A 72089-nucleotide genomic window follows, 5' to 3' on the forward strand; every position below is an offset into this window, starting at 1 on the left:
TGTGAAGATGAGCATGACATAGGAATAGTTGAATCTTCTGTAGACACTAGTATGCATGAAAATATATTTGATGTGTCTGATTCTCTACCTAGGTCACATTGTGATATTTCTCCTGATTTGCCAATGCATGAGAATAAATTTGTTGATGATGTTGATGATTCTGAGTGTGAACTTGCCAATGTGACTGATGATTGTGAGCATGATGTGACATGTGTAGATGAGTTAGAAGATTTTGATTTGATTGATAATGATATGCCTATTCTGCTACCTAAGTCACAATCTGATGGCCTTCCACCCAACCTAGATTTGGTTTGTACCAATATTGTAAAACCAATTTTTCTGAAAATCCCTAACCTAGGCTTGGAACTGTGTGCTTCCCAAGTCCTCTTGGACTATTTTGCTTCTAAATATAATACATTTGAGGAACCACAGTTGGAATTAGCATGTTTGCCCGTCCCTAGCACAGTTCATTTCGAGCTAGACCTTTTGCATGATGAACCCCCGAAACTGCGCGATTTTGTTTTCAAAACTATATCTTCTGTAAAATCCAGGTTTGGGGGTAGCTCATTTTGTTTCACAGCTTCACTTGCATGCCTATCATATTATTATTGTGTGAAGCTGTTGAAACCTTTACACTTTGTCTTTTGGGTTGATCCTCAACTCTTTAGATTGTTAGTGTATGGTGAATTTTTTTGTATATAATCCAGTAGATAAAATTTTAAAAAACCCTTTTGTTCCTTTTGTATATATTCTGCTAATCCAATATGATCTCGGCTGAAATATGTTGGATTATTTTTGCCTTGAATAACGGAGTTTTTAATTCTGCTTTCGCCGAAATCGGGTATTCTCTCTCCTTTTACTCTACTCAGCATGTCCCTTTCCATACGTTGCATTTTAATTCTTTCCATATTTTGAAACATTGAGGACAATGTTTAGTTTAGGTTTGGGGGTATAGAGTAGATACCACGATAATTTGCCATAATTGAAAACGAACTCCTTCTTCTTTTTGAAAAAATTGAAAAATTCCAAAAAAAAAAATTGAAAAATCAAAATTCAAAAAAATTAAAAAAAAATGAAAAAACATAAAAAAAATGGAGCTCATTTACCTTAAAATGTTGACTCTTGTGCAAATATGTAATTTTTAGGAGTCTTAGTCTAGATATTTAGGCACCCTGATTCTAGCACAATTCACATAGTGATAAGAAATTTGCACGCGCACGATCTACCAATACATGTATGGCCTCGATCTTCAAGGTGTTTGATAGGAAGTTACGATTGCCAATCACTTTAGAATACTGAACGAAACTTGACTAGCTTGTTCTTTGGTTGGTTGGGATAGAAGGTGGAGGTTACATTAAGAAAGACAACCATCGAATTTAACTGGGTGCATCAAAAAGGGCTACCTCTTGCAAAGTGTCATGTAATTTTTGTTTCCTTTTGTATATGTATCAAAAGTATTTCCTTGTAAAAAAAAAAAAAAAAAATCGATGTTTATATTCAGAAAAAAATATCAGAAAAATGCAAAAAAATCAAGTATTTATCAATTCCATCATCTCTTGTTCCAAAAATAAAAAGAGAATAGTCAATGTAAATAAGAGTCATGTAAATAGTCATCTTTTGTTGTTTCGTTGTAATAAGCAAGGAGGGTGTATGCCATTGATGTACAACGCGAGAAATTGTGAAATACCTCCAACTCATTCACAATTCTCGTAAAGTCCGGACAGCTAGCTAGATTTCGACCTCAGTTCTTAGCCTGAGAAACTATCTCTTGGTGATTAGTAGTCATGACTTCAGATCTTTCTTTACACATGTGTAGATACACTTTACACTCTTATCACATGTCCTTATTTGTTATCAGTGCTAGGATTGTGCCTTCGATAGCTAGATTGACATCTCCATTTTGCTGTGAGCTTAACTGTTTTGCACATGTCACGTTTGATGGAATATGAGCTCATATTTTGTCCTTAGGTTTTGTAGGCACACCTCTGGTAAACCTTCACGAGACTTCAACTCGTCCACTAGGGACACTTAGTGGTTTAAAAGGCTTAGTGCATACGCTAAATGCATTCGAGAGACCAGCGACAGTGGTATAGGTAGGATTTCCTTAGTTTTGTTTTACTTGAGGACAAGTAAAATTCAGGTTTGGGGGTATTTGATGAGTGCCAAATATTGTATATATTTATCCCTTTTTGTTGGCATTTAACTCATCTCTTGCGCATTAATTCTACATTTTATCCCATATTCTGTATTTTCATTGTTTTCAAGAATAAATATTTTTATTAATTAATTTTGCATTTTTAGGTAATAAATAAAGTTCGGATGAGTCGCGGAGCGAAAAGAGCAGAAAAGTAGTGAAAAGCCGGGAGAAATTACGCAAGGAAACCGCGAAGAATGGTGCGCACAACCTCATTTTCTACACACAAAAGCGCCTCCGTTCTCAGCCATCAGATCAGTTCTCAGAAGCATCCGACGGTCGCTCCTTCATAGAGCATCAAAATCGGAAGTCTCTGCCAAGCACCACAGCGCTGAAATTCCAAGCCTTCAGATTAGATGGTAGTTGAATCCAACGGTCGCTCCCTTGCTGTGCATCAAAGTTTGATATCTCCGCCTTACACTACAGCACCTAACTCCATCTGGTGCCGTTAACTTCGTTGCACCTAAGAATCCGACGGTCGCTTCACACACCCTTCCATCTATCCGTTCGATTCCACTCAGATCTAATGATCCAACATCTAAGCTTCGCAAATATCGAACTCGATGCAGCCGCTTCACACCCTAGCACCGAACCCATCCACCCCAAACAAACAGACCCTTCTCCCATTCTTCTCCCGAGCTCTTCTTCCCCTTCTTCCCAAAAAAAATTGCAGAGCTCTGCAACACCACCTCCTCCTCTGTCTCCTCTGCCGCAACCATTCCCTCACCACCACCAGTTCCATCACTGCCACCACCATCTCCAACACCCGACAACACCCTAGCCTAGCTATTTTCTTCATCTCACAACCTCTGAAACCCTAGGTTTTGGGGTGAGTAAAATAGCTAGAAATTAGGGGACAATAGGAGCAGGAAGAGCATCAGAGGGACATCAAGAAGCATGGGTCGAGCAAATTTTGGGAGTTTGTAGGTAAATTTTATGTAATTTAAAATTGGCCTAATTTTCTGATTTGGGGAAAATGGGTGTAAACCCTAATTTGCTAATTTGGGTATAAATAGAACTGATGTATGAGATGTAAAACTTGTTCTTGGACTAGCCAAGTTTCCACCCAATTTGGGTTAGGTTAATTTCAATTGTTCATGCACTGTTAATTGTTCCTGTTAATTTTCAGTTTCAACTGTTAATCTCTTGCCATTGTTAATATTGCTTTGTTACTCTCTTGTTACTGTTAAATGTGCTCTTGTTAATGCACTGTTAATGTTAATGTGTGATGCTCCTGTTGTTAGTTAGACTCATTGTTTTGTCACTGTGAATGCCATGTTTAGTGTAATGTTTGTCATGTTCTAAACTATCATGCTAGGGACTTGATGAATCACTAATTCCTTATTGTGTAGTACATTGATTATATTGCTTTAGAAGGCTAAGCAGGTTTAGGAAAAACTTGAACTTAGTTCATCATCACCTCACTTTCACAATGTATGCCATGTATACTTTGTAGTTAGGTTCATGAGTTGTTGATAAGCTGCAACTCAAGCTGAATTCATAAGCCTTTGACTAGTTGTGCTGTAGAAAGACAATTAGTGCTTTGGAAATAATACCATAGTTGTGTTTAACTTTCTATAGGAGAATACATAATAAAAGTTAGAGTGAATTCAACCCCTAGTTCCCATCCATAATCAACCTTCCCTGTCATCCATAAATCCATCTTCAACTGTTAGTCTTGTTTTCTTTCACTTGTTTGTTTTACCTGCATTTTCTGTTTTGCATTTTCTTTTCTACTTGCTTCCCCTCCTGCCACTTCTGTTGCATTTCTTCTACTGTTGCAATTGCTGCTGCAGCACTTGTGCTGCTATGCTTTCCCTTGCTGCTGCCAATCCACTTCTGTGACTGTTGCATTGCTGCTGCTTGCTTTGCTCTCCAAGGCTCACTTCACTCCTGAGCCCAAGTCCACTTCAGTGAAACCAAAGGCTAAAGGCCCAACCAACTGAGCCCAACTCACAGTTCACTTCCAAAAGCCCAGAGCACAATTTGAGCTCAACTGTAAGACCAAAACCAAAGCCCAGTTCATTAAGGCCCCAAGTCAAATTCATTGTTAAGGCCCAGCCCAATTCATAAGTGAACAACTGAGCACAAGACTCAGTTCACTGTAAGGCCAAAGCCTATTAAACTGTTAAGCCCAATTCATAGTTGAACTGTTGAGCCCAAAGCTCAAATCAGTTCACTGAAACCAAAGCCCATATTCCACATTTCTGAGCCCAAGCTCAGTTCGATCCATTTCAAAATCACTCAAAGCCCAACAGTCTCAAAAGGCTTCATAGCCAATAGCAACTTAGAACCCAATTAGCTAAAACACTTCCGAAACACACCCGATCTCTGTGGATCGACCCGTACTTGCACGAGCTACAACTGACGACCGTGCACTTGCGGTATTATTGTAGGCCCGTTTTCATCGCATCATTTTTACACACCTTTCGAGGCCTGCCAAGTTTTTGGCGCCGCTGCCGGGGATTGGTGCTGTGTTTTATCTGTGTTTTTCTTAGCTATTTTGCATTTCATTTCATAGCATTTGCATATGCATCTGCTTCATTTCATTTGCTATTGGACCTGCTGATTCTGAACCTGTTTTTCCTCTGCTGGGACGCCACTAAGGAAAAGAACCAAAACCCAACTGGGTTTTTGCAACAATATCAGAGCAGCTGGGCTGTGCTAAAAAGGTAAGCCTAAACCCATTCAATTGAGAGAACCCAACCTGTGGGCTTCCAAATTTTTAATTGTGGGCTTGTAATAATTAACCCAATTTTTTGGGCTTTTTATTTTTCTATTTTGGGTTTGTAATAATTTATGTGTGGGCTTGTTGTTTAATTTGTGGGCTTGTATTTATTTTGTGTGGGCTTGTTTAAATTTTTCCATTGGACTTGTATTTTGGACTCTGGGTTTAAACCCAGCTGATAACCGATTGTGGGCCGCAGCCTTCCTTCCATTTCATTAGAGGCTTGCACAGTGGGCTTGCTCCCATTCAAAAACCAAATTTTATTTTTTTTAATTTTATTTTTCTTTAAAAAAAAAAAAAAAAAAAAAAAATATTTCTACTTTGCTCCCAATTTTAAAACCAAATTTTTACTTGCTCCCATCTTAAACCAAATTTTTATTTTTACTCCCATTTTAAACCAAATTTTCAAATGTCTCCCACCAAAACCAAATTTTTCCCAAAAATCCAAACCCTTTAAAAACCAAATTTTACTTGCTCCCAGATTTTAAAACCAAATTTTATCTTGCTCCCAACATTAAAAACCAAATTTCTTTTCAAACCCGACAAAAACCAAATGTTACCCATAAAAACCAAATTTTTCCCAAAAATCCAAACCCATTAAAAACCAAATTTTGGGCTTTGTAACATAGTTACTTAGCTTTTGAGCCCAATCATGTATAGATCTTTTTCTACAGTTGGGGAATACAATAAATCCCTTAGAGAACTTGCGTATGGACAAACTTCACGTTATGAACCTCCCACGGACCATGATGTCAATAGTTATAGGAATTATTATGGACATTTTCAAAGTCCCGAGCCTCAATACATGAACCCTAATGACTATTCACACATGCATCATTCGCCACAACGTGAAAATGAACATTTTGCTAGTGCCTCACTCACACAATCATCTCTTGTGGATCAATTAGAAGCTCGAATCGCAGCTTTAGAAATGCAATCACATGAGGAATCTGTCACATCTAATTTTCTTAGGAAACCTGAAATCTATGCATGTCCTGCATGTGGTAGTTTAGACCACCATGTTGAGAATTGTCATATTTTGCATAATTTTAGGCAATCAAGAGAAAATCCAATGTATGAAATGCCCATGAATTGTGAGAATGGTAGTCATTGGGACCATAATCAATCCTTTGAGGGTTGCGATCAATATTTTGTAGACCCTAATGACCATGCATACATGTACCATTCACCACAATTTGAACATGAAGAATTTTGTACTCCCATGAATTTAGACTCCACCACAGAAGCTTTAAGACTTAGTGAGCAAAACTTCGATAGATCTACATCACGAATTCAGGCATATTTAGATCAGATTTTGCTTCACCTACAAAAGGAGGAAATTCATGAGGAAATGTATGTTGTCCCTAATGAAGTGTCTAGTCCCATTCATGTAAATGATGTTGAATATGAACCTAATTTAGAGGAACATGAATCGACTAACGACACCACCACTTTTAATGAGGACCAATATGCATGCTACCATGATGATGATTATGATGATTATGATGATGTGTTAGAAGAACATGAAAATATTGTGGAACCTGTTGGTTCAATAACATATGGCTTCTCGCCCTCGACCTTCATGAATGTTGTTTTTTCTGATACTCATTGTAATTCATATGATTTTGATATTGACATGGGATTCGTACAATTATTCTGTGAAGATGAGCATGACATAGGAATAGTTGAATCTTCTGTAGACACTAATATGCATGAAAATATATTGGATGTGTCTGATTCTCTACATAGGTCACATTGTGATATTTCTCCTGATTTGCCGATGCATGAGAATAAATTTTTTGATGATGTTGATGACTCTGATTGTGATCTTGCCAATTTGATTGATGATTGTGAGCATGATGTGACATGTGTAGATGAGTTAGAAGATTTTGATTTGATTGATAATGATATACCTATTCTTCTACCTAAGTCACAATCTGATGGCCTTCCATCCAACCTAGATTTGGCTTGTACCAATATTGTAAAACCAATTTTTCTGAGAATGCCCAACCTAGGTTTGGAACTGTGTGCTTCCCAAGTCCTCTTGGACTATTTTGCTTCTAAGTATAATACATCTGAGGAACCACAGTTGGAATTAGCATGTTTGCCCGTCCCTAGCACAGTTCATTTCGAGCTAGACCTTTTGCATGATGAACCCCCGAAACTGCGCGATTTTGTTTTCAAAATTATATCTTCTGTAAAATCCAGGTTTGGGGGTAGCTCATTTTGTTTCACAGTTTCACTTGCGTTTCTTTCCTATTATTATTTGAAGCTGTTGAAACCTTTACACTTTGTCTTTTGGGTTGATCCTCAACTCTTTAGATTGTTAGTGTATGGTGAATTTTTTGTATATAATCCAGTAGTTAAAATTTCTTAAAAACCCTTTTGTTCCTTTTGTATATATTTTGCTAATCCAATATGATCTCGGCTGAAATATGTTGGATTTTTGCCTTAAATAACGGAGTTTTAATTCTGCTTTCGCCGAAATCGGGTATTCTCTCTCCTTTTACTCTACTCAGCATGTCCCTTTCCATATGTTGCATTTTAATTCTTTCCATATTTTGAAACATTGAGGACAATGTTTAGTTTAGGTTTGGGGGTATAGAGTAGATACCATGATAATTTGCCATAATTGAAAACGAACTCCTTCTTCTTTTTGAAAAAATTGAAAAATTCCAAAAAAATTGAAAAATCAAAATTCAAAAAAATTAAAAAAATGAAAAATCATAAAAAATGAAGCTCATTTACCTTGAAATGTTGACTCTTGTGCAAATATGTATAATTATTAGGAGTCTTAGTCTAGATATTTAGGCACCCTGATTCTAGCACAATTCACATAGTGATAAGAAATTTGCACGCGCACGATCTACCAATACATGTATGGCCTCGATCTTCAAGGTGTTGGATAGGAAGTTACGATTGCCAATCACTTTAGAATACTGAACGAAACTTGACTAGCTTGTTCTTTGGTTGGTTGGGATAGAAGGTGGAGGTTACATTAAGAAAGACAACCATCGAATTTAACTAGGTGCATCAAAAAGGGCTACCTCTTGCAAAGTGTCATGTAATCTTTTGTTTCTTTTTGTTATGTATCAAAAGTGTATCAGTGCTTTAAAAAAAAAAATACAAAAAATACAAAAAAAAAATCAAGTATTTATCAATTCCATCATCTCTTGTTCAAAAAATAAAAAGAGAGAATAGTCAATGTAAATAAGAGTCATGTAATTAGTCATCTTTTGTTGTTTCGTTGTAATAAGCAAGGAGGGTGTATGTCATTGATGTACAACGCGAGAAATTGTGAAATACCTCCAACTCATTCACAATTCTCGTAAAGTCCGGACAGCTAGCTAGATTTCGACCTCAGTTCTTAGCCTGAGAAACTATCTCTTGGTGATTAGTAGTCATGACTTCAGATCTTTCTTTACACATGTGTAGATACACTTTACACTCTTATCACATGTCTTTTTTTGTTATCAGTGCTAGGATTGTGCCTTCGATAGCTAGATTGACATCTCCATTTTGCTGTGAGCTTAAACTGTTTTGCACATGTCACGTTTGATGGAATCTGAGCTTATATTTTGTCCTTAGGTTTTGTAGGCACACCTCTGGTAAACCTTCACGAGACTTCACTCGTCCACTAGGGACACTTAGTGGTTTAAAAGGCTTAGTGCATACGCTAAATGCATTCGAGAGACCAGCGACAGTGGTATAGTTAGGATTTCCCTAGTTTTGTTTTACTTGAGGACAAGTAAAATTCAGGTTTGGGGGTATTTGATGAGTGCCAAATATTGTATTTATTTATCCCTTTTTGTTGGCATTTTAACTCATCTTTTGTGCATTAATTCTACATTTTATCCCATATTCTGTATTTTCATTGTTTTCAAGAATAAATATTTTTATTAATTAATTTTGCATTTTTAGGTAATAAATAAAGTTCGGATGAGTCGCGGAGCGAAAAGAGCAGAAAAGTAGTGAAAAGCCGGGAGAAATTACGCAAGGAAACCGCAAAGAATGGTGCGCACAACCTCATTTTCTACACACAAAAGCGCCTCCGTTCTCAGCCATCAGATCAGTTCTCAGGAGCATCCGACGGTCGCTCCTTCATAGAGCATCAAAATCTGATGTTTCTGCCGAGCACCACAGCGCTGAAATTCCAAGCCTTCAGATTAGATGGTAGTTGAATCCAACGGTCGCTCCTATGCCTGTGCATCAACTCCCGATGATTCCGCCTAACACTACAACACCTAACTCAATCTAGCACCGTTGACTTCGTTGTATTTTACATCCTACGGTCGCTACAAGCTGCCTCTTCCTTAGCCGTCCGATCTACCTACCATCTCCACACCCCACGGCTAAGCATCGCAAGACATCGAAATACGATGGGCCCGCCTCACACTCAAGCAGTCGAGAACCTACACCCAACCAAACAGATCCTTCTCCTCACACCCATCGACCACCTCTGCCATCACCTTCTCCTTCACAGGCTCTGCAACACCATGTCCTGCCACCACCATCGCCTGCAACCCACTGCCACCACCAGACCTCGAGCTTCCTTCACCACCACCAGTTCCATCACTGCCACCACCATCTCCAACACCCGACAACACCCTAGCCTAGCTATTTTCTTCATCTCACAACCTCTGAAACCCTAGGTTTTGGGGTGAGTAAAATAGCTAGAAATTAGGGGACAATAGGAGCAGGAAGAGCATCATAAGGACGATTCAGAGCATGGGTCGAGCAATTTTTGGAGTTTGGAGGCCAAATTTTGGGTAATAATTTATCCCTAAATTGTACTGTGTATTGATACTTTTGGGAAAAATGTGTGTGAAACCCTAATTTGTTAATTTGGGTATAAATAGGCAATGTGTAGGAGATGAAAAACTTGTTCTTGGACTAGCCAAGTTTCCCCCTAATTGGGTTAGGTTTGATTTTAATTTCATTTTCAATTTTAATCATCTGCATATTTTTTCTACTTGTTCACTGTGCTGTGTATGATGTTGTAGTGTGCAATTGTTTGATGTTTGTTAGTTCAATGCTCTTAGTTTGATAAATTCACTGTAGTTTAATGTTTAATTGCTGTGTGATTTCATGTCCTGCTAGCATGTTCTAATTCACCACTAGGGTGGAGATGAAACCTTAGTTCCACTGTGTAGGAGACTACAATTCTGACTCTCATCACTTTGCTCTCACATTGTATGTCAGGCATACATTGTAGTTAGGATACCCCTGTGATTGAAAGTGCAGCAGCCCATGTTAATTGCTTATAGTCCAACCCTCAGACTAGTTATGCTTTAATCAGATAGCTAGTACCTTGGGAGGACAATTTGGTTGCAATTGGAATATCCAACTTAGTCTAGGTGGAATCAATGCCCTAGTTTGCCATCAACCTTCCCTGTCATCCATAAATCCATCTTCAACTGATAGTCTTGTTTCCTTTCACTTGTTTAGTTTACCTGCATTTTCTGTTTTGCATTTTCTTTACTACTTGCTTTCCCTGCTGCATTCCTTCTACTGCTGCAATTGCTGCTGCAGCACTTGTGCTGCTGCACTGTTTTTCCTTCTTCTTGGCCTTGTGCTGTTTTGCTGCTGCTGGTGCCTGCTGCTCTGCCAAGTTGCTGCTGCTGCCCCTTCTTCTCCTGCTGCAGCTCCACTCTGCTGCTGCTGCCTTTCTTGCATTGCTGCTGCCACTCCTTGCCTTGTGCTGCTGTTGCAGTACTGACTTCTCTTCTGTGGCTGTTGCATAGCTGCTGCTTGCTTTGCTCCAAGGCTCACTTCATTCCTGAGCCCAAGTCCACTTCTGTGAAACCAAAGGTTAAAGGCCTAACCAACTCAAGCCCAAAGTTCACTTCCAAAAGCCCAGAACACAATCTGAGCCCAACTGTAAGATCAATACTAAGGCCCATTCCATTAAAGCTCAAAGCCCAGTTTGGGTTAAGGTTGAAGGCCAAATCCAAATCAACTGTGGGCTTAACCCAAAGCTCAATCAAAGGCTCAAAGCCCATTTGCACTTCAAAGATAACTGAGCCCAGGCTCAGTTCATTTTATGTTTAACAAACCCACTAAGCCCAATCCATTCAAAGGGCATTCAAACCCAATAGTACATTAAGCCCAACACTTCCAAAGGGCTTCTAAGCCCAAAGCAAATCTAGGAACCCAATTAGCTAAAACACTTCCGAAACACACCCGATCTCTGTGGATCGACCCGTACTTGCACGAGCTACAACTGACGACCGTGCACTTGCGGTATTACTGTAGGCCCCCGTTCCATCGCATCATTTCTATACACTTTCCGGACCTGCCAAGTTTTTGGCGCCGCTGCCGGGGATTGGTGCTGTGTTTTTCTTGTTGTTTTGTTAGCTATTTTTGCATTTCACTGCATAGCATTTGCATCTGCATCTGCTTCATTTCATTTGCTATTGGACCTGCTGATTCTGAACCTGTTTTTCCTCTGCTGGGACGCCACTAAGGAAAAGAACCAAAACCCAACTGGGTTTTTGCAACAATATCAGAGCAGCTAGGCTGTGCTAAAAAGGTAAGCCTAAACCCATTCAATTGAGAGAACCCAACCTGTGGGCTTCCAATTTTTTATTTGTGGGCTTGTAATAATTAACCCAATTTTTTGGGCTTTTTATTTTTCTGTTGGGTTTGTAATAATTTATTTTTGGGCTTGTTGTTTAATTTGTGGGCTTGTATTTGTTTAATTTGTGGGCTTGTTTAAATTCTTTCATTGGACTTGTATTTTGGACTCTGGGTTTAAACCCAGCTGAGCTTATAACTTGTTGTGGACTTGTAAGTGGACCTCGAAACCAAAGTTTTAAAACAAACGTCGGGCCTTAACCAACTGGGCCAAATTAAACTTTCAAAAATTAAAACTTGGATTTTCGTAGGCCGCAGCCTTCATTTCATTAGAGGCTTGCACAGTGGGCTTGCTCCCATTTCAAAAACCAAATTTTTATTTTCTTCTTTTTATTATTTTTTAAAAAAAAAAAAAAAAAAAAAAAAATTTACTTGCTCCCAGATTTTAAAAACCAAATTTTATTCTGCTCCCACATTAAAAACCAAAATTTTTCTTTTTCCCATTAAAACCAAATGGCTCCCGCCAAAACCAAATTTTTCCCAACAAAACCAAATTTTTCCAAAAAGTCCAATCCCTTAAAAACCAAATTTTGAGCTTTGAGCCCAATCATGTATAGATCTTTTTCTACAGTTGGGGAATACAACAAATCCCTTAGAGAACTTGCGTGTGGACAAACTTCACGTTATGCACCTCCCATAGACCATGATGTCAATAGTCATAGGAATTATTATGGACATTTTCAAAGTCCCGAGCCGCAATACATGAACCCTAATGACTATTCATACATGCATCATTCGCCACAACGTGAAAATGAACATTTTGCTAGTGCCTCACTCACACAATCATCACTGATCGATCAATTAGAAGCTCGAATCGCAGCTTTAGAAATGCAATCACATGAGGAATCTGTCACATCTAATTTTCTTAGGCAACCTAAAATCTATGCATGTCCTGCATGTGGTAGTTTATACCACCCTGTTGAGAATTGTCATATTTTGCATAATTTTAGGCAATCTAGAGAAAATCCAAGGTATGAAATGCCCATGAATTGTGAGAATGGTAGTCATTGGGACCATAATCAATCCTTTGAGGGTTGCGATCAATATTTTGTAGACCCTAATGACCATGCATACATGTACCATTCACCACAATTTGAACATGAAGAATTTTGTACTCCCATGAATTTAGACTCCACCACAGAAGCTTTCAGACTTAGTGAGCAAAACTTCGATAGATCTACATCACGAATTCAGGCATATTTAGATCAGATTTTGCTTCACCTACAAAAGGAGGAAATTCATGAGGAAATGTATGTTGTCCCTAATGAAGTGTCTAGTCCCATTCATGTAAATGATGTTGAATATGAACCTAATTTAGAGGAACATGAATCGACTAACGACACCACCACTTTTAATGAGGACCAATATGCATGCTACCATGATGATGATTATGATGATTATGATGATGTGTTAGAAGAACATGAAAATATTGTGGAACTTGTTGGTTCAATAACATATGGCTTCTCGCCCTCGACCTTCATGAATGTTGTTTTTTCTAATACTCATTGTAATTCATATGATTTTGATATTGACATGGGATTCGTACAATTATTCTGTGAAGATGAACATGACATAGGAATAGTTGAATCTTCTGTAGACACTAATATGCATGAAAATATATTTGATGTGTCTGATTCTCTACCTAGGTCACATTGTGATATTTCTCCTGATTTGCCGATGCATGAGAATGAATCTGTTGATGATGTTGATGATTCTAAGTGTGAACTTGCCAATGTGAGTGATGATTGTGAGCATGATGTGACATGTGTAGATGAGTTAGAAGATTTTGATTTGATTGATAATGATATGCCTATTCTTCTACCTGAGTCACAATTTGGTGGCCTTCCACCCAACCTAGATTTGGTTTGTGCCAATATTGTAAAACCAATTTTTCTGAAAATTCCTAACCTAGGCTTGGAACTGTGTGCTTCCCAAGTCCTCTTGGACTATTTTGCTTCTAAATATAATACATTTGAGGAACCACAGTTGGAATTAGCATGTTTGCCCGTCCCTAGCACAGTTCATTTCGAGCTAGACCTTTTGCATGATGAACCCCCGAAACTGCGCGATTTTGTTTTCAAAACTATATCTTCTGTAAAATCCAGGTTTGGGGGTACCTCATTTTGTTTCACAGTTTCACTTGCGTTTCTTTCCTGTTATATATGTGTGAAGCTGTTGAAATGTCTACACTTCGTCTTTTGGGTTGATCCTCAACTCTTTAGATTGTTAGTGTATGGTGAATTTTTTGTATATAATCCAGTAGATAAAATTTTAAAAACCATTTTGTTCATTTTGTATATATTTTTCTAATCCAATATGATCTCGGCTGAAATATGTTGGATTTTTGCCTTGAATAAACGGAGTTTTAATTCTGCTTTCGCCGAAATCGGGTATTCTCTCTCCTTTTACTCTACTCAGCATGTCCCTTTCCATATGTTGCATTTTAATTCTTTCCATATTTTGAAACATTGAGGACAATGTTTAGTTTAGGTTTGGGGGTATAGAGTAGATACCACGATAATATGCTATAATTAAAAACGAACTCCTTCTTCTTTTTGAAAAAAGTGAAAAATTCCAAAAAAATTTAAAAAATCAAAATTAAAAAAAATTAAAAAAATTAAAAATCATAAAAAATGGAGCTCATTTACCTTGAAATGTTGACTCTTGTGCAAATATGTATTTTTATTAGGAGTCTTAGTCTAGATATTTAGGCACCCTGATTCTAGCACAATTCACATAGTGATAAGAATTTGCACGCGCACGATCTACCAATACATGTATGGCCTCGATCTTCAAGGTGTTGGATAGGAAGTTACGATTGCCAATCACTTTAGAATACTGAACGAAACTTGACTAGCTTGTTCTTTGGTTGGTTGGGATAGAAGGTGGAGGTTACATTAAGAAAGACAACCATCGAATTTAACTGGGTGCATCAAAAAGGGCTACCTCTTGCAAAGTGTCATGTAATTTTTTGTTTCTTCTTGTTATGTATCAAAAGTGTTTCCTTGTTCAAAAAAAAAAAAAAAAAAAAAAAAAAAAAAAAAAAAAAAAAAAAAAAAAAAAAAAAAAAAAAAAAAAAAAAAAAAAAAAAAAAAAAAAAAAAAAAAAAAAAAAAAAAAAAAAAAAAAAAAAAAAAAAACCAAAAAAATCAAGTATTTATCAATTCCATCATCTCTTGTTCCAAAAATAAAAAGAGATTTGTCAATGTAAATAAGAGTCATGTAAAGAGTTATTTTGTTGTTTTTTGTAATAAGCAAGGAGGGTGTATGCCATTGATGTACAACGCGAGTAATTGTGAAATACCTCCAACTCATTCACAATTCTCGTAAAGTCCGGACAGCTAGCTAGATTTCGACCTCAGTTCTTAGCCTGAGAAACTATCTCTTGGTGATTAGTAGTCATAACTTCAGATCTTTCTTTACACATGTGTAGATACACTTTACACTCTTATCACATGTCCTTATTTGTTATCAGTGCTAGGATTGTGTCTTGATAGCTAGATTGACATCTCCATTTTGCTGTGAGCTTAACTGTTTTGCACATGTCACGTTTGATGGAATATGAGCTTATATTTTGTCCTTAGGTTTTGTAGGCACACCTCTGGTAAACCTTCACGAGACTTCAACTCGTCCACTAGGGACACTTAGTGGTTTAAAAGGCTTAGTGCATACGCTAAATGCACTCGAGAGACCAGCGACAGTGGTATAGTTAGGATTTCCTTAGTTCTGTTTTACTTGAGGACAAGTAAAATTCAGGTTTGGGGGTATTTGATGAGTGCCAAATATTGTATATATTTATCCCTTTTTGTTGGCATTTAACTCATCTTTTGCGCATTAATTCTACATTTTATCCCATATTCTGTATTTTCATTGTTTTCAAGAATAAATATTTTTATTAATTAATTTTGCATTTTTAGGTAATAAATAAAGTTCGGATGAGACGTGGAGCGAAAAGAGCAGAAAAGTAGTGAAAAGCCGGGAGAAATTACGCAAGGAAACCGCAAAGAATGGTGCGCACAACCTCATTTTCTACACACAAAAGCGCCTCCGTTCTCAGCCATCAGATCAGTTCTCAGGAGCATCCGACGGTCGCTCCTTCATAGAGCATCAAAATCTGATGTTTCTGCCGAGCACCACAGCGCTGAAATTCCAAGCCTTCAGATTAGATGGTAGTTGAATCCAACGGTCGATCCTATGCCTGTGCATCAACTCCCGATGATTCCGCCTAACACTACAACACCTAACTCAATCTAGCACCGTTGACTTCGTTGTATTTTACATCCTACGGTCGCTACAAGCTGCCTCTTCCTTAGCCGTCCGATCTACCTACCATCTCCACACCCCACGGCTAAGCATCGCAAGACATCGAAATACGATGGGCCCGCCTCACACTCAAGCAGTCGAGAACCTACACCCAACCAAACAGATCCTTCTCCTCAAACCCATCGACCACCTCTGCCATCACCTTCTCCTTCACAGGCTCTGCAACACCATGTCCTGCCACCACCATCGCCTGCAACCCACTGCCACCACCAGACCTCGAGCTTCCTTCCCCACCACCAGTTCCATCACTGCCACCACCATCTCCAACACCCGACAACACCCTAGCCTAGCTATTTTCTTCATCTCACAACCTCTGAAACCCTAGGTTTTGGGGTGAGTAAAATAGCTAGAAATTAGGGGACAATAGGAGCAGGAAGAGCATCATAAGGACGATTCAGAGCATGGGTCGAGCAATTTTTGGAGTTTGGAGGCCAAATTTTGGGTAATAATTTATCCCTAAATTGTACTGTGTATTGATACTTTTGGGAAAAATGTGTGTGAAACCCTAATTTGTTAATTTGGGTATAAATAGGCAATGTGTAGGAGATGAAAAACTTGTTCTTGGACTAGCCAAGTTTCCACCCAATTTGGGTTAGGTTAATTCCAATGTCAAATTGCACTGTTAATGTCTAAATGTGTGATATTCCTGTAATGCTTGTGTTCTTGTTATAATTGTATTTGCATCCTGTTAGTGTGTTAGATGTTTGTGTTCACATGTTAATTTCAGTTCAATGTTTGTTTGTGTGTGTTCATGTTAGACTTTCTATTCATTGTTACTCACTGTTATGATGTTTGTCATGTTCTAAACCACCATGCTAGGGACTTGATGAATCTCTAGTGTCTTATTGTGTAGTACACTGAATATATTGCTCTAGAAGGCTAAACAAGTTTAGGAAAAACTTGAACTTAGCTCATCATCACCTCACTTTCACAATGTATGCCAAGTATGCTTTGTAGTTAGGTTCATGAGCTGCTGATAAGCTGCAACTCAAGCTGAATTCATAATCCCTTGACTAGTTGTGCTGTAGAAAGACAATTAGTGCTTTGGAAATAATACCATAGTTGTGTTTAACTTTCTATAGGAGAATACACAGTAAAAATTAGAGTGAATTCAACCCCTAGTTCCCATCCATAATCTACTTCATTCTCAACCACAATTCATTCTTCAACTGTTTAGTTTAGCTTTGTTCTTGCTTTGTTTTGCTTTTACCTTGATTGTTCCCCCCTGCCCTGCAACTCTGTTGCACCCCTGCTTTGCTTTTTGTTCACTGCTTGAGCAGCTGCAGCTGCTGCTGCAGCTCTGTTGTTACTGCACTGCTGTGCATTTTCTGTGCTGCTGCCACTTCTTCTGGTGTGCTGCTGCTGGTGCCTGTTACTCTACCAGGTTGCTGCTGCTGGTGCCTGCTGCACTGCTTCTTGCCTCTCTGCAGCTGCCGCTGCCAATCCACTTCTCTGGGCTGTTGCATTGCTGCTGATTGCTTTGCTCTCCACAGCTCACTTCCAAAAGCCCAGAGCACAATCTGAGCCCAACTGTAAGACCAAAATCAAAGCCCAGTTCAGTAAGGCCCCAAGTCAAATTCATAGTCAAGGCCAAAGCCTAGTTCTCTGTTAAGCCCAACTCTCAAATACCGAGCCCAATTACTGTAAAAGGCCATTTCACTGTTCAGGTGAGATTGAGCCCAAAGCTTAAACAAAGAACCAAAGCCCATTTGCACTTTAAATATAACTGAGCCCAGGCTCAGTTCATTTTATTTTTAACAAACCCACTAAGCCCAATTCATTCAAAGGGCATTCAAACCCAATAGTACATTAAGCCCAACACTTCCAAAGGGCTTCTAAGCCCAAAGCAAATCTAGGAACCCAATTAGCTAAAACACTTCCGAAACACACCCGATCTCTGTGGATCGACCCGTACTTGCACGAGCTACAACTGACGACCGTGCACTTGCGGTATTACTGTAGGCCCGTTTCCATTGCATCATTTCTATACACCTTTCCTGGCCTGCCACATCCCATTCAGTCCTTTTGATCGTAGCTAGCGCCGACTTAATTGTAGACAAAGAAGACAAGTTGTCGGGGTCGTCCGCCTTTATTTTACTTAAGATCGCACTCGCTTTTTGGATCCGCATAGACCTCACCGTCTGCATTTGATGTGGTTTTAACTTGGCAACCATTACATGTCCAATTAAATCCAACGAATCATCATGGTTGTGACAACCGTTATCAACTTTATACATTTTATACTCTTTACCTTTAATACCATCGGGCTTATAGAAGACAATCTTAAATGGGCATCCTATCTTCTTGGTATTGCTTCGGTATTTCCTATTCGTCTTCCGTACGTACTTACTATTCTTTCCCTCTTGACTCTTTCGCGTCCCACCTCGCTCGCAAATCATTTCAAATCGAGTGTCGCTAACATGATTATTTTGAACTACCACGCACATGTTATCTTTTGCCTTGTTCATAAGTCATTCCTTTGCCTCCTTCTTACTTCCAAATGTCTAAACGTGCATAAAACAAAACAAATCTAATAAGCATAACCATTTAACATTTTGAAAAAAAAAAGTAGTAATGAGTATACCAAATCGTTTGCATAGTATAGGGAAGTGTCGGGCCTCAAATAGAAATCATCAACAAACTCTTCAATGGCATGCATATGAAAGCAACAAATTATTATACAATAATCGGAGGTTATTAAATAAGTCAAATTTTCGAATATACTATATTCGGAATCCTATCGGTTATCCAAAACACCCGATTTATGCAAATGAATGTACACAGTTTACTGAGTGCAAAAAATGATATAATCGGAAGCTAAAATATATAGTAAAACAGCCGAATATAAATAATCGGGAGATAACTTTAATCGATAAACATCCGATTTTCAAGTTTTCGGAAATTTTATTTTGAGGCCACTGTTATATTCGGCAGTCAAATAATGTTAAACTATTACCGATTGTAAAGGATAAGAATACTGAGTTTTGAAATTTTTTGAGGAATTCGTTTTTGGGGCCATTCGGGGGAAAATAACTCTACATAACTACCGAATGTAGATTTTTTTGGAAAACCAGTTTGGGGTTTTTTCTCATATTCGGCAGTAAACTACTATCTTGGAACTACCGAATATACATATTTGGTACTCATTGTGTTATATTCGTAAGTTTATTCGAGAAATTATCTACCGAATCTGGATAGTTCATGGCATTCAATGCATGAAATAATCGGTTTTTCTTGTTTACAAAAACACACAAACGCATGCAAATCGAGTATTTGAGTTTCTTAACACAATACCTGTGTTTTACATGCATCGTTAGCTTCAATATCAGGCGATTCTCCATTTTCTTCCATGAAAGGGTCTTCTAGGTTTTCCTCTCCACAAAAGTTTGGATCATTCAACATATACCCCAAATCGTCTTCTCTAAACGGTCGTGAACCCTCAACATTTTGTTCTTCGCCATGATTCTCACCTTCTTCTTCATATCCATCCATTTTTGTAGTGATAAAATGGGTTTTCCCTTTTTTCCTTCACATTCTTCTCTATAACTCTAACAACTCAAAAATGAAAAATAAATGGAAAAAATGAAACAGAAATCATTCTAATACTGCACCGACTACAATCGGGAGTCTGGGTAATATTTTGGCTTCCGATTACAATCGGAGGATAACAATGTTATCATATCCTCCGAATATATAAGGGTAATTTCGCCATTACGGATTACGCGAGATAAGGGCTGGCTACATTTTTCCTTTGGATGACCTTTTTTGTTTTATTGTTGGCCCCTAAATCCTTTTGAGTGGCCCCTAAAAACGCGAGGTTAAATTTGATTACAATCAAATTCTTTCCTTGGGTGAAAAATCTGTGCGTCTTATCATCTTGGCCTCCTATGCCATCAATACACAACGGCATGTCAAGTTTATGACTTGGCAGCAAATAATAGCAAGTGGAGATGTGTTTGTACGACAACAGGAAGTCATATCCGGAAAGAAGTTAAAGTTAGATGATGGAATAGATAGAAATGATAATAGTGGGTGACGCCAAGGAATCGGTTTTGGAGTGTCGTTTTCTCAAAAAATAAAATAAATAAATGCTGAAGATGCGAAATTGGGGTATACCCATTTTGTTCCCAACCATAATAGAGAATTAAGTGGTGTCTAATATGTGTAAATTTATCTAATTACCCTTCTTCTAATAATAATCAAAACCATTCTTTTTGGGTTTTAGATCAAAACCTTATTAATTTCTTTCCTTCTTCTTCATCATCAATCTAATGGTCAATTTCTTTTTCCAACTCTATATTTCATCATTTTCAAATGAAAATTTTTCGTTGATTATGATTTCTTTTATTATCGATTAATCCTTTCACATTCATTGTCGATTTTTTTTTGAATGACAAATTAGATCAGAAAATTTGAAATTGTTGAATTGTAGTTACACAGTCGGCATGATATTTGTTTGTCGAGCATGCCGACTTTTCATATTTATTTTTAGTCGGCAAGCTTATAGGATGAATAACATGCCGACTTTTCATATATTATTTTTAGTCGGCAAGGTTATAACATGAATAGCATGCCGACTTTCCAAAGAGTTTTGTTTCTGAAAGTAATATTTACAGGGTCGGCACGGTATTCATTCTTATACCTTGCCGACTATAGTTTAGTCGGCAAGATTATGAAATTAAAACCATGTCGACTAATTATGCATTTGTAACACCTTTCTCTGTATGTCAACAATCCTATAGTCGGCACTGTATTTTTTGACGACCTTGCCGACTATAAGGTAGTCGGCAAGGTAAAAAAAATCAATACGATGCCGACTAGTGAAACATTTACAACAGTCTCATGTGTGTCAAAAATAATAAAGTCGGCATCTTCTTCATTCACCGACCTTGCCGTCCGGATATAGTCCGCATGTTACTCATCTGTAGACCTCGTCGGCCAGATATAGTCGGCATTCTTCATTCGTCGACCCTGCCGACTTTTCATAGTTTCAGAACTGAAAGTGTTGATTTCTTCTTTAATTTTGAGTATGATTTCACACATCAGCTTTGCAATCCCCTTTTTAGAAGTGTTTGGGTAGTATGTTTTCATTTTCGTTGCAAAAAAAATTCTCAAAACAAATTTTTTTCATCAAAGATCTTCCCACATGAGTTCAATCAAAAACAAAATTTGGTAAGTTAAATTCATAAGTTTTAATCTATTTAATTAATTCATCTAAACTCAATTAATTAACCTAATCGAAATTTTTAGTGTTAATTAAACAAGAGTATATTAGCCATTTAGAAAATACATAGTTAAGGGGTGACTTGGTTTTACTTCAAAATGACCAGATTTTGTCTCATTAGGTATGCCCCAATTAATTTGGGTATACCCCAATCAAACCAGGAAGATGAATTCAGAATTAGATCATTTAAAAATCAATAATGCTAGGTTTACCAGAGAAAATACCACAACAAATCCCGTGACTCACAGTTACAGGGCCCATATCTGCACGCTTCTAATCCCAATGCTGAGAAGTTTCTTCCTCGGTCGTCCGATCCCCTCACGGAATTTACCCCGGGTTTTTTTTTATGTCAACGTAGCATCACTCTTTAAAAATACTCATATTTCATTTTATCTTCCACCAAGTCAGATCCGATAGAACAGACAACCTTTAAATAGTGTGTGATCCCTCTTGTCCAACAATATGATTTGTTAAATTTCTTGTCACCCTTAAAACGATGGCTAAAATATGGCATCCGAACCGAAAGGTAATGTGCAGCTAAGGCTAACCCCTATGGTCTTCTAATCTAACAGTTAGATTGGCAATCCACGTCAACTAGGGTAACCTTTTAAGTCCTTTGAGATGGCTAATCTAGCAGCTAGATTAGCAGTCCACGTCATATGGGACCACTGTCTAACGCTGTTTGATTCAGCGCTTTAAATTTCAGCCGTCAGATCAATTTTTGTGATTTCTGTGAGCGCTGAATCGTTCAGCGTGAAGGTCACTTTTAGTGCACTGAACCATTCAACGCTTTAAATTTCAGTCGTCAGATCACTTTTGTGATTTTTGTGAGCGCTAAACCATTCAGCGCTACGGTCACTTTTTGAGTGATTTTTGGTTCAGCGCTTCAATCTCGCTGCTAGTTGAACTGCGAGCAAATGATAGGAAAAAGAACTAGCAAGTGCAAGTGTTAACTTTTAAACAACACTTTTTATTTGATTTGCAACACATTTTGGCCAATCTATCAGCTCAATCTAGCGCATAGGGGTTAGCCTAAGGTGTAGAACCAACTCAACAGATTTTACTTGTAGAACTGGTAGTTGTTGCATGAAGTCAAAATCTTTCCATTCTAAGACACACAAGGAGCTATTAAAAACAAATTATTCAATAAAAAATTCTTACCAGATAGCACCTTTAGATTAGGTAGGGGTTTGAAAAATCTTTAAAAACAGAACTCATATTCGAGATATAAACTTCAATTTATTAAACAAAAATGTAAACATTTTGGTTTTGCACAATCCAACCTGCCCAACCCAAACTTAACAAAATGAAGGATGATAACAAAAAGAGATGGGGAACCAGCTCATATACGTCCTCTACCTCATAATGTCTCATACTGCTTCAAACAGTTTACACCCAAGAACCAAACTGTATCTACATCTAATAGACAACAGACGAAAAGAACAACATTGATCTATCTTATCCTTATCATGAAATAGACAAGTGAGATAAATACCCTGAATCATCTAGCTTCAATTTCTCTACAGCTATTTTACTCTCATCTGTCCATTGTTGCTAACGTCTAACTGGAAGGAAGTAAGAACAGATAAAGAAGAAAAATAAAATAGTCATCACTTCTTCTTTTTTTTGATAATTGTATTCATTGAAGTATGGCGGTAAGACTTAAAATTATATAAACTATACTATTAATAATATCTTGTCAATAAACAGAAACATTACTTCATTAACAGTGATATGAGTAGGAGTAATGCTACAAAAAACAATGTTAAACTGAAGTTCTAGAAATTCATTCCCTAAAACTACCAAGGAATAAAGAGAGACAAGTAAGCAGAAAAGATTACAAGAGATGATTACTGCCTTAAAATCTCCCTCGACCCCTGAAGCCACCACCTCCACCTCGAGGAGCACCTCTTCCTCGAAAGGGAGCACCTCTTCCACGGAAGGGAGCACCACCGCGACCTCCTCCTCTAAAGCCACCTCTGGATCCACCTCTTCCCCCACGACCACCACCTCTAGAAGCTTGTGAACCCCTACATTACAAAATCCAGGTGAGAAAGAAAACTTTATCCAATCATGGAGAACAACACATCTATTCTGAAGGGTAGTTCACAGGACAAATTAGTACATTAAAAACGAATTAACATGATACTGCAAACACTTCCTACTGTTGTTACAACACCTGCGAACTCACTGTCAGATTAAAAAAATTACAGAACAGAAGTTCCAACCAACTGAGTAATATAGAATCAAAATAGACAGTAATACATCTGATTTCTTCTATGCAAGAAGGCTCTATCCATATGCTTGGACAACCAAAATGTGTTTCGATGAAAACTTGCAATGTGTGCTAGTTGAGTTTGGGGTAAGATAAAGGGATTAACAAGCTATAGCATGGCACAAGCTGGTCAGCAGTGAGAGGAAAGAAACAAAAGAAGACTAAAACCAAATGCAGACGACTTCTAAGTTCTAATAGAGAACAAACCAACAACCACCCAGGTTAGATACACGTGTAGGAATTAAAGAATGTCCAGCGCACAAAATGGGCAAAGCGTAAAAAAGACATAAAGATAAAATAGATTTAAAGAATAGCCCGAATAGCTTTCTCCTTGCCCAATTTAGTGTATGAATTAACATTGACAAGCCATATTATATGTCACTAAGGTTGCCTATAAATGTCATGATTCATATAAGTCATGGCACCAGGTTAGGTTTTCTTGGTTGCAAAAGCCTCAATATCTTGACACTAAACTTCGTAAAACAAGAAATTAGCCATACAAACCATGATTATTTGACTCTGAAAACTCTGAAGAAGATTTGAACACATGAGAAGCACAGAATCTTCCATAAAACCCTACATGTTTGGCAACATATTTTGGGGCAAAAATAACACTATTCCCTTCTAGAAGGGGGGGATAAAAATATCATTAGTTTAGTCAGAGAACAGACTTTCACAGAGCCTCTAATGACAAAATGTAAACCAGAGCAATCGACAAGGAACCATGTTAAAATGCTACCATCAAACAAGATTAAAATTCAAAAAATGAATAACAAAATTCAGTAGATAGAGCTGAGGGTAATCATACTTAGGTTGTGGAAGGAATCTCTCTAGTGGTAACAACTTTGCTGGATCAATGTAAAACTTGTCTCCTGCTGCATAAGAAGTTGCAACAATGCCTTCCATCATTTTAACCGAAAATAACTGCAACAAATAAACCCAGATTATCAATTATGAAACTAAAAAGAACTCAAAAATATAACCAAAAAGACGGATGAAGATCTTTTCCACTACCTAACTTTTAGGTTACAAAAAATAAAAACCAACAACTTACAGATTCATGGATAGGGCCAAAGATTTCATCGACTTTGCCAATCTGGGTTTTGTTCTGCAAATAGATTGGAGCATTGAAATATGGAATCTTGGAATGTGTCAGTTTAGTTACAGCATCACCCTCACAGGCATGTAAGAAAGATGAAACCTCTGCGGAAAAAAAAATCAAAATCGATTTAGTGTATAACATAGCAAGAGAGCTTAAACCCTAGAGGGAGAAAGAGACAGACCTACGACTTCGGAAGGAGGACCTTCATCCCTAAATCCACCACCACGACCACCTCCAAAACCACGACCCCCACCAAATCCACGACCCCCACCTCCTCTGCCACGACCACCGTCTCTGCCTCTGAAACCGCCACCACCTCTTGGAGGACGCATTTTTCCTGTCAAGATGACTAAACCCTAAACCTTCCTGCCTAGATGACTAAACCCTAACCCTAATTCGAAACAGAAGGGAGAGAAGAAAACAGTGCTGAACTGAGAAGGCAGAGCCGTCTTTTATACCAGGCCAGTTATTTTATAGCCTAGAGGCTAGAGCCTCACATTGTTAAGGCCCAAATTTTAGTTTTTTTTACAGCTTGTTTTTTTTTCTTTCTTTTTCGGTGTTTTTCTTTTGAACACCAATTTTGGACATGCCTAAAACTTTCAAGGCATACAAAGGACTAGTCCTAACTTGGGTGACCTTATAAGGGGTACCCTATGGGGTGGTTCAATTACCTATATGCCCTTAAATCCATTAAATTACTACTAATCTATCCCTAACCCTAATACAAAACCTATAATCAACTACACCTAAAATCAGTTTCATTCACCTTCTTCTTCTTCCTCTCCACAGCCGAACTCCACACTTCCCTTTCTTTTTTTTCCATCGCGGAAATTTAATTGTCGATTTGTGAAACTATATAATGGATCGTCGTAAGGCAGTATCTCGTTCAAATCGATCGATTGAACAACCTATTCATGAAGAAGAAGATTTAGAGAGTGAAGAACAAACTCAAAATCAACCACAAAATCAATCGGAAGAAGAGATTGAAAAAGAACCAACGCCGGAAATGAAAATAAGAAGGTTAGTTCTACAAACCCATCTCATATTTGATGTTTTTGATTGTTTTGGTCGATTTAATTCGTCAAAATCATGTGTTTTGCGGCGGTTACAGGGTATGGTTCGGCGTAAAACAAATGTTAGATGTGCGCCGAGCTGTTCTTGAAACTGAACCCTGAAAGTGCATATGAACGGCTCGGCGTATATCTGAAATTTGTTTTGAGCCGAACTTAGTAAAACAGAGACTTATATTTAGGATCGGCTTATTCGATGGTGTTAGTTTTGTGCCGAATATGTTTTGTGAATTTCAGAAATTTTGCATGTGCGTAGGATCGGCTTGTATGGTAGTATTAGTTTTGTGCCGAATAAATGTTGTTTGAAATTCAGAAATTTTGCATGTGCTTAGGATCGGCTTGTATGGTAGTATTAGTTTTGTGCCGAATAAATGTTGTTTGAATTTCAGAATTTTTGCATGTGCTTAGGATCGGCTTGTATGGTAGTATTAGTTTTGCGCCGAATAAATGTTTCAATTCATAAGTCTAGATTCGGCTTATTCGATAGTATTAGGGCTGCGCCGAATATCATTGTTAAAATTTCATAAATTTTACAAGTGTGTAGGATCGGCTTATTTATATGATATCATGTTGCGCCGAATACATTTTTGAGTTCATAATCATAGGTTCGGCTTATTCGACAATATCGGTTGTGAGCCGAATACAGGGTTCGGCTTACTCGACAATATAGGTTTTGAGCCGAATATTTAGGATCGGCGTATAATTATTTTGTGGTATGAGCCGATCCACTCTCTGTGTAAGCTAATAAAAATTTCAAGACATGATTCATACTTGCGCCGAATTAGTCTTATAACTTTCATACTTGTGTCAGGACCAATGCCGCGGGTAGGGAGATGTTGAAAAAAATGAAGGACAAAATTGATTCCAAAACACCAATGACCATGGAAGAACAAAACTACCTCTACAAAAAGTGGGATGCAATCATCAACAAAGGAGAAGGACCCGAGGAACCCGGACAAAATCCTACCACTAAGAAGAGGGGTCGTGGTTAAATGTCCTTTTATGTTTCCAACTTCCTTTTAATGTTTTTCTTAAGTTTTAAGTACACTTTTATGGTGTTTTTAATTGTGTTGGGTTTGGTTATGGACACCTTCAATTTCATGTTTTAATGAATAGCTTAACGGTTATGCGCCGAATTTATAGAGTTCGGCTTATCCTCTAATGTTAGTTACGCGCCGAATCATATGCTTTCAAGAATTCCTTCTTTTTCTTTACTCGTGTCTCCAACGGTAGCTTAGCAATATTCTCTAATTCTTTCAACTTAAGTGGTTGAATTATCGGTTGACATTTTTTCCTCACATTGCACCATATGTGAAACGTACAAAGAAAATTGAATGCATCCGGAAATACCTTCTTAATAGCATACATCAACGATGAATCTTGATCGGAAACGAACACTTTAGGAAGAGCACCCTCCCTGAAGATTAACTTCAATTGTTCTAACCCCCAAACATAACTCTCTTTCTTCTCGTTTTTCATGAAACAAAAAGCCACGGTGAACGGTGCCTTTGTCGAAGTATGCCCCACAATGTTCATCAACGGCATCTCATATTTATTAGTCTTGTACGTGCAATCCAATATAATAACTTGTGGGAAGCATAAAGCCAATTGGGCGCATTCCGGGTGGGAAAGGAAAAGGTGTGTGACTTGACCAAAGTCATCCAACTTCTTTTGGCAAGCGTAGTTATTCTTCACCCCTAACCACATTACTTGTTGCATCACCATCCTACCTTGCAAATTGAGTATTATAATCTTTTGTCTTGCATTGTAGATAGTTTGCATAGTCGACTTGTTATTGTTGTTGTCCGCCTTCAATTTGCTAAGAATCCTAGAAGGTGGCAAACGTGCTCGTGTCATTTTATCCACTTCTAGCATCTCGTCGGGTTTGAGTCGCGCTACTTTCGCATGTCCATGAAGGTCTTTGGGACGTGGGTGGTTATGACGACAATCCATATCTTTATTCATTATCCAATATTGATCTTCTTTGTTCATGGACTTATTCTTGAGGTTGAAAACGATCTTGAAAGGGCAATTTCTTTTCTTCGTCTTCGTCCTATTCTTTCTCCCGGTCTTCCCAACGTATACAGTACCCTTTTTAACCTTGCTAGAGCCGGTTCCACTACGCTCACAAATCATTTCAAACCGATCCCATCGGCTTTGTTGTCCTTTAACTAGTACACAATTTATCTTCATCGCGTGTTCCTCAAGCTAATCCAGAACTTCTGGTTTAGTTTTCCATATCTACGTTCATTCCAAAACAAGTAATTAGTAAGCAAAACTTTGGAATATTCCGACAACATTAAGGTAAGCAAAAGGTTCTTACATACCAAATCATTTTGGAAGTGATCCTTAGTATCCTCGTGAATTATGTCTACTGGATCAGGTTGATTTTCCATGGGTCCAAGCACGATCTACAAAGAATATCACAAGGTTAAACACTAGAAAGGGAATATAATAACAAGGTTCGGCGCATTCGATAATCACATTATGTGCCGAACTATAAACATTTAGAGGTTTCGGCTTGTACGATATCCTCAATATGTGCCGAACCACAAACAATATTTTAACCCAAAAGTTAACAAATGCATGTTCGGCTCAGAAGATAATCATATTATGTGCCGAACCTTGGACATAAGAGGTTTCGGCTTGTACGATATCCTCAATATGTGCCGAACCTCGAACAATATTTTAACCCAAAAATTTACAAATTTATGTTCGGCTCAGAAGATAATCATATTATGTGCCGAACCTTGGACATAAGAGGTTTCGGCTTATACGATATCCTCAATATGTGCCGAACCTCGAACAATATTTTAACCCAAAAATTTAAAAATTTATGTTCGGCTCATACTATAATCAAATTATGTGCCGAACCTTGAACATAAGAGGTTTCGGCTGATACGATATTCTCCATATGTGCCGAACCAGTAACAATATTTCAACCCAGAAATTAAAAAATTATGTTCGGCACATACGATTTTGGATATGTAAGCCGAATTAGTAATGATTCTATTCCGGGCTATTCAGGATGTTGTTCGGCTTACTATGAAACTTTCATATAAGCCGAACTAGTGTCTAGCAAAAGGGTTGGAATTGGAAATTATAGGTTCGGCGCATGCAGTAAACAGATTCAGTAAGCCGAACCGTTCATCAATGGTAGATTCGGCTCATAGATGTGAGCCGAACCTCAACCTGTTTCGCCGAACCATGATTCAAAAAACCTAACTTTTGATAATTGAGAGCTATAAAAGTGAGATTAAGTATAGGATATAAGTGTACCTGTGTATTAGAAGAATTGGGTTCCTCATCAATGTATTCATCATCAGGATTTGGCTCATAAAAATCATCATCTTGAGTTTGTGTTTGAGTTTGAGCTTGAGTTTGAGTGGGTGTAAAATCATTCTCATAATCTAAGAAATCAGCCATTTCTGGATCATTGTTGTAGTTGATGTGTATTTTCGTAGGTTTTTTAGATGAATGATGACCCTCCTCATCCTCCATTGAATCAAGAATTAGAATTTTCTCACTTTCTCCTTCTCTTTCTCTCCTTCTTAACCAAACCAAAACTTTGATTTTTTTTTCCTCAAATTTTTCATCTAAACAACTCTTATAATTCTGAAAATTATCTTAATCACTAAACAAAATATTTAACCACTAATCAAGATTATTAACACTAATACGTAAAGGGCAGATTTGCCATTAAAAAAATTTTGGGTTAAGGGGTTATCTGATTTTGTTATTCAACAACCTTTTTTTGTCTTCATTCAGTATGCCTTGAAAGATTTTGGTATGCCCAATATTATGGTTCTTTCTTTTTGCTTTTTGAAGTGTACATACAACCTTTAATTGGGTTAAATACAACCCTTAGTTCCTAACTAAAAAAACAACACCCATCTAATTAGCTAGATGCAACCTAATTACTTTTTACAATTTTTTCAACCAAAGACAATGTTGACTGTTTTTTTGTCTATAATATAAATTTCTATTAATCGACTGGTTGAATTGAAATATCTTTTTGGTCAGATCACGGTAGATAGTCACCTTTGCAATATAATCATTTGGATTCCATGATGTTGCAACCTGTCAAACTTGCTGACGAGATGGTACAACAACAGATCCATATATTGCACCAATTTTCCTTCGCCTAAAAAAATTCGATGCCTATACCTAAAAAATCGATGCATATACCTACACTTCGTTGCTCTACTTGAACCCCTATATATTTTAATCAAGTTGGTATCAACTTATCCAACAACTTTAGTACCAGAAGATTATAAGTTCTCTGAACTTGCATACACCATCAAATGGGTTTGACCTAGATTTTTGTTTTGATTTATCTAAAGGTTTCGCATGGATCTTCCTGGATCACTCTCGGAATAATTACTATGATTAGGGTTTGAATAATAGGTGATTTAGTAAAGAATAAAAATAAATCCTAATTAAAATCTTACGGTTAAGGTAACTATAAAAAGATGATCATGGTGGGTTTGGTTGCAGAATTCACAATTCATGCAAATCCCTTGTGTGTTTGGTAACTCGGTTAAAATATTTAGGATTCATAGAATCTCTTTGTATTAAATTTTTGTATTGTTTGGAAATACCCTCAAAATATTAAAATCCTACATATGCATGCAGTCTAACCTCGATAAATGAATATTAACGAATAACCTCATCCAATGAATAATTTTCTTCGGTCTCGTCTTGGGTAAAGGGGCTAAATAATTTAATGAATAACTTTTTTCAAGTTCTTAATGACAATATAAAGCATAAAATAATTACTAATTTCCGTACATAATGTATACTTATTAGACCAAAGTATTTCATCCATTCAATAATGTTTATACAAGAATTCATTTCTTTTCAAAAAATACATGCAAAATTGATTGTTTTTTCCTTCCACCTAAACCAAAATGCATCACGTCATCAATTTTTCGTCATGATGCACAACTTCTAGAATATTTTTCTATGTGTAAAAAGTAAAATTTTTATGGCGATAGTTGCTTGGAAAGCCTCACTTGATATTACTGTTATTACATGGTTTATGATCATTCTCATCATTTATTATGGACTCTGTAATTTCTTCGCAAGTAAGTGATTCGATAACTGCATATTCTTGTTAGGAACGATAAATCAAAAGATGTTCAACGTCTAACACAATCAAAAGATGCTCAACTTCCAGAATATTTTGCTACGCGTAAAAAGTAAATTTTTATGGCGACTGTTGATTGCAAAGCCTCATTTGATATTACTGTTATTACATGGTTCGGGATCATTCTCATTATTTATTACGGACTCAGTAATTTCTTCGCAAGTAGGTGATTTCATAACTACATATTCTTGTTAGGAACGATAAATCAAAAGATGTTCAACGTCTAACACAATTATATAGTGTAAACTAAATTTGACATCAATTGATAAGATGTAAAAAATAATATCTAAATGAATAAATATTCATCTTCGATAAATAAATAACCTCGCCAAACGATTTTATTTTTTCCGGACCTAAAGCTACTCATTTATCGAGGTTAGACTGTATATATATATATATAAATATGTGTGTAATTTCAAGATTAAAAAATGGGTATACAAATAACTTGATAAGTTTCCCATCAAATCTAAGGGGGAAGGGGTCGTACTCCATATGGAGCATTTGCTAGAAAAGTGATTCTCGTTGTTCCCTTATATACAAAAAATTATTTTTTTTGGCAAGAGTTAGATTTGAAATGACGTTCACAGTTTCAAGTTGTACATTATTGTTAGAGCAAGTACATTATATTAAAATAATTACTACCAAAAATAACTTCAAAGTACCAAGTGAAAGTGATGGGGGTACCAAGATACACCACCAAATTTTTCTTGGGCAATATGTATGGACAAACTCAACACAACTCTGAGAGTAAAAACTCAATCGAGGAAAGTGCCCATAGTTATATCTCTCTTGTTGTTACAACGTTTACAAAATTGAATCAGTGAACCTAACTACAAAGAGAGTTCTTGGACGGTACCAAAGACCAATGTCCAAGGATCAATCAAGTATTTTCTAACTAACAAGGTTGGACCTAGCTACTACGATTGATCAACGCACAACCTTTGATATTTCAATTATAAAGATAAACCATATAATGCGGAAAAAGAAATAACACAAACACCAAGAGTTTTGTTAACGAGGAAACCACAAATGCATAAAAATCCCGGGACCTAGTCCAGATTGAACGCCAAACTGTATTAAGCCGCTACATACACTATCCTACGACCAATTAACTTCGGTATGGAATGTAGTTGACCCGAAATCAGTCTACCACTGATTCAGGTACACTCGCGCTCCTTACACCTCTTAAATCCCAACATGACTCTACGCAATTTATTCCCTTAGACGATCTCACCCACGATTAAGAGTTTCTTTAACTCAATTGAAGACTTTAAACCAAATCTTCCTCCTACACATTAAACATATATTTGATTTCTTGATTTACGATCTAAATGGATAATCATATCAAACGATAGATCCAGGTGATAGAAATCGATATCAACCTAGACAAGAGTCTGACTATCCTCAAAATCCGGACTTATGCATCCCGAAGTGCAACCTAGATTATTATTCACCTCACCAGTATAAAACTTCCGGAATCAACAAAGTATGAGACGCAGAGACTTTGTTGATTACTATCTATCTTGATTGATGAAGAAAGCTCTACAAACAATCAAGATCAAGATACTCAAGTTATCAAGGTAAAAGATAATTGGACCTGACTTCACGAATCCCAGTGAAGTCTTTGTAGTCGCTAAACCCTAAAATGGTTTTTGAATAGGACGACTCTAGATACAACTAGGACACACCAAAAAGTAATGTCGGGATTCAAAGATCCTATTTGACAAGAGTTCCCCTTATATAAACTTCAAAGCATAGGTTGCTTCAGGTTTAAGCTAAGTTAACTTTGGAACCAAGCAAACAATATCCACCATTAGATGAGAGCTTCGAATCTTAAGTTAACTTGGTAGGCTTTTAAAGATATTATATTTAAATGCAAAAAGATCCCCGGCAGCGGCGCCAAAAACTTGATAGTCCCCGGCAACGGCGCCAAAAACTTGGCAGGCCTCGAAAGGGGTATAAAAATGAAGCAATAATAACGGGGGCCTACAGTAATACCGCAAGTGCACGGTCGTCAGTTGTAGCTCGTGCAAGTACGGGTCGATCCACAGAGATCGGGTGTGTTTTGGAAAGTGTTTTAGCTAATTGGGTTCCTAGATTTGCTTTGGGCTATGAAGCCTTTTGGGACTGTTGGGCTTAAAGTACTAATGGGTTTGTTCACAATAAAAGGAACTGAGCTTGGGCTCAGTTGGTCTTTGAAATGCAAATTGGGCTTTGGCCTTACAGTGAGTTCAGGCTTTTGGGTTAAGCCCACAATTAATTGAATTGGATTGGGCCTTAATGAATTTGGGTTTTGGACTCAGTTGTCTAGATCTTGGGCTTTTGTTTTAGTAAAGAGTCTGGGCCTTTGGGCTTTACTGATTTGAATTGGGCTCAGTTGGATTGGAACTTGGGTTCAGTTGGCTGCAGGAGAAGGAGTGGCAGGGTAGCAGCAGCCTGACAGCAACAGACAAGGCAGCAACAAGAGCAGCAGCAGCTTGACAGCAGTGGAAGTGGTAGCAGCAGTAGCAACTGTGACAGAAGGCAATGTAGCAGCAGAGGAGCAAATACAACACAGGGCAAAAACAAGAAACAAAACAAATGAAAACTAAACAGCAACAAAACAATGAACAAAAGCAAAACAAAACAAGAATGAACCAAGGCCTAAGGCCAAGGGCAGGGATGAATAAGAAACTGAAATGAAGCAAAGCTAAGGCAGGATACAGGCAAACTAAAAGAATGGGAGGAAAATTAGCTTGCTCATTGTCACTAGTGAGCACTAATTTCCCCCAATGCACAATCAACACTACAACCTAAGCATACAAGGAGAATGGCAAGAACATCAGCTTGCTATGAGCACTGATTTCTTGCCATTGCACAATCAGCACATTGCTTCACAGATACCTAGCCTAGCATTCCTTCAAATTGACAGTGACAAAGCAACAACAAACATGATAGTGAATTGATACTAACAGTGAGCAACATCTAAACAGGATACAACTAACTGAACTAACAATAACAGAACATTTAACATATTTATAACAGAACATTTAACAGAACATACTAACTGAGCAAGAAATTAACAGAACATTTAACATATAACAGAACAAAGCAAGAAATTAACAAAACACAGCAAGAGAATTAACTACTAGCACATTTAACTGAAACATGAAAATTCAACAGGACAAGAGAATTAACAGAACTTTAGCAGTCCTGGATGTGGGCTAATCCCAACATGAGGTTTACAACACACCCACACCCATATTTATACCCAATTTCAGTTTAGGGTTCATACCAAATTTTCCTAAAATCAAACATTAAAATAATTGGGATTTCTCACCTAATTCACCTAATTCGGCCATACCCATATCTTCTCTGTTCTTCTCCATGCTTTTTCAATTGAAAATTGGGGACAATTTCCCAAATACCTAATTTGGCAGAGAAATTAGGGTTTCAGATTTTACCTTCTTTGATGCGATTTCTCTTCAATTAGCATCGACCCATGTCTTCTCTGCTTCCCTTGCGTAATTCCCATGCTTCAATTTCATCTCTAGGTCACCTACTTCATCAATCTCTCACGCTTAGGGTTTCAGGGAAGAAACGTGAGAGATTGAGGGAATAGGGGGCTAGATAGTTAGGGGGTGATGATGGTGGAGGTGGGGTGTTGGTAGAGGAGTTGGTGATGGAGTCAGAGCAGGTGGAGAAGGTGGTGGTGGTGATGGTGGTGCGGCAGGGTGATGGTGGTTTCTGCAGAGGAGTGGGTGGAGGAGGAGGGCTCGATAGAATGGGAGAAAGGGAGTGTTTGGGTAGGTGGTATAGGCTCGGTTGCTAGGGTGTTAGGCGGATCCATCGAGTCGGATGAACAGCGAGGATGAGCCGTGGGATATGGAGATGGTAGGTAGATCGGACGGTGATGCGGAGGTAAGCGATGAGCGACCGTTGGATTATATGATACAACAAAATCAACGATGACAGATGGAGTTAGGTGTTGTAGTGTTAGGCGGAGATATCAAACTTTGATGCACAGCAAGGGAGCGACCGTTGGATTCAACTACCATCTAATCTGAAGGCTTGGAATTTCAGCGCTGTGGTGCTCGGCAGAGACATCAGATTTTGATGATCAGCAAGGAGCGACCGTCGGATGCTTCTGAGAAATGATCTGATGGCTGAGAACGGAGGCGCTTTTGTGTGTAGAAAATGAGGTTGTGCGCACCATTCTTCGCGGCTTCCTTGCGTAATTTCTCCCGGCTTTTCACTACTTTTCTGCTCTTTTCGCTCCGCGACTCATCCGAACTTTATTTATTACCTAAAAATGCAAAATTAATTAATAAAAATATTTATTCTTGAAAACAATGAAAATACAGAATATGGGATAAAATGTAGAATTAATGCATAAAAGATGAGTTAAAATGCCAACAAAAAGGGATAAATATATACATTATTTGGCACTCATCAAATACCCCCAAACCTGAATTTTACTTGTCCTCAAGTAAAACAGAACTAAGGAAATCCTAACTATACCACTGTCGCTGGTCTCTCGAATGCATTTAGCGTATGCACTAAGCCTTTTAAACCACTAAGTGTCCCTAGTGGACGAGTGAAGTCTCGTGAAGGTTTACCAGAGGTGTGCCTACAAAACCTAAGGAAAAAATATAAGCTCATATTCCATCAAATGTGACATGTGCAAAACAGTTTAAGCTCACAGCAAAATGGAGATGTCAATCTAGCTATCGAAGGCACAATCCTAGCACTGATAACAAAAAAAGACATGTGATAAGAGTGTAAAGTGTATCTACACATGTGTAAAGAAAGATCTGAAGTTATGACTACTAATCACCAAGAGATAGTTTCTCAGGCTAAGAACTGAGGTCGAAATCTAGCTAGCTGTCCGGACTTTACGAGAATTGTAAATGAGTTGGAGGTATTTCACAATTACTCGCGTTGTACATCAATGGCATACACCCTCCTTGCTTATTACAATGAAACAACAAAATGACTCTTTACATGACTCTTATTTACATTGACTATTCTCTTTTTATTTTTGGAACAAGAGATGATGGAATTGATAAATACTTGATTTTTTTGGAAACACTTTTGATACATGTACAAAAGGAAACAAAAGATTACATGACACTTTGCAAGAGGTAGCCCTTTTTGATGCACCCAGTTAAATTCGATGGTTGTCTTTCTTAATGTAACCTCCACCTTCTATCCCAACCAACCAAAGAACAAGCTAGTCAAGTTTCGTTCAGTATTCTAAAGTGATTGGCAATCGTAACTTCCTATCAAACACCTTGAAGATCGAGGCCATACATGTATTGGTAGATCGTGCGCGTGCAAATTTCTTATCACTATGTGAATTGTGCTAGAATCAGGGTGCCTAAATATCTAGACTAAGACTCCTAATAAAAATACATATTTGCACAAGAGTCAACATTTCAAGGTAAATGAGCTCCATTTTTATGATTTTTCATTTTTTAATTTTTTTTGGAATTTTTCAATTTTTTCAAAAAGATGGAGTTTTGTTTTCAATTATGGCATATTATCATGGTATCTACTCTATACCCCCAAACCTAAACTAAACATTGTCCTCAATGTTTCAAAATATGGAAAGAATTAAAATGCAACATATGGAAAGGGACATGCTGAGTAGAGTAAAAGGAGAGAGAATACCCGATTTCGGCGAAAGCTCGATTAAAACTCCGTTATTCAAGGCAAAAATCCATCATATTAGGAGTCACAATGGATGAGCACAAAATATATACAAAAGGAAATTTAACTAACACATTATCTACAAGAAAATTTGGTTTTTAATGGGATTGGACTTTTTGGGAAAAATTTGGTTTTGTCGGGAGACATTTGGCTTTGATGGGAAAAAGAAAATTTTTGGTTTTTTAGGGAAACATTTGGAAAACTTTGGTTTTTATGGGAGAAATTTTTGGTTTTTGAAATTGGGAGCAAGCCCACTGTTGGTCCTCTAATGGAATGGGAGGAAGGCTGCGGCCCACGAAACACTAAGTTTTATTTTGAAAGTTTAATTTGGCCCAGGTGGTTAAGGCCCGACGTTTGTTTTAAAACTTTGGTTTCGAGGTCCACTCTTGAGTGGAAACAAGCCCACAATCGGTTACAAGCTCAGCTGGGTTTAAACCCAGAGTCCAAAATACAAGTCCAATGAAAGAATTTAAACAAACCCACAAATTAAACAAACAAGCCCACAAAAATTAATTACAAACCCAACAGAAAATAAAAAGCCCAAAAATTGGCTTTAATATTACAAGCCCACAATTAAAAATTGGAAGCCCACAATTCGGGTTCTCTTAAATGGGTTACCTTTTAAGCACAGCCCAACTGCTCTGATATTGTTGCAAAAACCCAGTTGGGCTTTGGTTCTTTTCCTTGGTGGCGTCCCAGCAGAGGAAAAACTGGTTCAGAACAGCAGGTCCAACAGCAAATGAAGTGAAGCAGATGCAGATGCAAATGCTATGCAGTGAAATGCAAAAATAGCTAATAAAACTACAAGAAAAACACAGCACCAATCCCCGGCAACGGCGCCAAAAACTTGGTAGGCTTCTAAAAGGTCCTAAAAATTATCCCCGGCCAAAAACTTGGTGGGCCCGGAGATATGTATAAAATTAAGCGCAATAAAAACGGGGGCCTACAGTAATACCGCAAGTGCACGGTCGTCAGTTGTAGCTCGTGCAAGTACGGGTCGATCCACAGAGATCGGGTGTGTTTTGGAAGTGTTTTAGCTAATTGGGTTCCTAAATTGTTGTTGGGTTTTGAAGCCTTTTGGCTTAAATTGGGCTTTGAGTGCTAATGGGTTTGTTCACAATAAAAGGAACTGAGCATGGGCTCAGTTTGGTCTTTGAAGTGCAAATGGGCTTAGGCCTTAAACTTAGGCTTTTGATTAAGCCTGAATTGGATTGGGCCTTAATGAATTTGGGCTTTGGACTCAGTTGTCTAGATCTTGGGCTTTTGTTTTAGTAAAGAGTCTGGGCCTTTGGGCTTTACTGATTTGAATTGGGCTCAGTTGGATTGGAACTTGGGTTCAGTTGGCTGCAGGAGAAGGAGTGGCAGGGTAGCAGCAGCCTGACAGCAACAGACAAGGCAGCAACAAGAGCAGCAGCAGCTTGACAGCAGTGGAAGTGGTAGCAGCAGTAGCAACTGCACAAGCAGTGCAGCAGCAGTGCAGCAGATGAAAGTGCACAGCAAGGCAAGTGCACAACAAGAAAAGAAGTAGCAGCACAAGCAGCAGGAGCAAGAGTGGCAGCAGCTTGGCAGGGCAGCTGCACAAGCAGTGCAAAGAAAGAGCTGCACAGCAGCACAAGAGAGCACACAGCAGGGGACAGCAAATAGAATGTACAAGCAAGGAACAAAGCAACAGCAAAATAAAAGTGAACAGAAGCAAATGAAAATTACAGTGGACAAAACAATGCAAAAGCAACAGAAAATAAAATGAAAGATACAACAGGGCAACAGCAAAAGCAAAGAACAAAACAAGAATGGACCAAGGCCTAAGGCCAAGGGTAGGGGTGATAAAGAAACTGACAAGAAGCAATACTAAGGCAAGAATACAGGCATTCCTATAGAATGGGTTGAAAACTAGCTTGCTATAAGCACTAGCTTCTCCCAATGCACAATCAACACTACAACCTAAGCATACAAGGAGAATGGCAAGAACATCAGCTTGCTATGAGCACTGATTTCTTGCCATTGCACAATCAGCACATTGCTTCACAGATACCTAGCCTAGCATTCCTTCAAATTGACAGTGACAAAGCAACAACAAACATGATAGTGAATTGATACTAACAGTGAGCAACATCTAAACAGGATACAACTAACTGAACTAACAATAACAGAACATTTAACATATTTATAACAGAACATTTAACAGAACATACTAACTGAGCAAGAAATTAACAGAACATTTAACATATAACAGAACAAAGCAAGAAATTAACAAAACACAGCAAGAGAATTAACTACTAGCACATTTAACTGAAACATGAAAATTCAACAGGACAAGAGAATTAACAGAACTTAGCAGTCCTGGATGTGGGCTAATCCCAACATGAAAATTACACACAACCCATGGTGCTATTTATAGTCACAGACCCAAATTATACAATTAGGGTTCTTCCCCAAATTTTTCACCCAAACTGACAGTAGACTAGGGTTCAGTAATTTCTCACCTAACTTGATGTAGCACATCAAATTGATCGCAACCCATGCTTTGTAATTGCTCCTACTCCATTTCTCATGCGCCAATTTCAATTCTAGCACACGTTAATCCATCAATCCATAACCTAGGGTTTAGGTTAGGTAATGAGCTGATGGGATAAGGGGCTAGAATGATGGGGGAAGGTGTTCAATTATGTGTAGGATGATGATTGAGGTGGTATGGTGGTGTTTGGTGGAGGTGTGGTGGTGACAGTGGAGGTGAAGGAGATGGTGTACGGTGGTTCTGCTGTGGAGAAGATGGTGGAGAGGGTATGGCTCGACTGTGTTTGGGTAGGGGGTGTGTTTGGGTTAGGTGGATGGGCTCGGGTACTAGGGTGTAAGGCAGATTCATCGAGTCTTGATGATCTGTGACTCTGAGCTGCGAGATGCGGAGATGGTAGTAGATCGGACGGTGATGCGGAGGTAAGCGATGAGAGACCGTTGGATTATATGATACAACAAAATGAACGGTACTTGATGGAGTTAGGTACTGTAGTGTTAGGCGGAGATATCAAACTTTGATGGACAGCAAGGGAGCGACCGTTGGATTCAACTACCATCTAATCTGAAGGCTTGGAATTTCAGCGCTGTGGTGCTTGGCAGAGACATCTGATTTTGATGCTCTATGAAGGAGCGACCGTCGGATGCTTCTGAGAACTGATCTGATGGCTGAGAACGGAGGCGCTTTTGTGTGTAGAAAATGAGGTTGTGCGCACCATTCTTCGCGGCTTCCTTGCGTAATTTCTCCCGGCTTTTCACTACTTTTCTGCTCTTTTCGCTCCGCGACTCATCCGAACTTTATTTATTACCTAAAAATGCAAAATTAATTAATAAAAATATTTATTCTTGAAAACAATGAAAATACAGAATATGGGATAAAATGTAGAATTAATGCACAAAAGATGAGTTAAATGCCAACAAAAAGGGATAAATATATACAATATTTGGCACTCATCAGTTAGGTAAACCGTAACTGAACCGTGTATAAAGACTATGTTCAACATGGTTAGCCGAAACAAGCCGATTTGAACTTAAAAGATTAACATTCATTTTCATGTTCACTGAGATATTAATATTGAGTCACAATCATGTGAGCAAATGAGTCTAGTGTTAATCAAAGAAATGATCAAATGCAATAGAAATAATTTAATCGCAATTGAATCATGATCGACATAATTTGTAAATGTACAAAGTACAATTACTTGAATCGTTCGTGAATCGGCTAAGTCATAGTACGCGGACCAGTTTGTAAACTTATATGCAATTACCGAGTTCTAGAGTATACAGAACTTTTCAGTTCATAAACCGGTTTGCAAGTTATATAATTACCAAGTTCCGGACTCTACACAACTTTTCAGTTCACGTATCGGTTTGCAAACTTTGAACTAACTCAAAGTTCCGGAGTCTATATAACGTTTTAGTTCACGTACCAGTTTACAAACTTAAGACCTTTGGTAGTTCCGGAGTTCACATAACATCCAGCTTGCGTACCGGTTTGGGTACTAAACTGGTTCTAGAATATAGAACAATTCTGGCTCGCATACCGCTTTGATTATTTTAACTCAGTTCCCTTACCACAGTTCCACAATGGTTTGTATACGAATATACGTACCTATATGGATCACGAAACAAGCAGATTTTTCCATGATGTACATACGAATATGCATATCACACAAATCTGAAAGTCGATATATAAATACTCACGCTACGTGTACGAATACATGTAATACGACTTCAGACATATAACAGTTTTATCAGTTTGTAAGACTGGTAACACTGTCTTGTAATCCGAATATAGTGGTTATATATTTCACTAAATCAATTCGAAACATTCATGAAAATATCAATGCCACATATCACTGTTCCAGGCTATTTTTGAATGATAAACTTGAATCATGATTTGGTTTCGAACAATAAATTGTTCTCCACCGAATTTGATCAAGTATGAACAAATGTTCATTAAGCTTCGTCATTATATTTCGAGAAATTCGTAAACTAAATAATTAGTTCTCGACTCGAAATTCTTGTCTATGCAAGCTAGTATAATTACTTATGCGACAATCGTCTCAAGGATAGAAAGGTGAATATAACTTAAGAAATAGGTGGTTCAGTCTTCACTTACCTTTTGTCGCTGAAGTTCTTCAAAAGCTTCGATTGATCTTCGCCTTCAAACAGTAGAATGCAAATAATGACTGGCTCGTTTTTCAACTCCACTATCCTAGACCGAGTTACCTAATAGTATACTGTAAATCAAGATATAGTTTTGAAAACTAAATTTGACAACAAGCTTGATATAGCAACACTTGTGAGTTTGACAGAGCAATGCTCTAAGTAACACCGAGAATATATTGTGTACAAAGACACAGTAGCCTAGAAGAAGATCTAAAATTTTGAATCTCAATCTAGATAAAATCTTAAAAAGAACTTAAAATTTTCCATACAATGGAATTAGTTAAGAAAAAACAATTATTAAGCGTGTGAAAAGTTTTCCTTCAAAATTAAAGAATATTGAATGGGTCCAAAGCCAATAGTTTATTAGGTTAAGTTGTTTATCTTTTAAGTCCATGAATTTAAGTGGTGACTTCGTGAGCTCATAAGAGAGAAAATAATATTGAACTCATAAGAGAGAAAATAATATTGAACTCAAACGCAAATGAAGTTATAGGAAAGATCCAAGCCTTTGGATTCGCGAACTCAAATGTTCAAAAAGTCGCAGGTGAACTCACCCTTTTAGGTTCACAAACTCAAATCGCGGGAGAAATTTTCTTCACTAGGTTCGCAAACTCAAATGTCAAAAAGGTCTCTGAAGAAATTTCTACAACAGGTTCTTGAACTTACATATTTAGGTTTGCGAGCATAATTGACTTTAGTTTTTGAGTTTTACAAGCAATATATTCAAAAACTCAAACTTTTGTGTTCATGAACTCAAGTGAGTGAAAATTATTAGGAGTAAACTACCAAAAAAAAAACAAAAAAAAAAAACAAACAACTTTACAAACTCACCAATGAATTTGAAAGTCTTGAGATTTACATTAAAACACTTGTGCTTTCTCTCAAGCTTAGTTTCGAGTTCTCGACAAAAAAGAGCTTAGGAAGTTGAAATATCACTAGACTTAACAAAAGCTAATCCGTGATATGATCTTCTCCGATATGATCATTTACTTAAATACTCAACTTTTGCTATAGTAAAATATACATATATAATATGATCTTCAATTTTTAATTCTTCTTAAGTAACTTGGAAAATCCTAAGGCTCTATTACCTGACTTTAGTATGCTAAATCAAAAAATAGTTTGGGATCCAAACTTGACAACGTACTCGACATACCTAGGTATGTGTGTTTAAACGAGCATTCACCCCAATACACCTTCTTGAACGAGATTGTAAATATATGTTAATATTTGTGCTTGAGTCAATGAATTTAGATATTGTTTTATTACTCATTATCAAACATATTTTTCTTATTCTCGTACAAAAAAGAATTCGAGATAATGGGTGTTCACCCATATTTCAAATTGTAATTTCCGCTTTAGCCATCAAAATTCTTTTAATTTAACATTTCCATAAAATCCAAAGCGATATTCAATTTAGGATTTGCAAAACCCCAAATATATATACGAATTATGCCACTTATCAAATGTTAAATAAAAATGTTATATTAAAAAAAATGCTTTACACATGCGAAATTTGTAGCATATTTTAATCTCTTGCATTTAGGAATAGTTTTTTTGCATGAAAAACTTCATTTAAGTATATGAATACATTTACTATTGAAGTACGACTAATTTATTTGTTGAAATGTGTCTCACGTGTGAAAAACACGACGTGTCATTATACGAACTTTTGTCGTTGTTGATGAATATCTTTTTACATATACCTTTTCTAGTGCAATATGATTTATTTTCTTTTCCTATAAATATTTTTTTCGCATATAATGCCATTATGAATTTGGACAATTTGTAACCATTTTAAAAAAATTAAATCTTTAATTTCAAATAATTCATATAAAAAACAAATATCGGTTTGAAATACTAATTATTTTCTCTAAAACCAAGAAACGAAGATCTTAAAATATAAATATTTTTTATATTAGATATATGTAAATATTCATAGACGGGTAAAAGTGGGATGTTGTTTGGTGAAAAGTCATACTTTAAAGATTGTGTTAGATTCCACCTAGAGCCTTCAGAAACAATGAGACGGCCCTGGATAAAGGTGCTAGTCTGCTTCCCAGCTTGACGCTCTAGGGTTCAGGTTTTAGGTCGATTTGTGAATAACTACAAAATGATTGAAAGAACCCCAGCTTCTGCTGAATGACTATGCAAAGCATGAAACAACCACGAACAACCGGTACACACCCTAGCTAGGGAAATTCTCATGGATACCTATTTATATGGCTGTTGGAATATTAAAGGGAAAGCAAGAAAAAAATTACTATATTACCCATCAACCCTAATATTAACCACTGCATCAATTTATAATTTTTTATTTATTTTTATTTTGAAGAATAGACTTATTTACGGCTAGCAAATATCCATCCAATGTATTTGTTCTTTGCAACCGAAGGATAGATTCACTAATGTTCGAATGTATTTACAGCTAAAAAATATTCAGTTGTGATTATGAAAGTTTTCTTCTTAATAATCAAATAACGAAACCAGACACGGCTAATGGAACCCATTTATAGCAATTATTCATCTATGGTTAGAAAATGTGTTTGTTTTTGGTAATTGGACATCAAACCCAAATACGGTAAGATGAATCCATCTACGGCTAGGAGATATCCATTTACGACTAGGACATATACACCTATTGTAAGGAAATGTGTTTGTTCTTCGTAATTCGAAAACAAACCTATCTATGGCTAGGTCGAATGCATCTACACCTAGGAAATATTTATTTGTGGTTGCATGAATTTCTTCTTCTTCCCTCTTGAAATCTTGAAATCTAGCTATGTGAAATATCATTAACCTAATCTTACAATCAATAATTGATTAACTAAACTAATTAAAATTATTAAAACATGATAAAATGAGACTAATTATAGAAAATATTTTAATAAGGGATTTTTGGTTTTCTTTGGAATAACCATATTTTTTCTCATCTTTGTCAAAATTCACGCGACCCTAAGAACATGTCTCTTCCAATGATAATAACCAAATCAACACAATTGTTGGGCCAAGTGGATAAACCAATATAAATATCCCACTGTATATGATACTGATCAAATTGGGCATAAGACTAACTCTCGTGATGTTAAATTCAAGGTTCAACTTTCCATCCACGATAGCTTGAACTATAGGCTAGCTCTTATATTTTTTACTTGATTCGAGTAAATTTCTCCCAACGATTTGGCGAATTTGTGCCCAACTATTTGGCAAAAAGAGTGGAACTATTAGACACCAAAAAATGTCTTCATCCGATGGATCATACTTATTTATGCTAAATTGTTGGCGAAGAGATTTTGATTCACCTCTCACTTCAACCATTTGTTTGATCTATAACATGAATGTTGAGTTTAGATAACAATTTTCCAACTTGAATCTTAAAGTCGGACAACCATGCGAGTTAGCTAGCTTAACACCTATATAGACACTGCTCAATCCACTCTCGACTCACACCTCAATACACTTTTTTTGATATCATTACAAACCTTCAATTCTCACAAATTTTCGGTTTTATTTCCTAAATATATCTCTTTACAGCATCCGCTCAATTTGTTATTTGATATAATGGATATGGGTATAACAGCTGATACAAAAACCAACTTGCTTTAGTTTTCTTGATACGAGAGGAAGAAATGTTAACCCATATGTCTTATTAGATTCAGATGAAGAGTGGGAAGAAGAAAGCACAAACATTTTTAATGATGAACATTTACACAAATGCTACGGGAAAAAATTCAATAATTATTTTGTTATTTGATGTGTATATGTAGATCAAGATTTCGAGCATATATCCACATGGGTCGCAAGCTTGTTGATTATGATTATTGGAGAGCTAGTTTTTCCGGGTACAACAAGAGAATAAAAAGTTGGAGGAAGTTGAAGGAAAAAGAGGACTCTGTGAAGTGTGCTAGGGATTTGTGGTTGTATCTAAAAAGGGGTATGATATATTTCTGAATACGAGAAAGGGAAAAAAGACTGGTTGATGTCGGAGTTTGTGAAGGGTTTTGAATGATTATATAAGGCAAGGAACGATAGAAGTGACTTGAGGTCGTGTTGAGTGTCTTGATATTATAGGGAGGAAAAGATGATTATGAGGTGTTAATATGTTAAAAAGAAATGGGTAGTTGTAAACTGAGTTCTTGCATAACACCCCGAGTTCCGGGCCAGGATCAAGGCCATATGGAGATTTGAACTTAACGCATTACAGGTCAGAATTAAACTATAACATTTTTTAAAATTTATTTATTACACCAAATACAATTGAGGTTTATATAATATGAATCCAAATATATGAATTCGCTCATCATCTTTAACAACATATTCTACAAACATATCAATTCAAATTACATTTTAGTAAATACAATCAATAAGCTAACTTCTTAATTTCCACTTCCACATTCCGCAATATCTGCAAGAATGTCAATTGGGGTGAGATGACGGCTCAATAAAATGCATTCCCTTTCTAAAAACATGCAAAAAATATAAATCAATTAAAGAAACTACACAACAAGAAAATATAACACAACTTCAAGGATTTACTTATATATCCATCAAACAAACTGATTCATTAATCTTAATGCAGGAGTTTCCTCGGTCCGTGCCCCGTGTAGCCACTTATCGGGTCATTCTATAAATATCACGAGTTTTCTCAATTCAATGCCCTGCCATCGTTTATCGGGGTCATTCATATAAGTTGCACGAGTTTCCTCGGCCCGCCATTCAAACAAGCATATATGTTTATTATAAAATTATATTCTCATATAACATACATCCTAATGCTCCAAACCACATCACCAACAAGTTGTAATTTCACAACAGTTCTCAGTTTAACAATCATACTATCATTTCACATAAGAAATCTATAAACTTGTATAATATAATATACAAACCCGATCAAGGTTTAATTATCTTGATTCTATGCAACCAGGACATTCTAAAGTATATCATACAAAAGTTTCAAACAAAACCCGCGGTTCAAACCATAGTTATTAAATTTACAATGGATTCCTAAAAACTGGGCAGATTACATCATATTACCAAAATATTAACCTAAAATTCATATTAACCTTAAATTGATTAAATTAAAAGCGCAATGAAAGCTATCATATATATCTACAAATTTTGTTTAGATTACAAATCATTATAACATCATTAAGGTTACCAAAATCAATCTATAACATAAAACAAAACAAGTTTTTGAACTTTAGACGAACGAACAACAATTTAAGAGAAACGTCACATCCGACCATCCTGGTCTCATCCCAGCCAAAAACATCAAAAGTATATAATATTTGTAACCTCTTTTTGTTATGAATCCACTTTGAGTGGGTTCCTTTATAGTTATGATCATAAATAAAAATTAAATTAAATGTGATTTGTTGCTAAGACCTTTATCTTTAACTATCTCATTATTTGATTTCTTATATTGTTCTCCATCTATAAGTAAATAATACACTCAAAGATCCTTAAAATCATGAATCGCAAAATTTCAATTAAATCCATAAATTAAATGGAAACTAAGTTATTTTCCAACCATGGAAAAACCGTGCATCAAAAAACGATTTATAGAGATAATCTATGATGACCACTTATCTTTTTATTTAAATTTACACCAAGAAGCAAAATAAATAAATAAATAAATAAAAACTGCAAAAAATACAAATAATCTATGAAGAACAAAATCCTATAGCATGCCTAAAGGAGAAACAAATCAAAGCACATTTTTTTTGGAAATTACCTGTGATGTGAAGATGTTTGGTGCAAGGAATCACAACCACCATTTTTAGTCCTATGAATAAACCCCTTCAATTGATAAAAAAATGTGCAACAATTCACAATTATGTAATAGATTTTGCATGTTTTTCCCTCAACCACGCATCACAAATCTAATGTAGAAATTTGTTGGACCGTTCTCCCCACATGAGATGAAAAATCAAAGAATGGACTCAGAATCCGTTCAGTTAATCTGCATCACTAGAGAATTTGGACGCATTAACTTATGCGGAGTGAAAATCAAAGGCATAGCCGGGATCAAATTTTAATTTGAGGGAAATTATTAGTTTTGAGAAAATCTATAATTTTAGGAGAAGTAAAATAAAAACTTACGTAAATTTTAGGTTGAAATGGCATCTGAATATTTATTTGTTTTAATATATTCTACGCATAGGACAAGTGCCGACACATAATGTTTTTTCTTTTTGTTTTTGTTGTAGAATCGCGCTAACCTTGGGTAGTTACATTATTATTCTAAATCGTCCAGTTTTTTTTATTTTTCCATGAAAACTCAGGCTATTTTGGGACAAAAATGGTTGTTTTTCTTTGATCTATAATCTTCATGGTCCAACCAAGGGTCCTTACGATATTATTCTAAGTGATGGTATTTTCAATGATGTTGTAGTAAAGAGTTCGTTGAGGCTTGTGAAGGCAATGCATTCTAGAGTTAATAGAACTTAAAAATATAGAAAACTTAACTCAAAATTGATTTCAAGTGATTGGAAAATAACCAAGACACTAGAATCCACTATTACACATGAATGATGTCAAATATTTCATAACTCTAATTATCCTTTATTTCTTAATCCACAAATAATCAAACATATTCTCAAAAATTAATTGTATCCCCTAAGCATAGATTATCTAACCAAAGCATAACCTATCTAATTGAATCACAACTAATGAAGAAAATTATGTAAACTTTTAAGAACTCTGCAAAAGCAGTGATTGAGTGAATTATAATTAAATATTAGAGAAAATGAAATAGTTACCCATTGTTCATGTGTGAATAGCTTCATCCATTGCCTCAGTTATGAGAGAATTAGCCGCTCATCATGTTGGAAACACGCTCAAAAGTTGATTTCATTTATGCTCAAAAGGTTACAAATGATGAATAAGGGAGAATTCTAATAAAAATCGGGTTTGCTACGCTTATAACTGTTGCAAAAACCGTTATAAAGAGCCCTACTGTTGTTGTTGCGTTTTTAAGTCTGCCTGTAAACTGCGATCCACAGAATGAGTTGCTGTCACTGTTCAAAAACGACTGCTGGTGCTGGTCCGTTCTTCAGTTTTGCAGCAGCAGAAATGGCAGCTCTGCAAATTTGATTTTTCGCTATGTGGTGCTCTTTTTCTCTCCCAATATCTCCGTCTCCCTTCTCTATGATCCCCTCACCCTATATATACTCAACAGCAGCAAAATATCACGCCATAACTCTCACAAATTTTCATTAAACTCGGCAGTGAAGAAAAATATTCTAGGAATATTTTCTTCCCTGTTTTAGCTTCTCACGTGTTTCTACAGCTGCAAAATCTCCTCATTTATCTTCTTCACGGTCCAGAGTGTTGCTAGAGTCATCATACACGAGCAGAACACGCATAAATCTTCCAAAACCCGTGAACTATTCTTCTCATGCACGGGCTGCCCTGATTCCTTGTCACGGATTTTCCATCCAAATTTGATCGAAACAAACACCCATACCAGCTCTTTTATGACATATCACAACTACCCATGAAGTTTCAGCCCTTTAGTCCACCAAGAACATCTTCAAATTTCGATCGAAACATTCTCAGAGAGCTGCCACATTTTTCCCGCCAATTTTTAAGTTTCAAATGAAGAAGATGGTGTCCCCCTAACCAGCTGTGGGGTGCGAATAGAAGCTGCCTTTTTGGGGGTGCCTCTTAGCCAAATCTGGGCTCCGTATAGCAAGTGTCCTCCGGGATGTTCCGAGTGATTTTTCGAGCCGATTTTTCCAAAAATACCTAAAAATACACAAAACACCATAATAAGGACGAAAACGAGTACCAACAATACGAAACATTGAGGACAAATTAGACATATAAATGCGTCTATCACTAAGTCGTGAAGGTTTTTGCTTTTACCATGGCAGATCAAGCCGACTGCGTATTTTACAATAACCGAGTCGTCATGGTTGAAAATAGTCGACCATGGCAACCCAAAATTTGGTCACCGTCTACGAGAATACTTATGAAAAGTCGTCATGGTTCCGGATCATACCATGATGACTTTTCACCATATACATGTGTATATGAAAAGTTGTTACGGTATATGATTTAGGACCATGATGACTATTTTACTGTAACTGCAATTTTGGTTCCTAACCGACATTAACAGTCAAAACGATAAAAGCAAAATAGGGTAATGGGTTTATTAACTTTTCAATTGGGATTATTCCTACCTCACATTCTTCACCAATCATTTTTTTTCTTCCTTCTCGAGTAAGATATATTTTTGAGTTTATCCACAACATTACGATTAGTTACCTCACTTTAAACTTTATTTTGATGACCCATATGTGTAGAAGTATTTATTCGGAGATAGAAGTTTTTGAATCAATGACGGATTGAGGTTGAAAAAAAATGGAGGACGAAGAAGAGTCATTAGGTTGGAGAAGAGAAAGGGAAATAAATTATACGTTTTGAGAATGATTCGAAATAGGGACTGACGTGATTTAGTGCATGAAATCGCTTTACGCTTTATCATTTTACCAACGGCGGAACCAAGGGTGGGTTAAACCCGGCTCTAACCCCCCTAATATTCCTATAATCCACAATTAGACTTTATTTTTGGTAATACTTTGTCCTTAATCCTTAAATTTCTAGCATTTAGCCCCTCTATCTATAACTTTTTTTATAGAATTTAGTCTGCCATTAAAACCTGTAAGAGTTCAGTGGAAGATAATCTAATTTATTGTTATTAGTTTTAAGTTCGAAGAAAAAAAAAGTTCGAATTATTGTATAATTTGAATTTTGAGGCTTTATAAATTTATAATTGTTTTTCTAACTTTGAAATTAAAGGTTGAATTGGCAAGATAGTTTGGTCACGATTTATAAAGGAAATACCGGTATTAGCAGGATGATAAATCCTAAGCGATTCTGACCGTTAGATCGATTAAATGGTAACCCCTAGATATCCACCCATATAAATCATACAATGTGTCGTGTGTTTCTTCATCGCCTAAAAGCCAAACATTTGAGTATCTTTTTCCCCATAACCAGCTCTAAGAATGCACATTTGAAAAGGAAAGGATGGATATCAGGTGGAATTATGAAACCAAAAATGCAATTTATTCTCCAGAACCCTACGAGTCTCCTTAAGTAACCTTCCAACTCAAGTATTGGTGTTTTTCAATAGTTCGCTCGTTTCTAAGAAAGACTAGATTCCATTATATGTAACGTAACCCCTCTAGTTGGAGTTACCCCACCCCGCCGAATAAAAACAAAATTTTTCTATAATCCTACCTTAAGTAGTCTTTATTTTTTCTAATATTTTGTCTTTAATCTTTTAATTTCTTGCATTTAGCCCTCCTATTTATATATTTTTTAGAGTTCAGTCCATCAATTTTATAAGAAATTTCAACCCCTACCTTAAAACCTGGTTCCGCCACTGGTTTAACCATTCAAAACCGTAAGAGTCAGGTGACGATGATCTAATTTATTATTACTGGTTCTAAGTTCTAAATTATTGTACAATTTGAGTCTTGAGGCTGTATGATTGTTTTCTTTAACTCTGAAATTAAACGTTGAGTTTGGTCGTGTGTTTCTTCATCGCCTAAAAGCCAAACATTTGAGCATCTTTTCCCCCAAAGCCAGCTCTAAGAAAGCACGTTTGAAAAGGAAAGGATGGATTGGATGCTATGAGATTATGAAACCGAAAATGCAATTCATTCATTCTTGGAGTCTTGGAGAAACCCAAATGCCGAACAATGCAATACTCTTCCCCGGAAACAAAAACACGTGCTAGTCCACACCCCAATACCCTACATATCACACAAAAATACATTAATAAACAAATTCTTACCTATACCATGAACCATTTATGTCGGGCTTCACTTTGGATTCTTTGGCTGCAAACAGAAAAAAGAAAAAAAAAGAAGGGCGACAGTTGTTACGGATGGGACGCTCCATTAGCTTATGTTGGTCTTTTCGTTAACCCTGAACATCCACCTCTCTAAATATGTATTAATGGGGTCTCATTCTGCATGATAGCTTGGTTTCAGCATCCTTAATCTGTTTAACGTTTTAGTTACACTTGTAGGCTGAAGCAATGAATGAGATCCCAAACGTTGCTGTAAGAATGTTTTAGAAGTTAATCTTACATTGATTAAACATGAATGCTTCTTGAGGTTCCACCAATTTTATGAAAATACAAACTGCCCACTCTTGAAAAGTATACAAACCATTTAATATTCCTATCATTTAGAGTTCTTACAATCTTTGGGAGGAGTCACCATTGAAAGAGTCATTTTGCATTGGACTATAGAAATACTACTACAGTTACAAATTGGAATGTTGTTGGCTTGTCTTCCAAATGGGTGTTCTCAATTATAAACTTTCCAGCTAACATTTTTTCCTTTTTGTTTCTTCCATCTTCCCTTCCTAAACCTATTATTGAGAGACTGCACAGTAAAAATGGTGGACTGCATAGTAAAAATGGTTTCAACTTTCAACCTCAAAAAAGGGAAGAGGAGTTGAACTGTTGAAGGGTATTCCTTGTCATTGCATTTCCATATACTAATAGAATAAACAGTCACTCTTTTATTTTTCTTTTATTTTCCTTCAGGTGAGATTGCTAGTGAAAAAAGGGGGGGCATCTTTTGATCAAAACCAAAGAAACATTGATTCTTTAGACAATTTAGGGGGATTGTTTTGATTGTTACTAGTTTCATTTCCTTAACCATCAGAGATCTCATTCTGGGTTTTACTCTTCTTCTTTTTGGTTTGTCAGAATTTGTTTAACTTCCTTTTTCCTTCCTTTTATATTCTTTAACGGATGCTTACAACTACTAGGAAAAGAAAGAGAAAAGGATTTCTTTAATTTGATCCCCTTTTTTATGCAATTATTACTGAGAATTGGGTTCTTGTTTTATTCTGAAAATATTTGATTTATGTTGTTCTTGAGTCAGATTATACTTCTAATCAGAATTCAATTGATTGAAATGAAAGAGTTGATGTAAACAAGTTTTTGTTATTGATGAGGGTTTTGTTTTGTAAAGTCCATTGTCCTTCTTTTATCTGTTTTTGCAAACCCTCATCACATCTACTCACTCCTTGTCCATTGAAATTGGAAAACGGTTCAAATGTTCCTACAACAGTATGTTCAGTTCCTGATTCAGTGGGGGAGATATGTAGTGAGAAGGTTGACGACCAGGAGGAGGTGGAGGACAAGGGAAGCTTAGATGAAAGACAAATTGAAATTGAAATTTTACCAAAAAGTAGTCTAAAGAAACCGAATTCCGAACCTCGGATACAAGTCGAAAAGGCTAGAGTTCAGTGGATGGATTTATTAGGGAAAGATTTAGTTGAGATCAAGGAATTTGAGCCCAGGTTAGTTCAACATTCACATTTCTTTTATTTTTTTAATATGTTTTCTTCTTTGACTTGATCAGTTTTTGTTTATAGATTTTGCTTTCAGATTAGTTCCTTCTTTTATGATGTTTATTATATCCTGTGAATTAAATGTTTTGAGCTTGAATTTTAGATATATTTTTCTGTACTGGGTTTGCTTGAATTGCAATTTAGTTGTTGAGAGTACATGAATTTAGATGAGAGAATCAGAGATCACCTATCAGGTCAAAGTATAGTTGAAATGTTTGATGTCTAAATTTAGCCTTGATCTAGTTGTCAACTTACTCTTGTAGTTGAAATTTTGGAACACTATATTTTAATTACTAGGGTCGCGTGCTCTTACATCCAAAAGAGAGGAACAAAGTGGTCTTATGTACACCTTTTCTGTAATGTTTCCACTAGTTCCAATGAAGCAGGACTAGGAAATGCATATTCTCGCGCAATTCAACATGATCCTTTTAATATGGACGACGAAGTCTTTGGGTTAACCAATTGTTGGTCAATTTCAATGTCTCTTAAGGCTTAGTGGGTACTAAACTACCATTAGATGCATACTTGGCTGTTTTGTGTGTTCTTCGGGGCTTTGTGTCTGGTATTTGATTTGAGATTATTGACTTCGGTACATGGGAATTAAAAATGTATGTGGTTGCAAATAATATTGTAGTTGCAACTGAGAGGATTATGGTGATGACGGGATTCCTCGAATAGATCATTGCTAAAGGTATAAATGTTCGGTGGTTAGTCTTTTAGTAAACTTATCGAAGGACTTAGTATCTTGAAAGGTAAGTAGTGTAGGGTGAAATTTATAATTATAGATAATAAAAGGTCTGCAATATGGTTTAAGGGTGTGCTCAGGGTAGCTAAGTCTTAAAGACGTAATCCACATTTACCATTTAAGCATCTTTTTATGGGCGAGAACCTCACCCAAATCTCTATCAATCTCTCCAAGTATCCAATGTGTATTTTTTGCTCTAGGAATCGAGTATAAGATGGGGAACTTACGGACTGTTAAACTAAACAAAAATGTAGTGAGAAGTGGACAAGGATCTCTGATAATCAGGAAAGTGGTTAACATATTACACATTCCGGAGGCATACTGTTACCTCCCTACTAAGATAGATTTAATGTAACCCTTGGCATTCAAAATTAGGACAGATCCTCAATAAGACACTCCATAGAAAGAAAAAAAGTTACTTTAGGGGAGAACCTTGTGGAACCTAACCTCAAACAAGCCTATGGTATCTCCAGGATAGGATCAGTTATTCCCTGAGAAGAATTAACTCAAAATGAAATTCATTTCCTACAAACCTTTCAATTTATATTGAGAAGTTTTACAAACTATTCATGGGAGACACCGATGGTTGATATAATAAGTCTATAAAGTAAAAATTCATGCCTCTTGATTTGTCATTAGAAGCACCTTTTCTACATAATCACATTCAGGAAGATTTTTACGTCCTAATCCAAGACTAGTCACTACGTGTGAACAAGAAGGTCTCTTCATCCATGCAGATATTTGCTAAAATTTCGCGCTTGACACAAATTGAACAGCCATTGCTTACTCAGGTTCCCATTTATCTCTAAATTATATGGTTAATTATACTGTGTTTTATCTGCTATTCCATTTGCGTTATCCTTCTCTATGCGCATTTGCATAGGCATTCAGTTCAAATTCTGAAAATTTTGGGAATTCGTTTTCATGTCTACTGTGACTGAAGTGAGACCATTTCCACATCTGTCTTGGTATGCTTCATTGTACTTTGTGAATAATTTCAGATCATTCATTGTTATTTTGATGAACCGTATCACACAGTCAATGGGAGGTTTCAACTCTGCTTATTGTTTGTTATTTGTGTCTGTCCCTTCCTTGTTACCCCAGATGTTTGTTATCTGCTGTTACTCTTTTCTCAAATTTCAACTTTTAGAATAAGAAGTTCGTTAACAACTTAACATGTTATGAGAGCTATAGAGCTCTGGAGCATTGCACACACTGGGCGCCGCTTATGTTTAATGTGACCATACTTTGTTAGAAGTAGGACCATTCTGCTACAAGTTTATGCACCTCCCTTAGTAGTTGGAACTTTCAGAATCTGGGTGTTGACTGTCTTAAAACCTCGTGCATGTTAGGCCTTTAAGCTCCATTTTTTTTTAGTCTGATTATTCACATTTTCACTCCAAATACACGGGCTTACTCACGCGAACGGGTTGGGACTACGAAGATAGTTGGTTGCCTCATTAACAGACTTTAAATGCTAAATAACAATCTTAAAGTTCAACCTCATCTATCTGGTCAAGAGAAATAAATGATTATTAAGGGGAATAGCATTAGAATACATTTCAGTAATGCCGAAATTTCAAGTTTTCAATCCATCAAGTGCAGTTCTTTTCTGCAAATAAGTGAATTACTATGTTCGAATAAGAAATTTGATAACTGAGTTTCATGAATCTACTTCCTTTAATCACTAGTTGTATTTTCTAATGCAGTGAGTCAGGAGAATCAGATGACGATGACGAAAGTACTCGAGGCTGTGTTTGTGTTATTCAGTGAGATCCTAATTTGGTTTACTACTCACAACATTGCATATTCATTGCTAGCAGCTGCAGCAGCTACAAAGCGAGACAACGTGCACATCTACTAAGCACAACCTCTTGTACCAATCTGCAAGATGCATGACAATTCTCAATGGATGTAAGTAGATGATGATCAGAATTTAGTTTCGTTTCAGCAACTGCAGCGGGTGGATTTGTTAGAGCTGCTGCAAAACTGTAGCTAGTCGCTCATTCATTCTGCTGGCAGTTTGGCTTTCACTCATACTAACTTTTTCGAACTTTAATTGTTCCACACTAGTGCCAGTGTTCTCTGTACTTGGCAGCAATAAGAGCATTTTGTTCGTCTGACTTTGATGCCTTTGGTTTTCAAGAAACTTTACTTTGCTCGGTAATATAATACAAATAGATTATTGCTTCAATCATACTTGACCATTCTTGTAACCAGTTCCGTTAAATCTGCAAGTTCTTAACTACACCCAGTGCAAAAAGAATCCGGCTCTATGTAGAAGCAATTGAGTAATACAAGTATATTTCTCCAGGTTTGCTTAACATTCAAGAACTCATGTAGCTGTTGAGGACAGACTCGTGTAGTCTGTGTTCATTTCTTTTTTGTAAAGAAGATCAAGTAGCTCATATATAATGGGTAGTGAACCTGACCTGCACTATCGTACTACCAACAACAATATCAATTGTTAGCTCTTTGGTTACACGAATCTGATGATGAAAACTTGTTTTTAGGGTAATGCAAGTGATGATTTAGCCTAGTACTAGGACACCTAATATAACGAATCAAAAATCTGGTTTGGGATTAATAATTCATGATATGAATACTAGATTAGATTAATTAGTGACAGTTGGACTTAGAAAAGTAGGGAGAGAAACAATAATTAAGATTTATTATGATGAAACAGCAAAGACACTCGAGTAGTAGTGAGTTTCATTTTCTTTTTCTTCATCTTCTTCTTCTTCCAAACAGCTAAGCATTCATCATGTGGTTTTTTATGTCATCGTAGATCTTACCTTAATTTGTAATCATGCATGCATTTCCCATGTTGTACATTTACCATCAATCTAAACTCTAAAGTATACCAGAGCCAGACCCATACATGTGGGCTTATATAAGATTGATCAACACCGTAGATCTGTAAAAAAATGAACTGTTTGATTTGATTGCATTGCACACCCACAATCAGTGCAAAAGGCAACATAAGCATTCGGAAAAGGAGAAAACTTGATGGGGATTCGGGATTGGTGGGGGTACATTTGATACGACAGGAGTTAAGAGCTGCTGGGCTTTATTTTTGATTAATTTGTTTAAGGACAATTTCTATGGTGCTTTCCAAATCAAGAAATTTGGTCAACGACGTACCCGTAAAATTTATTAATTTATCGCGGTATTAAATAATCGTATAAATTAATAATTATTAAATTATGTATTAATTAGGTTATCGAAATATTATTTAATTAGTTCTAAAATAAAAATAATCAACAAAATGAACCAATACACATTTTTCATTGCAGATTGTTTTCGTCATTGTAAGATTCGTTCAATGGATGACACCTCATCAAAGAATCCAAATGAAACGTTGGATAATAAAGGAGCTAGAGAATTGCAAAATTTTATGTACGGATTGAATTATCACAGTGAAATGAATGTTTAATTTTAAACTACCCTCAAAAGGATATTATTTCATATTTGTTGACTGACGAAGAAAAAATTGAGGATGTGGAAGTCGAGGATGAAAGTGTAGCTAAAGAGCCACCTTTCCGTAAAGAAGCTATCAAAGCTGCAAAAACATTGAATAGATTTTTATTGTATCAGGAAACACAACACCAAAAACTCTTCTAATTTTAAGAAGAATTCAGGATTAAATTCAATGTGACATCAATTTTAAGAAAAACCAAGTCACAATTGAATTATTCTTTACCAGATCAGCATAAATGTAAAACTAAATTTATATATATTGGGAGTTACCAATTTATATATTCGAAGGGACCTATAGAAAGCTAAGAAAAATTATTGTTTTATAAATTTAGCGAGTTATTATTTTAGCACATTGGTCCCGACTCGGGACCGACAAAATTTATTAATTTATCCTGATTATTAATTAATCGCGGATTAAATTATAGAGGTTTTACTGTAGGTGGCAGTTTAAAAAGAACGCGACGAAGTTGGCCACGTGGTATTTTTTTTTTTGAGGTAAAGGGTTGAAATCTTATTGTAAGAAAAGAAAAAAGAAACAATATAAGAAACGTCTAGGCGAGACCAAGGGAAGGCAAAAGCCACCCAAACAAAAAAGAAAAAAAACCGTTTCATACAGGCGAAACACAGAAAGAACCCAACTACTTGCTACAAAGAAACCCAAAGATATGTCAACAAGCTAACACACAACTAAGACTAAGCTGCATTTTTTAATTGGGTTCTAAGACCTAAGTTTTCTTGAAAATTCTCCCTCATACTTTCACATCTTAATCTTGCAAGTTCATGTTGAGTCTTTCTTAGGGTTTTTTCCTTGCGAGAAAGATGACTCGTTTGCCTCTCGAATTCACCACCAAAATAGTCTTCATCCTTTGCGCAATCTTCGATTAACCCTTTTCCTTCCATGTTCTTTGTTTGAGGGGGATAGTAGTTTTAGTTGCAACTTTAGGGAGATTGGAGACTCCTTTTCTCCCTATTTCCTTCCACCATACCCACCTTGTTGATCGGAAACCTGCTTTCATCGGTGAAGTCACTTTGAGGGGACAGATCTTTTTGAGGGGATAACTCTTCTTCCCTTTGACAACAGTCCAATCACTCTCTGAAGTGTCTTTCTTCCCATCACCCTTACCAGCTGCCTCAACTTTGCTGTATTAGAATTTGAGGCTTTTCCTCCTTTATCATTCTTCGCATCACTCTCTACTGAATCATTCTTTGCAGAACTAGTCACTTACGCATTTCTTGTAGTGGAGTTTGTTCCCTATGCAACTGGTGCATCCTTGAATGTTGAGTCTTTGCTAATTCTCAAATCCTCAGCAACTTTACTGTAATATGCAGTTCCTTTCTGGATTCTTGGTGATTTCACTACTTTGACTTTTGTTGCTGCTTATGAACTTAACCACGGTTGCACCATCCGCATTAGTTAGAGTCGTATGAGTGACTTCCTTGTTCCCTTGAGATGCATTTGTATTCTCTGCAGTACCATCAACTACCACAACGGTATCTTCCTCTTGGACCAAACTTGGGTTTGATCCTAACTTTCCATTCACCATATTTGTTGTCTTCAAGTCCAGCCTTCCAACCACTTCGTTCACAAGCAGGCTTTCTCTTGAGTTTTCTAATTTCCTTCGGGGTCCATCTAATTGTCTTTTTCCTAGAACGGAACTTAGTTAAATGCCCGAAAACCATACAAGAATCACATTTAGGTGGTCTCCATGGGTATTCAACTAGGAGATCAAACGCATACTCGACCAATAATGGAATGCTCTATGGGTAGGAAAAATTAATGTCTATTTCTACACCGATTCTAGCATATGACAATCTAGATTTCTTAATAAAGCATTCCTCATCTAGAAGTGATTTGCTAAGGTAACTAGCTATTATGCCTAAACCATCATTATCTCACATATGCAAAGGGATTCCATAAATCAGAACCCAAATGGGTACTGTTTTGATATCGGTTAAAGTTTTTTCCATCAAATGAGATTTCACTGTAAACAACTTTTTTAAGATAAAGAATGATCCAATTTCCAGAACTTGTTTACGATCATCATCATCTAAAAATTCAAATATAAAAGTTGATTCACCATTGAGTTTAATGGTGACCTCCTTTTTAAGTTTCCATGGTTTGCTTACATCAAGTTGAACAACAACCAAATTTTCACAGTTCTTCATACCTGAAGAGGAATTCTATGTTACAGCAGCTACAACCTTCTTACCATCAATTTCAGTTGGAGGAGTAAATTTCATCGAAGGTTGGGGGAAACTGGTACATGGATAGGGAATAAATCCCTCCAATTGTTAGGGTTTGCTTCATTACCCCCAATTTATTTCATAGAAGATCTAGTAAAAACCAAAGAAAGTTGGTCGCGCGGTTGTATCTAGGACACCAACGGTTAGAGTTCAGGCATTAGTGCCTTAGTTTCCGTCACCAATAACTAGTTTTCCAACTATAACTATAAACACTATTTTTTTTCCTATATAAATTACTCAATTTTACATAGATCAATTTTTTCTCACTTTCAATCAATTTGATTTTTCAGCCATGAATCCTGATTTTGATTCTTCTGAGGAAGATATGGAAATGGATGAAAACTTGTACGAAGAAGAGCAAGAAATGTATATAGAGATTTTGCATCAATTGGATGAAGAGTTAAATGAGACTAAAAGGCGGCAAAACTTTATGTTGCAGTTACATTCATGGACGATACCTAGGCCTTTAAAGCTAAAAGAAGTTTTCACTGGAAGATGGACGTGGCGAGATTGATATTTTTGCCACGACAAGATGATGCATCATTATTTTAATCATGGATGTGTACATTCTAATGCAAATATCCAGCCTCGATTCCTAGTGGACAACTTGATTCAAAAAATTATTGTTGAGCTTTGTTAGGTACAACCATTATTCCTGAACAATAAATCACTGCAGCCACCCCAATATTATATATGTTATGGGATACCAGCGGATTCCACATATGAGTACATTATTGCGGGCATAAAAACTACATTTAGGTATCTCAAAATGTTTTGCGAAACATTAGTCAACCATTTTGGTCCAACTTACCTAAGAAGACCTACTCAGATAGATGTTGATAGAACTGTTGTCGAAAAAATAACTAGGGGTTTTCCAGGAATACTAGGTAGACTTGATTGTATGCATTGGCCGTGGCATGCATATGCTGAGAAATTGGTCTAGATGGTGATCTTGTTGGCATTTGATTACCTTCAAACGTGTACGGATTAAATCTGTTGAGTTCCTTCAGAATGTTGAAACAACTTTCGTGTTGGAATCCAGTTTTGTGGGTTCTTTACCACTTTTCTCGGCATCTTTATTCCCGCAAATCAGAAAAAATAATTTAATTAAAAGAGTGAAGAAACTAAATAATTACTAAAGTAAAATAAAAATTTGTTCTTACCACATCTGGTTCACCTTCACCGTTGTTTTTGCATTGGTATGTTTGTATTATCAAAGCCACATATTCACTAATATATTTGCTAATAGTATGAAAATGAAGAGACAACCCTTCACTATCACGATGATAGATGTTACCAGTCTAAGATTGGTTATGTACTACTTGTGTTAATCCTATTATAAAGATAAAACAATATAATGCGGAAAAGGAAAAACACAAGACACCAGAAGTTTTGTTTAAGAGGAAAACTACACCTGCGTAAAACCCTGGGACCTCGTCCAGATTTGAATATCGAACTGTATTAGCCACACAGACACTAGCCTACTATCAAACTTCGAACGAGAATATAGTTGAGAATGAAAAAGCGGGGGTCTAAAAACCACACCCAATATTTCGTTTGGAAATCTGAATAGATAAACTCCAATATACTTTCAAGAGAATCAACTAGACAGTTAGACTCAATCTATAGAAAAATATATCAAAGAGTTTTATATCTCTATCTCTCAATTCAATCTGCAATCAGCAAATAGGAATTTGCGAGCCCGATTGAATATAAGATAAGTAACTTGAACGGTACCAAAGACCAATGTTAAAGGATCAATCAATTTCAATCAACAACCAAAGGTTGGATTTCCCAATTGATCGATTCAACGCACAACCTGTGATATTTCAATTATATAACAAAATATAATGCGGAAAACAAAAAAATACAGATACCAGAATTTTGTTAACGAGGAAAACCGCAAATGCAGAAAAACCTCGGGACCTAGTCTAGCTTTGAACACCACACTGTATTAAGCCGCTACAAACACTAACCTACTACCAATAAACTTCAGACTGGACTATAGTTGAACCCCAATCAATTTCACACTGATTCAAGGTACAATTACGCTTCTTACGTCTCTGATCCCAGCGGGATACTATGCACTTGATTCCCTTAGCTGATCTCACCCACAACCAAGAGTTGCTATGACCCATAGTCGAAGACTTGATAAATAAATCTGTCTCATACAGAAAAGTCTATTGGATTAGATAAATCTGTCTCCCACAGAAATACCTACGAGTTTTGTTCCGTCTTTTGATAAATCAAAGTGAACATGAACCAATTGATAAACCAGACTTATATTCCCGAAGAACAACCTAGTATTATCAATCACCTCACAATAATCTTAATCATATGGTAGCGAAACAAGATATTGTGGAATCAAAAATAATGAGACGAAGATGTTTGTGACTACTTTTAATCTTACCTATCGGGGATAAATCTCAAGCAAATATTAGCAAAGATAATACTCAATCACGACAGAAGAAGTAAGATCAGAACACGCAATTACAGAGAAAATAGTTGGGTCTAGCTTCACAATCCCAATGAAGTATTTAAGTCGTTAACCTACAGGGTTTTGTGAAAAACCTAAGGTTAAAGAAGAATTGACTCTAGCTTATACAACTAGTATCACACAGGAGGTGTGGGGATTAGGTTTCCCAGTTGCCAGAGTAATCCTTCATATAGTTTTCAAATCAGGGTTTGCAATCTAAGTTACCTTGGTAACAAAGCATTCATTATTCATCGTTAGATGAAAAACTAATTAGATTCAAGATAATATCTTTCAACCATTAGATCGAACTTAGCTTGTTATACACAAATGAAATGTACCCTTATTTAGGTTTATGTAACCGTACCTAGTGTACTCCATGTTGGATCAACAGTAGTTAACCGAGGTTAGCTATATGAACACTCTCATATCAATCTTATTCATCTTAACCATAACTAGTTTAAATGACTCAAATGAAACTAGTTAAAGAGTTGTTCAATTGTTGTATTCTCATAGAAGTATACAAGAACACAACTGAAGCAAAATTAGTTTGATTCACTCGAATCAATTCATGAACATTATAGCCACGGTTTGCAAAGAATGCATTCCTTAATATATAAATGTATTAGTTTAAAAACAAACCGATTTTAGAACTTTAGTCACTCAAGTATGCAAACAGGTACGCATACTTAAGTAGCCAGTTTGAGTTTGGGTTCGCCAGTATGCGAACATGTACGCATACCTTAGTACACTTCCAAAACCCAGCAGAAATTCTCGGACATTTACCTTACGCAAGTAGGCGTACCGATATGTGTGCTTGGTACATGGAATTTCACAACTACAAGTACACACACGGGTATGCATACTATAGTTCCGGTCATGGATCACATACATGCAAGAATGCAAACCCAATAGTTCTAAACTCCATTTCAATCATTGGAACTTTCTTAGAGGATGACAATAGCCGTTTTCACACACTATTAGCATCAAAGCAAATTTTAAGTTATTGAAATAATCATAACGAAACATTCCAAGTCTACACCATATGATTGTATCACACAAACCATGTAAGATGTTACTCGGAAATTTTCACATGATCATCTTTTGACTTCCGTCAAGAGTATAAGATGAACTTGGTTGAAGCGAAAGATTACCAACACATATTTCGAAAAATATGTAAGCGAGTTAATCTCAGCGCGAAATCTCAAATGTGCATAATCAAAAACCATATAGTAATACGAATTTTGTATCAATATAGAAGATAGAGTAGAAATAGACTTTCCAATTGATAGATGAGTTTTAGTCTCCACATACCTTTTGTTGATGAAGTTCCACAAGCTCGCGTTAGTAGTTCTTCGTCTTCAATTGATGAACTCGGTGAAGTCTAATGCTCAACTACACAATCTATCCTAGTCTGAGACATCACTATAAGTAGACTAGAAATCAAGACTTATAGATTTGATCACTAACATTGACAAACTAGCTTGAGATAACAACACTTGCGAGTTCTACTGAGCAGTGCTCTAACAATCTCCCCCTTTGTCAGTTTTAATGACAAAACTATCAATACATATGGATTACAAAATACATAAACTCTGTAGCTTCTCATCCAAATGCTTGATCTCCTTGGTCTTCAACATTACTCGAAATCTTCGTCACTTCCAAATACTCCAATGATTCCAAATGTGTTCAATTCTGCATCATTGTTATTAAAGATCCGTAGCAATAACAATGAGAAAATAGTTGCTCTCAATCATTGTTATACATTGTCATAGTATTATTACACATCATCAAAGTTCAATTGTATCACAACTTTGACAACAATAGTATGGTGATATGTATCACCCCCCCTTAGTCAATACTTCATCTCACATGAAAACCACTCCCCCTTACATAATGATCCGTAAACCATATGTATTTGTAGTGTAAACTACAGATTTCTCCCCTTTTTTGTCAATATAAATTGGCAAAGGTACGAAAACTAGTGGGATCCTCATGAAATTTTCATAGAGATACTTCATGACCAAAAGAGAACAACATATCAACTTGTTTAGATGAAATCATATAGCCGAAACTAAATGCATTCATCAGGAGTTTATATAGATACAAGGTAACCCCTACAATATTCCACAGCCGCATTCCCCACAAAGATTTGATAATTAAGCACAAGTTTAATTAAGAACTCTCCTCCATAAAATGTCATTCCCGAAAGAACAACAAGAGCGACCTTACTTTTATAAGAAGAGAAGGATTTCTTTGGAAATTAACAAATCAAATGAAACATGAAATTGTATCCAAAAATCTCAATTGATTTAACCACAAGGAAAATGATCAATTCAATTGGTCATGCTCAACATAAGAGAACTTACGGAGCAAAACAGTATATACACAAGGATGTGGATCAGGGAAAGACCAATACTGCGAAATAATCAAAGATTCATTATATCTTCCGTTACTATTTGTACAGTGACATATACTAGACTTAATATTTGTAAACAAAATTTCATCCTTTCTTCCATCAATATTTGCATAATGACATAAAAAGCTTAACTTTTGTAGTCAAAAGTTATCTTTTATCAATACTTTCATACCGACATATAATAGAGTTAACTTTTGACCAAATATGGGACAGTCCAGGATCACGGACGTAAACAACATATCCCATAACAATTTGCTATATTTAAAACCATAACGATTAATACTGCAAAAATCATCTTCCGAATGAACTTTAGAATTTAAACCAATAAATCTAAAAACATTGCAAGATGAAAACGTTGGCAATAACTATCTGTACTCACAATAATGTATATTCCAAACCCTAGTTATCCTTCTTCAACACAAGAATAAATTCTCATAAGAAGTTTCCTAGATTTCAAGACAAACTCGTAATGAACATACAAGATGATTTATCCTTAGAAGGTAGAATCAATATTTTTCGCACATATTGACACCAAGAATGGCTACCAAAGGCGTATAAAATATTTTCTTAACAAATAAGAACATACAAAGTCATTAACGACCATGCACCATAGTTCACATAAGAGGATTGTGAACATTCAAGAATCCCATAACAATGCATACTACTGCCCATTCTTGAACTTCCTTCTTTGTGATTCACCAACAACATTCTTTTAAAAGCTACAAATGAGCTTATAAGAGTAGTACTCAAATAATCCAAGTGCCCGAGTCCAAGAGAAGTGGAACAAGTGCGACGAAACGGAACAAAACACTCAAAAACAAGAGACTGGACAGAGACCAATCTTAACTCATCCAAATTCAATAATTTTTATCTCCATTTTGAAGATAATTCAAAGAGGAAGAGAATGCAAAAAGAATGAGGTCATTCCAAGTTAGGACGAAGAAGTTACGGTCAAATTTTTTTTACCGAATATCGACGTCTACATGCAAGTATGCAAACGGATTTTCAGTATGCAAACTGGTATGCAAACGAATTTCCTTGGATTTTATTACAAAAATTCATTTGTAAACTGGCATGCATACCTGAAGTGTACCATGAATGCCAAAATATCCCGAACAACTATTTTCAAACCGGAACATTTAAGAACCTTAAACACGAGTCAAGTAAGGTAGACATGAATGATACACAAGGTACATAGATCATCATAAAACTTTCTCAAGTTTAGGGACTTACCTTTTTAGAATAATCCAATCGAATTCTACAACGTTACCAAACATTCAAAATCATACCCAACATAATATGTGTGCCCCAGTTCTTGTGCTTCCCTCACCGTATATAGAACATGGTATTTCTTGGTGAGGATGCACTTTCAACATAATCAAGTTGATTTGAGGTGAACAATGTATTGCTCACCATGGCACCAAGAAAGAGTTTCTTTCCAACTACTTTTGCATTCAACAAAGTTGAGAAACATCAAAGAATATGTTTTTACAAGTTTTACAAAAGACTTTAGAGAGATACCCAAAAATTTGAGTCCCTTGTCTCAATATAAAACTTAATAAAAACAGCGTCTGCAGATCATGTTTTGTACTGCGTAGGGAAACTTTTTTGATATAAAGAGACGTCCTAACTCTTTCATAAAAGAAGACAATACAATTATCTTGACTGGGTGTATCAAGAATTGACCAAAGAGATGAATCATGCTTTGAGATGATGCAGTCTGAAGGCTGAGATTTAAAAACTCCTCTTGTAATTCGTTCAGTTTGTCACAACCAAATGGATTACCCATAGGAGGAACATTGCTCTTAATAATTAGTAAATCAAGATCAACCTCAACATGAATATTATTCATCAAAACTTGGTTTAGCTTATAAAGAGATTCTTGCTCTTTTTGGAGGTATAACTCAACATCAAGAGACAAGCTCTCAAGCTTCTTTTCAAGCCCTGAAAACACTTCAAGGGATTTTAAACATGGTGGAGGTTTAGATAGAATTTCTTCTACAGATTTAATTAAATCAGTCATGAAGAGAACTCTGAAATCCCTGGATCTGGTGGTGCGTTTATTGGGATAATACTACTGTCCATAGAGTCAGATCCTTACAAACACAGACTTATAAGGTCTTTGAACGTGTTTGCCTGCTCTGATACCAATTGAAAAAGCGGGGGTCTAACAACCACACCCAATATTTCGCTTAGCAATCTGTATGGACAAACTTCAATATACTTTTAAGAGAATCAACTAGACAGTCAGACTCAATCTTAATAAAAATATATCAAAGAGTTATATCTCTCTTTCTCGATTCAATACTTACTCAAGCAAATAGAAATATGCGAGTCTAATTGAATAGAAGAGAAATCACTTGAACGGTACCAAAGACCAATTTTCAAGGATCAATCAATTTCAATCAACAACCAAAGGTTGGATTTCCCAATTGATCGATTCAACGCACAACCTGTGATATTTCAATTATATAACAAAATATAATGCGGAAAAGAAATAACACAAACACCAGAAGTCTTGTTAACGAGGAAACCACAAATGCATAAAAACCCCGGGACCTAGTCCAGATTGAACACACATTGTATTAAGCCGTTACAGACACTAGCCTACTACAAACTAACTTCGGTCTGGACTGTATTTGAACCCCAGTCAATCTCACACTGATCCAAGGTACAATTGCGTTCCTTACGTATCTGATCCCAGCAGGATACTAGACACTTGATTCCCTTAGCTGATCTCACCCACAACTAAGAGTTGCTACGACCCAAAGTCTGAGACTTTAATAAACAAATTTGTATCACACAAAAAAGTCTACGGTAATAGATAAATCTGTCTCCCATAGAAATACCTACGAGTTATTGTTCCGTATTTGATAAATCAAGGTGAACAGGAACCAATTGATAACCAGACTTATATTCCCGGAGAACAGCCTAGAATCATCAATCACCTCATAATAATCTTAATCGACTAGTGAAACAAGATATTGTGGAATCACAAACGATGAGACGAAGGTGTTTGTGACTACTTTTCTATCTTTCCTATCGGAAAAATTAATCTCAAGCCAATCTTACGATTGTACTCAAATACGATAGAAACAACAAGATCAGATCACGCAACTATAGAGAAAATAGTTGGGTCTGGTTTCACAATCCCAATGAAGTCTTCAAGTCGTTAACATACAGGGTCTCGATAGAAACCTAAGGTTAAAGGAGAATTGACTCTAACTAATACAACTAGTATCACACAGGAGGTGTGGGGATTAGGTTTCTCAGTTGCTAGAGTTCTCCTTTATATATTCTTTCAAATCAGGGTTTGCAATCAATGTTAGCTTAGTAACAAAGCATTCAATATTCACAATTAGATGAAAACCTGATTAGATTCAAGCTAATATCTTTCAACCGTTAGATCGAACTTAGCTTGTTACACACAAATGAAATGCACGTTTATTTAGGTTTGTGTAACCGTACCCAAACATGTACATTTAGTTGGTTCAATAGTAGTTAACCAAATGGTTATCCATATGAGCACTTTCATATCAACCATATTCATCTTAACCATTACTAGTTCAAATTACTCAAGAGAACTAGTTAGAGAGGTTGTTCAATTGCTTAGATCTCATAGAAGTATATAAACACAATCGGAGCAAAAATGATTTGATTCACTCGAATCAATTCATGAAATTTATAGCCACGGTTTGCAAGTATGCATTCTTTAGTTTATATAAGTTTAAGTTCACGAATAATCGTTTTTAGAAACTAACCCACTTAAGTACGTATACTAGTACGCGGACTTAAGTACCTGGAATAAGTTTGTTTTCAAATCACAAACTACAGTAGAAATCAAGGGATGTGAACTTCCGACAGTGCACATACTAGTACGCGGACTTCAGTTCCGGTTTTCCTAAGCAGCAAAGTACGCATACTTTGGTTCAAGGAATAAGGACTTACATACGTATGAGTTATCACACAATGCTTATATCCTTTCAAGGTTATATTCTAAACTCTCATTTAAATCATTGAAACATTCTTAGGGGACGTTATATAATTGTTGTTCACGAGCTATTTTTCGTCAAAGCGATTTTCAAGTAATTGAAACTAATATGACTTTCGTCACTAGTAAAGATGAACTTGGCCAAAGCGGAAGCTTACCAACACATATTTAGAGAAATAGATAAGCGAGATAAACTTGGCTCGAAATAGCAAATGTGTATAATCATAGTCTATATAGTAATACAACTTTTGTCTCAAGATAGGAGATAGAGTATATAGACTTTTGAGTGATAGATAAGTTCAAGTCTCCACATACCTTTTAGTCGATGAAGTTCCACCAGTTCCTTGAGTAGTTCTTCGTCTTTGTATGATGATCGCCATGGATTCTAGAGCTCAACTACACTTTCTATCCTAGTCCAAGACTTAGATAATATAGTAGACGATAAATCAAGACTTATAGTTTTGATCACTAACATTGAAAAACATTCTTGAGATAGCAACGCATACGAGTTTGACCGAGGAGTGCTCTAACAATCTCCCCCCTTTGTCAATTTTAATGACAAAACTATAAATACATATGGAATACAAAATAAATAAATAAACTTTTGTAGATTCTCTTCCACATGCATGATCTCCTTGGTTCTTCAACATTACTCAAAATCTTCGTCACTTCCAAGTATTCCAATGATTCCAAAGGTTGTAAGTTTAGCATCATCGTTGTTGAAAATCTGTAGTTATAACAATGAGGAAACAAGAGTTCTCAATCATTGTTACACAATGTCATAATATTATTACACAACATCAAAGTTCAATTGCATCACAACTTCGAAAATAATATTATGGTGATATGTATCACCCCCCCTTAGTAAATACTCCATCTCAAATGGAAACCGCTCCCCCTTACATAATCATCCGAAAACCATATGTATTTGTAGTGTGAACTACACATTAATTCTCCCCTTTTGTCAATAAAATTGGCAAAGGTACGGAAACTAGTGGGATCCTAATGAAATTTTCATAGAGACATTTCATGACCAAAAGAAAGCACATATCAAATTTTTAGATGTCATCATATAGCCAAAGCTAAATGTATTAATCAAGGAGTTTATAAAGATACAAGATAACCCCTATAATATTCCACATCGGCACTCCCCACAAAGATTTGGAAATTAAGTACAAGTTCAATTAAGAACTCTCCCCCATAAAATGTCATTCCCGAAAGAACAACAAGAGCGACCTTACTTTCACAAGAAAAAAGGATTTCTTTGGACATAACAAATCACATACGAATACGAATTTGAATCAAAAATACTCAATTAAATTAACCACAAGAAAAACCATGATTAATTTAATCGGAAATGCTCAACATAAGAGAACTTATGGAGTCGCACAGTATATACATAAAAATATGGATCAGGGAAGACCAATATTGCGGAATAGACAAGGATTCATTGTATTTTCCATCACTATTTGCACAATGACATACAATAGACAAAATCCTTGTAAACAAAAGTTCATCCTATCTTCCTTCAATATTTGCATAATGACATACAATAGGCTTAACTTTTTTAATGTCAAAAGTTCATTCATTCTTTTACTAATACTTGCATATCGACATGTGAAACACTTAACTTTTGGCAAAGTATGGGACAATCATAGTTCACGGACGCAAACACACATATCCCATAAAAAATTATAATATATAAAACCATAAATATTAATACTGCAAAAATCATCTTCCAAACAACTTTAGAGTTTAAACAAATAAACCTAAAAACAATGAAGATGAAAACGTTGGACATAGCTATGTGTAATCACAATAATGGATATTTCAAACTCTAGTTATTCTTCCTAAAAATACAAGAATAAAATTCTCATAAGAAGATTTACTATACACTGAGTCCTCTGAAAAATTCTTTATCGTCCCCAAACTCCTTGTCGTTAACAACCATGGGCACATATGGTTCTAGAAGAAAGGAGTCAATTCCAACAAATCTTCTAGGCTGAAGATGTTGAACTAGGGCCTTATGAATTTCAAGAGTTATCAAAACAAAAGCCTTTATTTGCTGAATCTCCTTCCTTGTCTCCTTTAACTCTTCAAGAACATCAGAAAACTTCTGAGAATTTGAAGGAACAACTCTTGGCTTCCTCACATTCCTTCTTTTTATTTTCAAAGTTAAAGCGGGGGTCTAACAACCACACCCAACATTTCGTTTGGAAATATGAATAGAAAAACTCCAATATACTTTCAAGAGAATAACTAGACAGTCAGACTCAATCTAGAGAAAATTATATCAAAGAGTTTTACATCTCTATCTCTCAATTCAATCTGCAATCAGCAAATAGGAATTTGCGAACCCGATTGAATATAAGATAAGTAACTTAAAAGGTACCAAAGAACAATGTTCAAGGATCAATCAATTTCAATCAACAACCAAAGGTTGGATTTCCCAATTGATCGATTCAACGCACAGCCTATGATATTTAAATTATATAACAAAATATAATGCGGAAAAGAAATAACACAGACACCAGAATTTTGTTAACGAGGGAAACCGAAAATACAGAAAAACCCTGGGACCTAGCCCAGCTTTGAACACCACACTGTATTAAGCCGCTACATACACTAGCCTACTACCAATGAACTTCAGACTGGACTGTGGTTGAAACCTAATCAATCTCACACTGATTCAAGGTACAATTACGCTTCTTACGTCTCTGATCCCAGCGGGATACTATGCACTTGATTTCCTTAGATGATCTCACCCACAACCAATAGTTGCTATGACCCATAGTAGAAGACTTGATAAATAAATCCGTCTCATACAGAAAAGTCTATTGGATTAGATAAATTTGTCTCCCACAGAAATACCTACGAGTTTTGTTCCGTCTTTTGATAAATCAAAGTGAACAGGAACCAATTGATAAACCAGACTTATATTCCCGAAGAACAACCTAGTATTATCAATCACCTCACAATAATCTTAATCATATGGTAGCGAAACAAGATATTTTGGAATCAAAAATGATGAGACGAAGATGTTTGTGACTACTTTTAATCTCACCTATCGGGGATAAATCTCTAGCAAAGATAATACTCAATCACGATAGAAGAAGTAAGATCAGAACACGCAATTACAGAGAAAATAGTTGGGTCTAGCTTCACAATCCCAATGAAGTCTTTAAGTCGTTAACCTACAGGGTTTCGTGAAAACCCTAAGGTGAAAGGAGAATCGACTCTAGCTTATACAACTAGTATCACACAGGAGGTGTGGGGATTAGGTTTCCCAGTTTCTAGAGTTCTCCTTTATATAGTTTTAAAATTAGGGTTTGCAATCTAAGTTACCTTGGTAACAAAGCATTCAATATTCACCGTTAGGTGAAAACCTGATTAGATTCAAGCTAATATCTTTCAACCATTAGATCGAACTTAGCTTGTTATACACAAATGAAATGTATCCTCATTTAGGTTTATGTAACCGTACCTAAACGTGTACACCATGTTGTCTCCACAGTAGTTAACCGAGGTTATATATAGGAACACTCTCATATCAACCTTATTCATCTTAACCATAACTTGTTCAAATGACTCAAATGAAACTAGTTAAAGAGTTGTTCAATTGCTATATTCTCATAGAAGTATACAAGAACACAATTGAAGCAAAATTGGTTTGATTCACTCGAATCAATTCATGAACATTATAGCCAGGGTTTTCAAAGAATGCATTCCTTGATATATAAATGTATTAGTTCATGAACAAACCGGTTTTAGAACTTTAGTTACTCAAGTATGCAAACAGGTACGTATACTTAAGTAGTCGGTCTGAGTTTGGGTTCGCCAGTATGCAAACGGGTATGCATACCTTAGTATACTTCCAAAACCCAGCAGAAATTCCCGGACCTATACCTTACGCAAGTATGCGTACTGGTATGTGTACTTGGTACACGGAATTTCACAACTACAAGTACGCATACGGGTATGCATACTATAGTTCAGGTCATGGATCACATACGTGCAAGAATGCAAACTATGTTCATAATCCAATAGTTCTAAACTCTATTTAAATCATTGAAACTTTCTTAGAGGATGACAATAGACGTTTTCACACACTATTAGCATCAAAGCAATTTTCAAGTTATTGAAATAATCATAACGAAATATTCCAAGTCTACACCAAATGATTGCCATGTAAGATGTTACTCGGCGATTTTCATATGATCATCTTTGACTTTCGTCAAGGATATAAGATGAACTTGGTTGAAGCGAAAGTTTACCAAC

General features: G+C 36.3%; 2 protein-coding genes across 2 annotated transcripts; one reads left to right on the forward strand and one right to left on the reverse strand.

Moving 5' to 3' along the window:
- Positions 1-22760: 22760 nt before the first annotated feature.
- Positions 22761-24927, reverse strand: LOC113320969 (putative H/ACA ribonucleoprotein complex subunit 1-like protein 1). The gene is made up of 4 exons (XM_026568865.1): positions 24663-24927; positions 24434-24582; positions 24188-24303; positions 22761-23134 (listed from the first exon to the last, which is right to left on the reverse strand). The coding sequence occupies exons 1-4, from the start codon at positions 24811-24813 to the stop codon at positions 22963-22965; spliced, it is 588 nt and encodes a 195-aa protein (XP_026424650.1). The 5' UTR covers positions 24814-24927; the 3' UTR covers positions 22761-22962.
- A 26157-nt stretch (positions 24928-51084) lies between these two features.
- LOC113320176 lies at positions 51085-55398 on the forward strand. The gene is made up of 2 exons (XM_026568115.1): positions 51085-52408; positions 54914-55398. The coding sequence occupies exons 1-2, from the start codon at positions 52056-52058 to the stop codon at positions 54975-54977; spliced, it is 417 nt and encodes a 138-aa protein (XP_026423900.1). The 5' UTR covers positions 51085-52055; the 3' UTR covers positions 54978-55398.
- Positions 55399-72089: the final 16691 nt, after the last annotated feature.

The sequence above is a fragment of the Papaver somniferum genome, chromosome 11 (genome assembly GCF_003573695.1).
Source record: "Papaver somniferum cultivar HN1 chromosome 11, ASM357369v1, whole genome shotgun sequence".
Classification (NCBI taxonomy): Eukaryota; Viridiplantae; Streptophyta; class Magnoliopsida; order Ranunculales; family Papaveraceae; genus Papaver; species Papaver somniferum.

Bases quoted from the DNA above. Each gene is read 5' to 3' on its own strand.
- LOC113320969 (XM_026568865.1), bottom strand. From the start codon at position 24,813: ATGCGTCCTCCAAGAGGTGGTGGCGGTTTCAGAGGCAGAGACGGTGGT. The intron at 24,583-24,662 runs GTCTGTCTCTTT...TTTTTTCCGCAG, and splicing joins TCCTCCTTCCGAAGTCGTAG to AGGTTTCATCTTTCTTACAT. The intron at 24,304-24,433 runs GTAAGTTGTTGG...TATTTGTTGCAG, and splicing joins TTGGCCCTATCCATGAATCT to TTATTTTCGGTTAAAATGAT.
- LOC113320176 (XM_026568115.1), top strand. From the start codon at position 52,056: ATGAGGGTTTTGTTTTGTAAAGTCCATTGTCCTTCTTTTATCTGTTTT. The intron at 52,409-54,913 runs GTTAGTTCAACA...TTTCTAATGCAG, and splicing joins ATCAAGGAATTTGAGCCCAG to TGAGTCAGGAGAATCAGATG.